The sequence below is a fragment of the Herpailurus yagouaroundi genome, unplaced genomic scaffold (assembly GCF_014898765.1).
Source record: "Herpailurus yagouaroundi ecotype Mexico unplaced genomic scaffold, PumYag 140, whole genome shotgun sequence".
NCBI classification, from domain to species: Eukaryota; Metazoa; Chordata; class Mammalia; order Carnivora; family Felidae; genus Herpailurus; species Herpailurus yagouaroundi.
The window spans coordinates 10,608,446-10,667,779 of NW_024412395.1; the positions used below are offsets into that span (position 1 = coordinate 10,608,446).

The 59,334-nt window shown below is 49.4% G+C and overlaps 1 protein-coding gene across 4 annotated transcripts; it reads right to left on the reverse strand.

The window, feature by feature from the left end:
* Positions 1-30,305: 30,305 nt before the first annotated feature.
* On the reverse strand, positions 30,306-39,240 carry TMEM177 (transmembrane protein 177). 4 transcript variants are annotated; one of them, XM_040474840.1, is made up of 3 exons: positions 39,129-39,240; positions 35,887-37,315; positions 30,306-30,718 (listed from the first exon to the last, which is right to left on the reverse strand). In XM_040474840.1, the coding sequence occupies exon 2, from the start codon at positions 37,291-37,293 to the stop codon at positions 36,358-36,360; it is 936 nt and encodes a 311-aa protein (XP_040330774.1). In that variant the 5' UTR covers positions 37,294-37,315; positions 39,129-39,240; the 3' UTR covers positions 30,306-30,718; positions 35,887-36,357. The 4 variants fall into 4 exon arrangements, with proteins under 4 accessions (XP_040330774.1, XP_040330773.1, XP_040330772.1 ...); XM_040474839.1 differs by having other exon boundaries at positions 30,306-30,796; XM_040474838.1 differs by having other exon boundaries at positions 30,307-30,718; positions 35,665-37,315.
* Between the last annotated feature and the right edge of the window lie 20,094 nt (positions 39,241-59,334).

Here is a 59,334-nt window from a genome sequence, read left to right on the forward strand (position 1 = left end):
TGGATGAGTCCCCGGCACTGAGACTGAGATAGATGCTCAGTCCCTACTGTCTTTGTTCTGGATCATCAGGTACCAGGCTTGTCCTGCCCACAGGGATAGTGCCTCCTAGTCCAGTAGGGTCACCCTACCCCTTTGGCCCTGGGCTGTGGCTTTTGACCTGCCTGCAAGTTTCTCCCTCTTGGGAATCTGACCTAAGACACAGGGAAAGTCTTTGCCAGTTAATTTTTTCTTTTTGACATTTATTTAGTTTTGACAGACAGAGAGAGAGCGCGAGTGGAGGAGGGGCAGAGAGAGAGAGGGAGACACAGAATCCGAAGGGGGTTCCAGGCTCTGAGCTTTCAGCAGAGAGCCCAATGCGGGGTTCAAACCCACCAACCATGAGATGGTCACCTGAGCCGAAGTCGGACGCTTAACTGACTGAGCCACCCAGGTGCCCCAAGGCTTTGCCAGTTAGAGGCCACCCCACAGAAGACCTAGGGCAAGCCTAAGTCACAGGGGAACAGGCGAAGCTGGTGCCGCCAGGGGTGGGAGACAGCAAGGAGGAAGCCAAGAGTCTACCCCTCGAGGGTGTGCAGTCCAGGCTGAGATGACAAGCAATGAGCCCTTTGAACTCAGCTCGATGGGCCGTCTCAAAGGAGTTAGCTCTGGGCTGCTCTTTTGCTCTGGGGTAAGTCCGGGAAGGCTGCCGGAGGAGGGGCCCTTGAACAGAAATTTGAAGAGCGACTGGGAGTTTGCCTGGGGCAAGGGGATTAGTGTAAAGGGCTCTGGGTTCAAATCCTATCACTGCCACCGTGTGAGACCCTCACTCTTGGTTTCCTCCTCCATGGAAGAGTGAAAACTCCACACTCTAGGCTTGTAGAATTTACAACAATGGAGGGAAAGGGGACTGGCTCCTGGCCTCCAGGTGCAGGTTAGCTCTCATTCAAATGTCGGGAGGTACACACTCCTATCTTCTCTCTGCCCGCATTCACTCCTATTACCTTCTCTGGGTTCAAACTTTCCTCCTGCCCGAAGCTGGCACCTTGGCTCTTGCCTGTGCCCACCTCGCAGTTAAATCCCTGGGGTCTCAGCCAGGACCCTCGCCCAGCACGACCCTTGACCAGCAGCCTGGGTTTGCCTTTATCACCTGGACCTGAATCTTAGCAGCTTGCAGTGACCCACCCAGCTGTTGGCACGGTTTGCTCAGCTCTGCCTGTCCCCCGGCTGCCCCAACCTTTGCCGCTGCACGTCCGAGCCCCTAAGCAGGCTGGGTCTGAGGAACAGGGTGGAGAAGCAGATTGAAGAAGTGAGCGTTCAAGTGGCGTCCCGTGACAAAACACTCAGATGCCAGTTTTGCTCCTTTGGGGAAATCACCCACACTTTGTCCCCACCTTCCTTCTTCCCTGTATTTCTGTCAGGGCTCTAGAAGGAGGATGTGTGACCTCATGGCTCAGCAATGCTTTGAAGATGAGAAGCACTGAGCATTTTCCCAACAGCCCTCAATTTACTTTTTCAGCGTTCTCTCCGGGTTGCCGAGTCTTTGTAGTTATTTTTATAAATAGCAGTCGCTGGCTGCTTCCATTTTTACCCAGGGAAACTCCACCTCCAGCTGGAACTGGCTACCGTCCTACAGCAGACCAGCGTCAGGGCTGGATTTGCCCCCGTGTCCCTTGCCAACCCCGCTTTCCACTGCAGACCCCCTCTCGCTGTCTCTTGTGTGCTTCCAAAGTCACCTGTCTCCCGTTGCTGAGCTCCGGTCCATCCCAATTACTCCCCTCCCGCACGAAGCTCAAGTTCTCCAGTATGGCACCCAACACCCTCCATGATCTATCTGGTCGGCATATCCCGCAGCCCGGCCCCCACCATACCTTGGGCTCAAACATCCTCAGCTACCTGGTGTTCACAAAAGCACCAGACTCAGTCATGCCTCCAGGCTAAGAGAGAAGCTGGTTCACAGAAAATAGAAACGGTCTGGGGGCGCCTGGGTGGCTCAGTCGGTTAAGCGTCCGGCTCTTGATCTCGGCTCAGGTCATGATCTCACGGTTTGTGGGATCGAGCCCCACACTGAGCTCTGCGCTCACAGCACGGAGCCCGCTTGGGATTCTCTCCCTCCGTTTCTCTGCCCCTCCCCCACTTGCTCTCTGTATCTCTCAAAAAAAAAAAAAAAAATTAGAAAAAAGAAAGAAAGAAAGAAAGAAACCATCTGGTGGCAGGCCTGCCCCAGCGTGGAAGGAGGGTTGGCTTCTTGATTGATCAGCGTGCATTTTTTGAATAAAATATTTAAACCCTACAAAAATATATGGGGGATAATATAATGAGCCATCTGGCTTATGAAATGAAATGCTACCTTTACGTCTAGGAACTTTTTTTTTTCTTTCCAAATTTCCCCCCCAGAAAAAATCTCTATCTTCAATTTGGTGTCTGGTATTTCTAGGAAAGTCTTCATGCTTTGGTCATATATGTGTGTGCTTTTAGACTTTATATAAATGTTAACTTATTACACATATCCTTACGAGATTTTCCTACCTACATTTTAGGCACAGATCCAATTAACTACCTCTTGATTTCTTGCTGATTCCAGTAGTATCTGTTCATCATGGTCTTTTTTTTTTTTTTAACATTTATTTATTTTTGAGAGATAGAGCATGCCATACACATTTGGGAGTCCAATAAATCTGGTTCCCAAATCCAACGCAACTGCATGTTAGCAAATTAGTTCTCTGATCCTCAGATCCCTCATCTGTAAAACGAGGGCGAATATATCCATCTCGCAGTAGAGTGGTGAGGATTTACAAAATTAAATGAGATATAATATTCTTCAGTGCCAAAATTGGGAGGCAGGTTGAGGGAAGGGGAAAGGCATGATGAGAGCACCAAAAGCCCTATTTGTAAGCAATCCAGGTGAAAGATTTCCTTTGCAGATGGAAATAAAATCGTCAGGGGATGTCAAGTGAGTAGCAGGGGAACCAGCTCGTTCTAGGACCTAGGCCACACCTGGAGCATAAACTGTGACTGCACTTTGATGACCGTTGGCCCATCACATAACTCAAAATAAGACCACTACTTGTTTTAAAAATCATTGATAATTGGGGCGCCTGGGTGGCGCAGTCGGTTAAGCGTCCGACTTCAGCCAGGTCACGATCTCGCGGTCCGGGAGTTCGAGCCCCGCGTCGGGCTCTGGGCTGATGGCTCGGAGCCTGGAGCCTGTTTCCGATTCTGTGTCTCCCTCTCTCTCTGCCCCTCCCCCGTTCATGCTCTGTCTCTCTCTGTCCCAAAAATAAATAAACGTTGAAAAAAAAATTTTTTTTTAATAAAAAATAAAAATAAAAATCATTGATAATCCAGATTCCTCACTGCCGTCCTCCTTCCTCAGTGAACACTCATTCTGTAGCCACCGTACAAAGGATGCCACTGGTGACCTCCCCAGTTTGACTGCGCGAGGCTTGATCTCTTTGCTACAAAATAATATTAATGTCTTACCTTTGCACAGGCTTTTCGTATATTATGCACTTTATTCTCACAGCTGATCCCCGAGGGAGTTTCTTTGTTAGCTTCTTCATTAGACCTGAGTTGTGTAGAGCAGCAAGAGTGTACTTCTTTTTTCTTAAGTTTATTTATTTATTTTGAGAGAGACAGAGCATGTGAGTGGGGGAGGGACAGAGAAAGAGAGGGAGAGAGAGAGAGAAAGAATCCCAAGTAGGCTCCACGCTGTCAGCACAGAGCCTGACGCGGGGCTCAAACTCATGAAACTGCGAGATCATGACCTGAGCCAAAACCAAGAGTCGGACGCTTAACCTACTGAGCCCCCCAGGCGCCCTGCAAGGGTACACTTCTTTCTGATGGACCTGTGGTTGGCTGTAAAGTGTCTGGACCAGGCTGGACCCAGGTGTGGACTCTGGGCTCTGAACTCAGGGCTGATAACTGCTGGTCGGGTTGATGGGTGCTCCACATTTCTCTTCTCCTTGGGCCAGTGGGTATCCAGGGCCAGTTCTTCTTATGGCAAATGTCAGGAGCACAAGAGCATGAGCAAAAGTGTGTGATGCCTCTTAAGGGCTTGGCTGGTGGCTGTCACTCTGTCACTGTTGTCTGCATCCCGTTGGACAAACAAGTCTACGACTCTGTTGGTCAGCTTGGGCGGCCATAACAAAATATCACAGATCGGTGGCTTACACAACAGAAATTGATCTTCTGGTAGTTCTAGGAGCTGGAAGTCCAAGATCAAAGTGTCAACAGCGTTGGTGTCTCCTGAGGCCCCTCCCTGGCTTGCAGATGGCCTCCTTTCCTCTGTGTCCTCACACGGTCTTTTCCTCTGTGCAGCTTTTCAATTAGTGCAGGAGGCTGCCCACAGGAGAAAAAAAAAAAAAGCCTATCCATATTTCAAATCCCAGGGGATGAGAAAATCTAAGGCTTGTTCAGGAGCATCAATATCCCTGGGATATGCGTGTTTCTGCCCAGAAGAGCCGCTTGCTTTGCGAAAGCTGCTGTTTCGTTCCACATTTTATTGACTGTCTGTGTGCCAGGCGCTTTATGAATATTACTCCATTGAACATTTGCAACCTCCCAGCGCGAGGGCGTATTATTATCCTCACCTTACAGATGAGAAAACAGGGACTCGGATGAAGCCACGTACTTCACGGTTTGAACTCCATGGGGGCAGAAGCATGAAATGGTTTTATTTTTTTTCTCCAAATCTTTTACAAGTTTCTATCAAACCTCCTTTCATAATCCTTGGTAAAATCTTGGGCTTGATCTCATATTCGTAGCTTTTTGGTTGCTTTCAGGTATTAAAAATATCCTCTTGTCCAGTGTAGTTCCTTTTTAAAATCTTAAATAGTGTGGGGCGCCTGGGTGGCGCAGTCGGTGAAGCGTCCAACTTCAGCCAGGTCACGATCTCGCGGTCCGTTGAGTTCGAGCCCCGCGTCGGGCTCTGGGCTGACGGCTCGGAGCCTGGAGCCTGCTTCCGATTCTGTGTCTCCGTCTCTCTCTGCCCCTCCCCCGTTCATGCTCTGTCTCTGTCTGTCCCAAAAATAAAATAAACTTTAAAAAAAATAAATAAAAAAAATAAAATCTTAAATAGTGAATCTGATGTAATGCTCACTGCCTGCCCTTCTCCCAGGACCAGCCTGTCTGTCGCCAGGAGCCTGGGATTGCAGGCGTTGGGAGTGGGGGGCTGCCCTTCATACCCTCCTCAGTCCCCTGCCTTGAGGACTTGGAGAAGGGGTGGAGGCAAGGATAAGAGTCTTTTCGCTTCACTGGGCGTCAAGTGCAGCCTCTTCTTTTGTGGGTTTTGTGGGTTCTCTATTGCTGTTTTCAGGATGGCGGGTGTCCAAAAGCCATCTCTCAAGAGGAATAACTGTGGGCCCCTCCCTCTGCCTCTCCTCAGCTCGCTGACAGCCGAGTCCCTTTGCCTGGGGTTGGCTTTCTTAGGGGGAAGTGCTGGTGGCACAGCCCAAGGAACCCACTGCCCCACAAAACTCATGGGCCCCCCTTGGGCACACAAGCCACTATGGCCTCTCCATCTTGTCCCAAAGCCTCTCTCGCACCCAAGAATATGCTTCTCGTGGGCAGCCCCAATCTCAAAGGGTAATTCTCTCGCAGTGCCTCCCGTGATTAATGAGGGGAGAGCCGAAACATTCCTCAGCACGGTGCTGCCTGCGACTTGAACCCTGTCTTCCACTTACACGGTCTGAGGTGGTGGGAAGGCTCAGGGGTGGCTGGGTCTGGCAGGGCCGAGTTGTGACATTTAATCCCGCTAAGTGTAGTATATTTAGTTTTATTGCAGTGATATCCACATAACGTAACATTGACCATTTTACAAGTGACCAGTACACTCACCATGTTGTGCAACCACCGTATCGATCTGGTTTCCAAACATTTTCACCACCCCAAAATAAAGCCCCATGCCCACTAGCTACTCCCCATTCCTTGTTCTCACCACCTGCCTCCCCCCCCAACAATCACCAATCTGCCTCTCTCTCCATGAGTTTACAGGTATAGTGTATTTTGACATTTTCTTTTGGGGACCGCTTTCCCTAAGATTAGCTGGCTGACTCTATTAGCCATTAATAACCAATTACCAGCACCCAGTGGATCAAACACTCCCTGAAAATTCAAAGGGATTGCGGTATGGGGTGGGATTTTTAGCCGACCATTTGCTTTCACAAACCATTTCTAAATGGCCACCACTACACTCACCTCAAGTAGTTAAAAATCAGATCCAGCGCTGTGATAGATGTTAGGCAACAGCCATTTAGCGAGCATTTTCTATGTTGTTGTTTTTCTTTTAATGTTTATTTAATTTGTGAGAGACAGAGAGACAGAGCATGAGCAGGGGAGGGGAAGAGTGAGAGGGAGACACAGAATCCGAAGCAGGCTCCAGGCTCCTAGCCGTCCGCACAGAGGCCGGCATGGGGCTTAAACCCACAAACCACGAGATCATGACCTGAGCCGAAGTCGGGCGCTTAACCGACTGAGCCACCCAGGTGCCCGGCAGTTTCTGTGTTTTATACACAGTGTTAGATGCCATAGGAAAATGGAAGGCAAGGTGTATGGGCCAGTGGAAAATCCACCACCAGTGGATGCCTGTCTGCTAAGTTGCTGTATGTCCCCGCCTAAGTTATTTAGCTTCCCTGGGCCTCAGTTTCCTCATCTGTGAAATGGGTGGTGACATGCTACTTAGGCAATTTGTAAAGCTGTAAAAAAAGAAACACCAAGACTCAGATGAGATGACCTCTAAGATCCCTGTGTAGTTGAAAGTCATTAAGAGCTTAGGTATGGCCTCCATGTGGCTTTACACGCTGTTAGGGAAACTAAACAAACAAACGTAGAAACCATTAAGAAGAGTTAAGTACCAAGCTGAGTCATAGTGACTCCGAGTCTGGGGTGGCCCAGAGGAGGGAAGAGAGGGTCTGTGCCTGGAAGAGAAGAGGCGTGGACCAACGCTGAAGAAGCAGTTTGTGTAGGGGGCTCTGTGAGAAGTGGGCACAAGCCAGCTGGGAGGGACTCAGTGCAGCCGTGGCTAGCCATCATGAGTGTGTGTGTGTGTGTGTGTGTGCGCGTGTGTGCGCTGTGAGCGATCATGCACACTCGTGTGAGACACCTTGTGTGGGGACTGTTCAAGATGACAAGGCACTCAGAGGGGTGCCCGGGTGGCTCAGTCTGTTAAGCGTCCGACTTCGGCTCAGGTCATGGTCTTGCGGTCCGTGAGTTCGAGCCCCGCCTCGGGCTCTGGGCTGACAGCTCGGAGCCCGGAGCCTGCTTTGGATCCTGTGTCTCCCTCTCTCTCTGTCCCTCCCCCACTCACACTCTGTATCTCTCTCTCTCTCTCTCTCTCAAGAATCAATAAACATCAAAACTTAAATAAATGAATAAATAACGAGACACTCAGAAAAAAAGAAGACCCCTGGGAAACATGCCTACCAAATGCAACATGTGGACCTTGTTTAAATCCTAATTCGAACAAACCATCTGTAAAACAGACATCTTTGGAACAACTGGGAAAATTTGAATATGAATTGGGTGTTACATGACCATAAGGAACTTTTGCTCATTTTGTTAGGTATGTTAATGTGTGCACATAGGTGGGAACAATTTCAATATGCTTGTTATGCCCCGAATTTTTTTTTTTGAGACACATACTGAGATCTTTCCGCAACATCAAGAGGTCTGGGGGGTTTTCTTCCCCCCCAGAAAAATAAAAATAGATGAGGTAAGTATGGCAGAATGGTAACCATTGTGAAATGTAAGTGATGGGTGTTGGTAGTTTACTAGATAGCTTCTATAAGCTGTGCTCTAAGCAGGAGGCAAACAGCACCTGAGCGTGTAAAGCACAGAGGCTTGAGGCCGACTATTGGTTCCACAGGAGATGGGAGGTTGGGGAGCCCGGCTGACAACCCAGAGATTAGCGTCAGCCACTGCCAGCCTGCGTTGGAGGGGCAATCACCAGAGCCACTTAGCACACACACACACAAAAGAGTGGGGTCACTTAGCAAAGTAGAAACAACAGCCTGCCTTTAGTGGGGTAGTGGGGAGAGGGCACTGGAGCCCCGGGGGAGCCCTACCCGCTGTGGGGACACTCTCGGAGGTAGAAAGAGAGAGGAAAACCCTGCTTCTCCTTTTCACCACCCTCCAGTCTCCTGCTGGCGCTCCCTCTCAGTCATGCCCACCGTACTATCACAATGAACCCATTGGGGGCTCAGCCCCCTGCAACACAGAGAAGAGAAGCGGAAAGGTCACGGATCTGAGGGGGGCAGACAGGTTCAGGGCCTGTACATTATCCTGTACACGCTTCTATTTATTTATTTTTTTAATTTTAGTTTTGAGAGAGAGAGACAGAGCACAAGCAGGGGAGGGGCAGAGAGAGAGGGAGACACAGAATCCGAAGCAGGCTCCAGGCTCTGAGCCATCAGCCCAGAGCCCGACGCGGGGCTCGAACTCACGGACCGCGAGATCGTGACCTGAGCTGCAGTCAGATGCTCAACTGACTGAGCCACCAGGCGCCCCGGTGCACACTTTTAAAAACAGAAGGAAAAGAGACCTCTACCCTAAAACACTGCACGATGACATCTCATCTCATCTCATCGAGGCTTGCCTTGAAGACCGCTTGCCCTTCTACCTGAGCTCTGGACAGCAGGCCTCTCAGGGAAGAAGAGTCAGTAGTTCCATTTTAAGGCAGCTTCTCGTTGCTTAGACAATGCCTTTCTGGCAAATAAACCACGCCTGTTGGTAAAGACCCAGAAAGAATCAGCTGCTGTCACTGCAAAACCATCAGCTTTGAGAGACCATGGTTTGGCCCAAGACCCCACAGGAGCCCGGCTGGTGACCTACCCCAAATACCTTCCTCATCTTTCCACTAACAGAACCTTGATTTTGTTCTTGCTGGCAATGTGCCTCCAAATTTATTTCTCTAGTCTTCTTGGAGTTACTGCTAGCATGTGATTAAGTTCTGGCCAATATGATGCACGTGGAAGTCCTTGGGGAGGGTGACCTTTCCGGAATAAAAAAAAACCCCACAAAACAAGTCTCTTTGCTCTGCCTGCCTCTTCTTGTGTGAGATGTGGATGCAATGCCTGGAGATGCAGCAACAGTTTTGTGACCATGAGGACAAAAGTTAGATGCTGGAGGAAGAGCTGCACCAGCCCTGGACTGCCTAGCCCTGGGCCTCTTGGTAGCTGAATAAAAGAAATCTCTTACTTCTTTAAGTCACCAGTGGTTTTGTGTGACTTGCCATTGATGACATACCTTGACTCAAAGCAAAGAAATATGCTCTTACTCCAGAAAAGTGAATAAACTGGTTATCAAGGCAGAGACTAGCGGCATGATCTCTGTGGAGAGTGCTAGACAGACAGCAGATGCTCAAAAAATATATGCCATTAAGGGCCACATAATGTCACGTTATCAAGGGCTGACAGTCCATCACCTTTGCCGTACCCTGTGGATGCCGATAAATGGCTGAATCGATGTGGACAAGTGAATGGCCACCTGAGTAGTGAATCTGAAGAGTGTAAAGGCTTGTAGATGTAAGGCAACCTCTTCCATTGCTTCAAAGGAAACCAGCAGCAAACATGCCAGGATACCTGTTGTCATCACAATGATCTGGGGATAAGGAATTATTTCCTGAACGTTCTGGGACAAATGCAAATAGTGTAAATGTGTGGAAAATATACATTTGCTTCTTGCCCAACAGACAACAGGACTCTGAGAGCATAGGTGTGGTACAAATACCCTAAGGTGACCCCCGATGAATCACACCTTGTACAATCCCCACCTTCTCCCAGTGAGTGTGGGGGTGGGGGAACCTGGGACTTGCTTCTAACGGAGGTGGAGTCCCTCCTTTGACAGTTACGTTATATGGCAAAGGTGATCACACATGTACACACGTACGTGGCTCTGAGTAGAGTGGATTGAGAGAGAGTCTTTCATGCAGACTTCCCAGAAGGAAGCTGCCCTACAGGGAGACAGCCGCTTGGCAAGGAACTGTGGGCAGCCTCCAGGAGCTGAGAAGGGCTCTTTCTGACGGCCAACCAGAAAAAGAGGATCTAAGTCCTCCATCTAAGGAGACAAATCCTGCCCACAACCTGAAAGAGTCTGTGAGATCTCCAGGGTGGGCAACAGCATATTCCCAGGCTCTGAGGCCAGCCCCAGTCAAGCCTCCAGATAAGAATGCAGCCTGCCAGCTTCTCGGGCACAACCAGCTAGTCCCCGAGCAGCAGACCCAGCTAGTCTGTGCCCAGAAACTCTGAGATAACCAATGTGTACAGTTTTAGCCCACTAAGTTTGTGGGAATTTCTTACACAGCAATAAATAACTAATACGCTGGGATAGAGAATTAAGATCCTTTGGTGAAAGACAGGAGGCTGTGAAGAGTCTTCCCAGGACCCAGCGTGGGGAGGGTAGATCTGGGCAGAACGTTCATTTGTTCATTCACTGATTTGTCAACTACTTATTAAGAGCCACTGCTATGTGCCAGGCACCGGATAACAATACAAAGCTGTTGTGTCTCACACCCCATTCCTTCTTCACCGTGCAGACATAACTGTAGCGACCCACTCTAGACATGGTTGAAAGGATAAAATGGGGATTCACACGTGTTCAGTTCCTATGACGACCTGGGCACAGAGCCAGACATGTTACATATACTGACTCATCAGTCATCACAACAGCTCCTAAGATAGGTTTTCATATAATCATTTTCCAGACCAAAAAAAAAACCCACAAGAAAACAAAACACAAACCCCTGAGGCCCCACAGTATAGAGCTGGGAGTCTAAGAACGTAAGTCAGCTCCTCCTCTTCTAAGTTGGGTTTGGCTATGGAGGGAAAAATCAGGTCATCGGAGTGCATGTGGCCTACTTTATCAAGCAGCCGCCTTTGCCTCCCCCTCCCGTCCCACCTCCTGTTCCTCCTCCTCCCTCTCTCCTTCTCAGAAGCACGTTCTTAAAGGAGGTCCACTACTCTGCATTTACAATTTTTTTTAATGTTGATTTATTTTTGAGAGAGAGAGAGACAGAGTGCAAGCAGGGGAGGGGCAGAGAGAGAGAGGGAGACACAGAATGTTTAGATTCTGAGCTGTCAGCAAAGAGCCCGATGCAGGGCTCGAACCCACGAACCGTGAGGTCATGACCTGAGCCGAAGTTGGACACTTGATGGACTGAGCCACTCAGACACCCCTATTATGCATTTAAAAAATACAATCTGGGGGCGCCTGGGTGGCTCAGTCGATTAAGCGGCCGACTTCGGCTCAGGTCATGATCTCGCGGTCCGTGAGTTCAAGCCCCACATCGGGCTCTGTGCTGACAGCTCAGAATCTGAAGCCTGTTTCAGATTCTGTGTCTCCCTCTCTCTGGCCCTCCCCTGTTCATGCTCTGTCTCTCCCTGTCTCAAAAATAAATAAAACGTTAAAAAAAAATTAAAAAAAAATACAATCTGGGGGGCGTCTGGGTGGCTCAGTCGGTCAAGCGTCCGACTTTGGCTCAGGTCATGATCTCCTGGTCCGTGAGTTTGAGCCCCACGTCGGGCTCTGTGCTGACCGCTCAGAGCCTGGAGCCTGTTTCCGATTCTGTGTCTCCCTCTCTCTCTGATCCTCCCCCATTCATGCTCTGTCTCTCTCTGTCTCAAAAATAAATCAACGTTAAAAAAATTTTTTTTAAATACAATCTGGTAGTAGCTTATGGAAATGTTTCAAAGAAATAAATATCTAGAGGGCCCTTCACAATTTTCCTTTGTCAGCCTTCGTCCCCTTCCATAAAGACGTTATTAGAACATTCCTTCAAATGCTTTCTAAATTTGAATCTGGTGTCAATGCATCTCTCCACAGCATTCCGCCGCATTGCTGTGAGTGTTCAGTGAAATCAGGAGGATAAAGCACTGGGCCTTTTTTTTTTTTTTTTTTTTTTTTAATATATATACACAAAGCTGTGTATTCTTCTCTTTTCACTTGATGCACGCATTAGTCAGAATCCTGGCAGGAAGCAGCATTCACTCGGATGGTTCAAATGAAGAGCGATTTGATGAAGGATGATTTACAGAGATGCAGAGAAGTTTGAGGGAACCAACAAAAGCTGCCGAGGCACCTGGGAGCCGGCCCTGGCATGAAGCTGTTACCGCCACCAGAGCCAAAAGGGCAAGGGGAGAAAATGATGTTAACAGAACCCAGAGAGGGCTGCACGCTTAGAGGGGGTGGCCCAGCAGGGACTGTAGTCCTGGGAGACTGAGAAGACATATCTCAGCCTATCTCTCTTGCCCTTCCGTCTCCTGCTGGTGTCTCCCGTTGGCTGAACCCAACTCAAAGCCAGAGGTCAAGGGAATGGGGTGAAGGAATGCACTGGGCTCCATTTCTTGGGGAGCAGAGCAGGGCGGGGCAGAAAATGATTCTGGAAGGACAAATGGAGAAGAATTAGCATACTATGAGCAGTATCCCATGCCATTAAATATCCCTTGAAGACAGTGTTTTTTTCTTAAATTTTTAAAAATGTTTATTCGTTTTTGAGAGGGAGAAAGAGAGAGAGAGAGAGAGAGAGCAGGGGCGGGGCAGAGAGAGAGGGAGACACAGTATCCGAAGCAGGCTCCAGGCTCTGAGCTGTCAGCACAGAGCCCAACGCGGGGCTCGAACTTACAGACCATGAGATCATGACCTGAGCCGAAGTCGGACGCTTAACGGACTGAACCACCCAGGTGCCCCTGAAGGCAGTGCTCTTAATGGCTAAATTAGATTGCATCATTTGGGGAGTCTACAATTTACTAGTAGTGGTATTAATATTAGTAGTCATAGGGGGCACCCGCCTGGCTCCGTCCATAGAGCATGCGACTCTGATCGCTGAGTCCAAGCCCCATGTTGGACATAGAGCCTACTTAAAAAATATATTAGTAGTAGAAGCAACAGCAGCAGTAACATCAGAGGGTACTAAGACTGGTCTGTGTCCAATCACCGCAAGGGTGTCTTTGCTCGCAAGTATGTTTCTACACCTGCCATTTTAAGCGCATGAATTCCTGGAGGCGTCTCCACAGTTGAAGGATTGCAGAGTCCAGGTGAGAAACACCAGCCCTGCGCCCTCCCCGGAGACCACCTTGGGCCATCAGGTCCTACCTTTCTTTGCTCAGTGGCTTGTGTGTCAGAAGGCTCGGGCGGCACCTGAAAGAACTGTTCTTCAGAAACTGCAGGGCTGGGCTCAGAGTTGAGGGAGGGTGGATGGATGCCCAGGGGTGGGTCCCCCACTCACTAAGGCGTCCACTACCTAGAAGATTATTAAATCCTGGGAGCCTCCCAGCATTTGGGCTTCGACCCACGCTTCTCCCCAGGGCTCCTGGGCCTTGGGCTGTGGCGAGCTTGCTCCCCCTGCTGCCCATCCAGGGCATCTACAAGAAACCGCCCAGCCAGGCTCCTGCAGGTGCATTAGCCACCCTGGGCGTAGTCACCAGTGTGTACCCAGCCTTTGGGACTAGCCCCCCGAAAAGTTCCCACAGAATTTCGAGCACCTGAGGATGCTTGGACTCACCTTCCTGGGATAGAGAACTGTCTTGGCTACAACAGAATCTCTTGGAGACGTGGAAATTCAAACTGGCACACATATCGGAAAGTTTCAATTTGTTGATTCAACCTCCTCCAGGAAGCCTTCCATGACCACACCCACCAATACCCCACAGGCCCAAAAGTGTGTCACTGGGGGCAGGCCAAGTCACTAAACCAGGCCTAACACCTAAACTGCAGTTTTAACCTCCTCCAGAAATAGAAGTTTGAACCTTTCAACCAAGAATTTTCTAACGACGTAATCTGTCACACGGACCCTCTCCATTTCCCAAAGGAAGATGAGGTAATCTAGAGAAGACCCTCCCCCCCCCCCGCCCCCCCCCTCCTTCCCCCTAGGGAAAAACAACCGTGCCTGAAACAATCCTTTCTTTTGCTAAGAACTTTCTTGCCCCACCCTCCTTCTTAGAAAAACCTTCCCTTTTGGAGCACCTGGGTGGCTCAGTCCGATGAGCACACGACTTTGGCTCAGGTCAGGGTCTCACTGGTCTTGGGTTCGAAACCCACATCGGGCTTTGCACCGATAGCTCAGAGCCTGCTTCAGATGGTCTGTCTCCCTCTCTCTCTGCCCCTTCTCCGCTAGTGCATGCTCTCTCTCTTTCAAAAATAAACATTAAGAACATTAAAAAAAATCTTTGTATAGTTTGTATAGTTTCTGGGAGCTCTCTCCCACGTGGCAGATGGGATGATGCCCGTTTGTTTAATAAAGCCAACTAGAACTTCAAATTTACTTGATTGAACTTTGTTGCTTTTTTTTTTTTTTTTACGTGTCAAAGAAGTTCTTTTTTTTAATGTTTATTTATTTTTGAGACAGAGAGAGACACAGCACGAGCAGGGGAGGGGCAGAGAGAGAGGGAGACACAGAATCGGAAACAGGCTCCAGGCTCCGAGGTGTCAGCACAGAGTGCGACGCGGGGCTCGAACTCACGGACCGTGAGATCATGACCTGAGCCGAAGGATGCTCAACAGATGAGCCCCCCAGGCGCCCTGAACTTTGTTTTCTTAGTAAGCGTTCCTCTCTGCCCTTTCCCTGGGATTATGTCCTAGAGGAAGGTGGAGGGAAGAGGGGAACACTTATGTGGTCAAGGCCTAGGGGACCCGGAGCCGCGGGGCTTCTTAGTCTGTCCTCACAGGCACCTGCTGAGATGCTCCTAGGTCGGCAGCCAGGGATTCCTGGTTTCCGGGCTCCTTCACAGGTTGCATGTGGACTCCTGGAAATCCCTCTGTGGCCCTGTCGCTTTGTAGGGGCACTGGATTTTCTGAAAGAACAGCTAAGGAAAAGAAAAAAGCTAAGCTTTTCCAACTTCTCCCCTCCCCCACCTGGTGCCTTCCAGGGAAATGTGTGCCAGGTGCCCCCAGCTCCCTCACATCCCTTGGCCCCCACCAGGTCCTGCCACACCCCACGGGCTCCGCTCAGGAAGCAGGGCCCAGCCCTACCTCTTACCTCCTCCCCTGCAACTTGTCCCCTTGACCCTCCGCCCAGCCCAGGGAATCGTAGCTGGGGCAGGAAGCCTTGCCCTCATTCCTCATTCCCGGTGGTTTCCTCCCAGGTCTTTTGTTCAAGCTTTAGTGACTCTCTGCCATTAATGGTCTGGGAGGACTTTTGCGAAACAAAAGCCAGGAAGCGACTGCTTTTATTCTGCTCTCTGCTCTCTCATATCTTCCTCTTCCCAGAGGCTTGGAGCTGGGTTTAAATGGGAGGGGAGAAAGGAAGAAGGGAAAAGGGGGTGGGGAATGTTGGAGAAATCATCCAATCTTTCAAAAATGTCATGCCACCCCGCCTTTCAGCACTCACTCTTGCCTCACCTGTCCTCACCCATCCTGTCCCTGGGGCTGGGGGCGGGGGGGGGGGGGGGGGAGGGGGGTGTGCACTCAGGACATGCCCTCTCTGGGGTGGAGGCCAGGGGCCCTTGGTGGTGGGCCCGACACTGGATCTCCCAGCACAGGCCTGGCCCATAGACCCACCAGTCGATGCATATCACCAGTGAACATCTTTAGGCAGCCAGAAAAGCGAGGTAGGGAGGCTTGAAGGACTCCATTTTAGGAAGGCGCCTTCTCTGCTGCGTGTCTGCTGGGCCCCACTTACTCGTGTTCCACTTTTTGCCTCTGAATAAGCCAAAGAAGCTAATGTTCCCACTTCAAGGGGAAAGCGAGAAAGTGAATCATCCTCTGAGTTTTCTCCCAGGCCCCAAACACACGATAACATCTAAGAAGAGCTGGATCCCAAACACGTTCCAGGACATTAGCTTCGAACAGACCTCGGCCGAGGCTGGCATCGGTACCCCACCTTCGGTGAGTTATGGAGTGACACCTATCGTTTACTCGCTTTGATTGGACCCTACCCTGGATTCCTGGAGGAACACTACCCTAGACCCTTTTCTAACATAAATGCTTACCCCCAGGCAATGACCAGACCCATTCTGCTTCCCTCTGAGGGCTCCAGACACTCCCTCTGCCTTTCCCTAGCTGTCACTTACACTATTCAATAATCTGTTTTCTGTTTTGATTTCTTATTTCTTCTTTCTTTCTTTATTTATTTAGAGAGAACGAGTGGGGGAGGGGCGAAGAGAGAGAGGGGAAGAGAGAGAGAGAGAGAGAGAGAGAGGGAGAATCCCAAGGCGACTCCGCACTACCATCGTGGAGCCCAATGCACGGTTCAAAGGCACGAACCGTGAGATCACGACCCGAGCCGAAATCAAGAGTCAGAGGCTTAACCCACTGAGCCACCCAGGTGCCCCTGTTTTGATTTCTATTCTGCACAAAGCCAGGGACTCTCTTGGCTGGTCCTGTGGGACCCTTTCCCCGGTTCTCGGACTTAGCCTGTTGCAGCAGTTTAAATGTCCGGTTAGGGGGCGCCTGGGTGGCTCAGTCGGTTGAGCGTCCGACTTCGGCTCAGGTCACGATCTCGCGGTCCGTGAGTTCGGGCCCCGCGTCGGGCTCTGGGCTGATGGCTCAGAGCCTGGAGCCTGCTTCCGATTCTGTGTCTCCCTCTCTCTCTGCCCCTCCCCCGTTCATGCTCTGTCTCTCTCTGTCTCAAAAATAAATAAATGTTAAAAAAAAAAAAATTTAAATGTCCGGTTAAGCCAGGGACAGTGCCATGGGAAGGCTCAGGCCCCCAACGCGAGTAAACGCAAATAAACCTTGGAAGCCTGCTTTCCCCACCGCGCCCAGCTCCCTCTTTTCCTGCCCTCCTTCCATGGCTGGATAATGATGAGGAAAAAACTCTGTAAAGGCCTGATGGACAAGGGAAGTCATTTTAAACTTCTTTCTAGGTCAACATGACTGTACATAAACTTTGTTCAAACCCAAAGCCTGATTTATAGCCTGCCACGCAGGCATTGTGCATTTGAGTTGTGAATGTACATTCGAGCTTCTTAGCCCAAAAGAAAGCCATCATGACCTTACGATAGCCATCAATTCTCCTACTTCCTGCATTCCTTTATGATAAAACTCGTGATCCCTGCTTACATGGGAGTGTATAATCTTTTGAGATTTTACCAGATGTGAAAAAGTATATAACCCTGTAATAACTGTTCATTTTTTGGAGCATTTTCTTCCCTGGTGAAGAGTCTTTTTCCCCAGGCAGTTCTCTTAACTTGGGCTCGATTAAAACTCTTTTTCTTGGGGCGCCTGGGTGGCGCAGTCGGTTAAGCGTCCGACTTCAGCCAGGTCACGATCTCACGGTCCGTGAGTTTGAGCCCCGCGTCAGGCTCTGGGCTGATGGCTTGGAGCCTGGAGCCTGTTTCCGATTCTGTGTCTCCCTCTCTCTCTGCCCCTCCCCCGTTCATGCTCTGTCTCTCTCTGTCCCAAAAATAAAATTAAAAACGTTGAAAAAAAAATTAAAAAAAAAAAAAAACTCTTTTTCTTAAAAAAGTTTTTTTTTTAATGTTTACTTTTGAGAGAGAGAGCGCTCACGTGCGTGCAAGCTGGGGAGAGGCAGGGAGAGAGAAGGAGAGACAGAGAATCCAAGCAGGGGCCACACTGTCAGTGCGGTGCCTGACGCGGGGCTCAAACCCACCAACTGTGAGATCACGACCCGAGCCGAAGTCGCACGCTTAACCGACTGAGCCACCCAGGCACCCGTCTTTCTTTCTTTTAGAGATTCTGCAAGGTTGGTTCATTTTGCCTCAATAGTGCTCACCGACTTCCTGCTCCCACTTCCTGCTTCCCTTCTGCCCCTGGCTCCTCTCCGCCCCGGAGTCTGGTTTCCCCTTGCTGTTGGCCCAGAACTTCCTGACATCTTCTCATGGCGGCAATAATGCGAGGCTCCGTGTACCGTGGCCCGAGGGAGGCGGGTTGGGAGGAGAAAGAAAGGAAGCAGGATACGGGAATGCAGGCTGGTGTAGCCCCTCTGGAAAACAGTGTGGAGGCTCTTCAAAAAACTAGAAATAGAAATACCCTGCGACCCAGCAATTGCACTACTAGGCATTTACCCAAGGAATACAGGTGTGCTGTTTTGAAGGGGCACATGCACCCCCATGTTTATAGCAGCACTATCGACAATAGCCAAAGTATGGAAAGAGCCCAAATGTCCACTGATGGATGAATGGATAAAGAAGATGCGGTATATATATATGTATATACACACACACACACACACACACACACACACACACACACAATGGAGTATTACTCGGCAATCAAAAAGAATGAAGTCTTGCCATTTGCAATGACGTGGATGGAACTGGAGGGTAATATGCTAAGTGAAATTAGTCAGAGAAAGACAAAAATCTTACGACTTCACTCATATGAGGACTTTAAGAGACAAAACAGATGAACATAAGGGAAGGGAAGCAAAAGTAATATAAAAACAGGGAGACTCAGAAATATGGAGAACAAACTGAGGGTTACTGGAGGGGGTGGGGGGGATGGGCTAAATGGGGAAGGGGCACTAAGGAATCTACTCCTGAAATCATTGTTGCACTCTATGCTAACTAATTTGGATCTAAATTTTTAAAAATCATAAAATTAAAAAAAAAAAGAAAGAAAGGAAGCAGGGAGGCTCGTGGTGGATGATTCAGCAGGATGGCAAAAGGAGCAGGGGGGCCGTAGACCCACAGAGAGCGGAGAGGAGCCGGGGTGAAGAGCCGGGCCGGGCTTGCTGGGGAGGAGAGGCCTATAGGAGCCGCAGAGGGGGCTGTGGGGGCTGCAGGCAGAGGGAATGGCCGGTGCAGATGTCTGCAGGTGAGAGGGAACGGCCTCTGGTTCTAGACAGCTGGGTCCCTAAAGTGAGGTGTGTGGGGAGACACGGAGAATCGAGGCACCCCAACCCTTCAGTTGCATTTTGTGGCCGCACTGTTCACGGGCTGGCTGGGTGTGACCTGCGCGTCTGAGGGTCACGGCTTCGAATCTCCTGGGCCAGCCCGGGCTGCACCTGAACCGTCACGTGCACACAGGCCCTGTGTCTCACCACAGGCAACTAGGAGAAGCCTTCTCCAGACAGGCTGCTTCCCGTGGGCAGATGACAACGTTCACCAGAGGAGTGAAAAGAAACAAAGGTTTTCAGACGAAGGCAGGGAAAAACCCCAGTTCTTCCTTCACGAGACCCTACACAATCTGGCCCCTTCCTCCTCCTCTCTGATTTCTCTCCTTTTCCCTCTTCCCTGTACCGGCTGCAACCACAAAGATGCCAGACACGTTCCTGCCCCAGGGCCCTTGCCCTGGTCCTTCTCTCATGGGAATGATCATTCGCACATTTCCACTCCCTCACACTGCTCAGGATTTGGCTCCAAGGTCGCCTTTGCAGTGTAGGGCTTCCTGGGCCACCCTATTTGGGAAAGCACGTGGTCCCCCAACCCAGCATATCCAATCCCTTGTCCCACAGCAGCCCTTACCATCTTCTTATATGCTCCCTAATTATTTATTCTTTGTTTCTTGTCTGTGCCCCTCAGTAGAATATATAAACAGGGATTGTATCCATTACTGTGTTTCCAGTGCCTAGAACAGAGCCTGACACATAGTAGGTGCTCAATAAATGTGTGCTAATGAATAGTTGATGGTAATGGTGTGCCGTCACCTCTCACCCCCACAACATGGTCACCAGGAAGTCAGTGACAATACTAGCAATCTATGGTTTTCCCAGGTCCAGTCTTGGTGGGATAGACAGTACTCTCAACACTGACCTCCACAGCTGTCCACCCTCCACAGCTCCTCTTCCCAGGGTCCCCTGGGTCACGTTTAATCTCTGAGCACTCACATCAGCCCACATGCTCTTAAACAGTTGGGATTTCCGGACATTGCCCCATCTGGGCTGCCCAGCCCTCACTCAAGCATTTATTCAGTGCACACTTCCTTGGCTGACCCCCGTAGGATGCCCTGCGGCCTTGGAAAGGAGGCGGTCCAGGCCTCCTGCCCCTCTCCCTAATCCTGCCGGCCTCCAGTCCTGCGCCTGCCCCCAGCCTCATGGCACCCGCACGTCTCTTGTTCTCAATGAATGGAACAGCCCTAGGCTTCAGACCGGCCGAGAATGGCAGGAAGGCTGTGGCTGCAGGGCCACTCTTTCCCTTTTATATGTCAGGATGCTGACGCTTCCCAAAGTCACATGCAGGGTGGGGGCAAAGCCAAGACTGGAAGCAACATGCATGGCCAAGGGCGCTCCCCTTTTTGTTACACTACCTGGAAACTCTGCAGACTCACGCTCTTCTAAAGTAAGACGCGCTAACTGTAGGTAAGTATGTCCAATTTACCGCACCACCATGCCGTGAGGTTCAAAAAATAACGTATACGGAAATTTGTAAACCGATTCATGTTATGTTATGAGTCTAGACCTTTCCCTAGGGCCTTGCCATCTGACTTGTGCACAGTGGTCCTCAGTAAATGCTTTTGGACTGGGTTGCTGTCAGGCCCACAGGGTCTCCCCTCCTGGCTCTTCCTCCCGCCCCTCCCTCGCCTAGAGGTGCTCAGCCAGGTGGCCAGGATGATGGAAGGCCCCCCCCCCCCCCCCCCCCCCCCCCCCGCCTGGGGGGCCCCCGCGGGGGGGCCGGTTTGGTGGCCCCCCCCCCCCCCCCGGCCCTGCCCACCAGGCATTCACAGCCCAGTTGGGAGAGGCTGACAAGGAAGCCGACTTGATGCCGTGTGAAGAGTGCAAGGTGGAGAGTGCCAGGCTGCCATGGGAACAGAGGGGGGCTTGTAACCACAAGAATGAAAACAGCTCCTTGCATCTGTGCATTGCGTTCAGCTTTTCAAAGAGCTGGGTGTGGAGGGAAGGGGGTGGGGGGTGGGGGCAGAAAATGAAGAAATGGGAGTTTTCCCCGGTCCTGCTTTGTTCCAGCCCCGCGGCTGTCGCCTTGGTAGAGCTTCAGCTCTTCTAATGGGAGAAAGAAAAAAAAAAAAAAAAAGACACACAGACTCTCTCGGTAAACAAGGCATTTGTAGCAACTATGTGTTTGCAAGATCATTTCTTTCTTTTTTTTTTTTTTTCCGCACGATCATTTCTTGATGTTTGTTTTTCAGAAAGGCATCGAAGCATCAGTGGGCACCAGGCTGTAATGCCTAAGCATTAAGAATCTGCAGGACTGCTTCCAGCGAGCAGAATTCTCACCTCCTACTAATGAGCTACTTCTAGCTGAGTGCCCAAACTTGTCTGAGCGGAGTGCGTTTAACCCTTGTGGCGGTTTGTCTCTTAAGCATAGTACAGCAGCACGAAGGGGTGAGTGATGTGGTAACGACCCCAAATCCGTGCCTTCAAACCACAAAGGTTTGCTTTTTGCTCTCGCTCCATGTTCATCACGGGGTGCTGGGGTCTCTGCTCCATAGCTGTGGGGACCCAACATCTGGAGGCCCACTGGGGGTAGGAAAGATGGAGACACTCTGGCTCTCAAATGCTTTTGCGTGGAAGTGACCCCCATCAGCACTCAAGTCCACTGGCCGGAGCGGGCCACGTGGCCATGCCTACCTTCACGGTGGGAACAGAACCTGGTCACCAGCAACATCCACACAAGTGGCAAAGAGCATCAGCCACTCAGCACAGATTCTACCACTGCTAACCCCTGAGGGCCTCCAGGTTTCTTCAGGCTCCACCGCCGACTGACTGGCTCTTACCTTGCACCCCTGGTCTAACTATCCAAGAGAGAATGTGATGGGGCCAGTGAATTAACGTCACCTTTATTTGCACTGGACTTCTGAAGGTTTCCTGGGGCATGGGGCATATGTGTGTGTGTGTGTGTGTGTGTGTGTGTGTGTATGTGGTCTGTGGGGGGTGAGGGTTTGGTGTGTGGGGGGGTGCGGTGAGTATGGTATGTGTCTGTGTGTGTCCGTGTGTGTCCTCTGTGGCTCCAGCTGGTGGGCAGAGGTCATGTGGGAGGGTCATATGTTTCCTGCAGGAGACCTTTGCTTCAGGTATGGCCAAGGCCTTTTCCCTCAGAAGGGGCTGCACACACTTGAGAGGGTCCATTCTTCAGGTGTTTAAAGAACATTAACCTGGGGACACCTGGATGGCTCAGTGGGTTAAACATCCAACTCTAGATTTCAGCTCAGGTCATGATCTCATGGTTTGTGAGTTCAAGCCCCGCAATGGCAGTGTGGGGTCTGCTTGGGATTCTCTCTCCCACTCTCTGCCCCCCAGCGCCCAAGTAAGTAAATAAATTTAAAAAAAAAATTATAAAGAACATTAACCTAAATATTGGCTTATCCAAGGCAGTCATTCTGGTCTCATACTTTATAGGGTACACACAAATCACCCCAGAGAAAAGCCTGTGAAAAATGCAGCTTCCTGTGTTTGCCCACAGACAGTCTGATTCGGTAGTTCTCAGGCAGGCCTGAGGATCTGCATTTAATGGGTGCCTCAGGGGGTTCAGAAACATCCTTTCTGAAAGCATATCTAAAATTTCATTCTCCATCTTCCTCTGCTTGGAGGAAGTTTTACCAAGAGCCCGCTTTTCAGAAGAGACCTCAGGCCACCATCATATCCCCGCAGGACAAAGCAGTAACTCAGTGACTGAAATGTTCCAGTCGGGGCTCCAGGGTGCCCCACATGCTTCAAATCGGTTCACTGAGAGCACCCCAGCAGGGAGTGGGGCTCCCTGGGAGACGTCTCCAGGAGGCTTTGCCGCTTCACAGAAGGGTGCTGCTGTCCCAGATGTAGAAACCCCAGATGATCCTGACTTCCCCGGTGTGGCTGCAGCTTTGGTAGAGAACACAGCATAGGCTTCGCATTAGGGCTCCAGGGATCCCACCCTGGTCCCTCCGGCAACAGCTGTGTGTCGGTGGGCAAGTTACATAACCTCTCTGAGCTGCTGCTTCCCAGCTAGACCAGGAGACTAATACCTGCCTTTCTTTAAGGAGTTTTGTGGTGATTAAATGAGATAGTATGGGGGGGGTTGTGGTGGTTAAATGAGATAATATGAGGAAACAGCCTGGCATAGAGTAGCCGCTCCCCATGTGAAGGCTGTAACACTATCCCACAGAGGCAGTTCCATGTAGGGCCGGGCTGAACATGCTGAGAGGAAGACTCCTTTTGAAGGCCTGGGGGAATGTGAGGCCCCTGCTCACCTCGATGGGCACTGAAAGCCAACTTTGCCGCATCTACTGAGGTGACCCAGGGTCGGGCCAGTCAGGGGGACGTGGGCCTGGTGCTCTCACGAGGTGCCACGAGCCTGTGGCTACACCACAGTGGCTTCCTCCTTAGGCCACAGGGCCTCCTCAGTCGTCTCTAGGCTTCCCACTCCGGCCCTCCCCCCTGGCTGTCAGTTCTGCCTTCCTCAGGTTAATGTAACCTCTGAATAATTTAGCAAATCTCCCCTGGCTCAACTGAAGATCTTATCACGAGGCAAAACAACGTTGATTCATATGTATGCCAGCATTTTCTCGGCAGCTGCCGCTGGCTGAGGCCACAGATGGCTCCTGACATTCGCTTGGCCGGCCGGCAGAGACTTAGGTATGGGATCCAAAGCGGGTCGAACTGGAGTTGGGAGGTGGAGGAAGCTGTGAGTCTGTACAGAAGAGAAGGAGGCACCAAGGGGCCAGGCCTGTGGCAGCTGCGGCCCGGCTCTCCTGCGGGGTCTCCGAGAGCTTGCGTCCCTCTGCAGCAGGGGACATCCAGAGCCTGGGACACCTTTCCTCTCCAAGGACCGGCACGGGACAGTCCGTGCGCCAGCAGGCCGGATCAGGACCTGGGGATCGATGCCTGAGGGTGGCCCCAACTGTTGCGGGAGCCATGTCAGAAGGTGCTGCAGGCCTTGGGTACCCTTGTGTGCCCTCTTGGGGTACCTTATCCAGGGATCAGGACTGGAGTCTAGAAGCCTTACTTCAGCCTCTCCCCCACCAGCTCCTAAGAAATGCGGGCTGAGTTGAGTCTCTGGGGTGTGCCCGCTTGTCACGCTCCGGCCTCCCTTCACACCTCAGTCGTGTACTCAGCAAACTGCCTGAGCACTGACTCTCAGGTACTGGGAATGAGGGGGTGAGGGGGGCCCTGCTGCTGCCCAGGCTGGTGGGGGAGTCAGACATGAGTAAGACGCTGCTGGGGGTTGGAGGACGCTGTGCGGGGCCGCACTGCCAGCCCTGACTCACGTCACAATCGCCCGGGACGTTTCCAAAGATGTCACACGGGGTCACTTCCCAACAATCGTGCCTTGGTGAAGAAAAGCATATTCAACGTGCCCAAGCTTTATCTCTGTGCCAGGCGCCGCTCAAAGTGCTTTACAAATGTCAATTTATTAAGGTTTTTTTCTTTTTTTAAGTTTATTTATTTATTTTGAGAGACGGTTCGAGCAGGGGAGCGGCAGAGAGGGAAGCCCAAGCAGGCTCCGCACTGTCAGCGCGGAGCCCGACCAGGGGTTCGACACCGCGAACCGTGGGGTCATGACCTGAGCCCAAATCAAGAGTTGGACGCTCAATTGCCCCAGCCACCCGGGTGCCCCTCGATTTGTTAAATTCTTAAAACAACCCCAGGAGACTGGCATTTTTGTATTTCCCATTTACGGATGGGGGAAACTGAGGTATGGAGAGGGTAAGTGACAGGCCCGGGGCAGGCAGTTGTAAAGCCGTGGTCTCAACCCAGGTTCCGAAGCCAAAAGCTGCATGGAGAGGCACCCACAGATTCACCCCTGGCTGACAGCCTCCCACTGGGTCCCGGTCTCCCGGGACTCTGATTCCAGTTCTTTCCTGCCTCCGCACGCCGACAAAGGCATGTTTCCGGCCTGCAAGGTTGCCCACGACTGGTGGGGGCCAGGAGGGGCCCCTGAGTCAGCCGCGGTTAGCTCTGAAGGGGCGCAGCTCCACGGATTTAAGCTCGGGGGCCAGGTAAGGGAGGGAGACCCTCTGTGGTGAACAGAGCTATGACCTTAGTCTCTTCACATGTGCATGGCATTAGGGAAAAGTCAACCTTGACGTTGACTTGAGGTCTTGGAAAATGGAGCCAGTGAGCGGTGCCCACCCGACTGTGCTGTGGGCCAGCAAGGACAACCACCGGCATCCGTGAACTGTCCACAACCGACTAGCCGGTCAGTGTCAGAGTGTGGGACTCCGGCAGGACTTGATGACAACAGTAAAATCTGTAAACAGGGGCGCCTGGGTGGCTCGGTCGGTTGGGCATCCGACTTCGGCTCGGGTCATGATCTCACACTTTGTGAGTTTGAGCCCCGCACTGGGCACTGTGCTGACAGCTCGGAGCCCGCTTTGGATTCTGTGTCTCCCCCTCTCTCTGCCCCTCCTCTGCTCATGCTCTGTCTCTCTCTGTCTCTTGCCAATAAATAAAAATGTTAAAAAAAGTTTTTTAAAAATCTGTAAACAGAGAGGGTCTGATCATAAAGCGGTGAGATGCTGGCATGTGGCGTGTGGATGCTCTTCCCCCTCCGTCCGTCCCTCCACATGGGCTCTGGCTCCACAGTTGAGTCCTTTGGCCCGGGGCCCCAGCTCATTACCCTCCAGCCCTTCACAAAGCCTGCGTGGCCCAGGGATAGCAGCCTGTGAGCAGGCAGGGGGAGCGGGAGGGGAGGGGTGGTTGACAGCATGAGTTTGGACCCGTTGACTTGCAGTAGGGGGCAGGTCCCTCTGGGGAACGACGGCTCCACGGACCTAGATTGGAAGACGTCCAGAGCCACGGTGGCTTTGGGTCCAGGTGACCAGGTAAGTTTGTACCGCCCGAGCCTGCCAGAGGCGAGCACAGCCGGGGGCACAAGGAGAGGGCACAAGCAGAGGGACACCAGACGAAGGAGCTGGCAACGTCCAGCCTGTGGACACCAGCTACTCACCTCCATTGGCCTTTGCCCTGAACAATCTGTGGATGCTTTGGAGAACAGTCTTCAGGCCTTCTTCCTTGTTCTGCCTCAAGCCGGGAGCTCGCGGGCATCGCGTGGGCCGAAAGGCTTCACAGCCACCACCACAGTCTTTCCATGGAGGCATAGTCAGTAAAGGAGGAGGGATATCCCAGGAGACAGAGAACGGTACTCAGTGTCTGCGAGCTCTGCAGCAGAGAAAAGGCAGAGGGGACGCCCCAGACACCCCAGCTGCCAACCTGGAACTGGGGGACGTTCCTGACCCTTGACTTCTGACATTCCTCTCTCACACCCCCAGATCGCATCGATACTCCCTCCTAAATGTAGCCCGAGTCCTGCTTCTTTTCATTTTCACGGCTACTGCCAAGTTCAGGCCACCACCATCACTTTTTGTTACCAAATGTCCCCTCCCCCACCAACTGCTCTCTCTGCCTCCTGTCTGGCCCTCTCAACCCATTGTCCACTAAAGTCACTCTCTAAGATCCAAGCACGATCGTGTCCTCTCCCGCTGTAGCGTTATCAAAGGCTCCCCAGTGCTGTCAGAATAAAATCCAAACACCTCGCCATGGCCCACCGGGCCCTGCATATCCTGGTCCCCACCAGGCCCCTCAGTCTCATCTCCCCCCGCACCCTTGCTTGCACTCTGCCAGCCATGCCAGGTTTTGCTCTTTGACCATTGGACTAATTATCAATTTACTGCTTCTAATGCGTCCTTCACCACCTGCTTCGAGAAAACGGAGAGGGACCCTTTAAGTACTCCTCCCCGGCTGACACTAAGTTGAGTCTTGTCAGTAGAGGGCGCTGGAGGGTCGCTGGAGGAGGACAGGATTCTTCTCTTCCTCAAGGTCCTGTCATGGCGGTCTCTGTAACGCAGGCTCCTCCAGAGCACGGCCTCCCCAGTGTCCAGCCCCTGCGGTGTTTCCTGACCCGGCGACCCTTCACTAGCTCCCCTGGGGCCAGTTCCCGGGCGTTCCCTCAGGTGGCTCTGCCCTGAGAACCATGGTCTGAAACAGGATTCTGAGCTTCATCTGAATTAGCTCTTACCGTGGAACCCCAAAGTGTGGCCCCTGCATTTGAAAGTTATCACCACCTAGGCGCCCTGCAGTTATACAAGTATTCAGGAACATGTTCCTGCCTACCAAGCTGCTTTTGAATTTTGTTATGTTGAAATACAAGAATTAACAATGACAGCAGTAGTTAAGGTCACAGAGATCGTGAGGGAAAGGGAGACCGATGATGACCTCTGCGTAATTTCCTTTCAATAAAGTGAGGTGAGGGGAAGAAGGAATTAGGTTACTTACCAACGTGTGTGTGCGTGCATGTTCGTGCATGCGTGCACACGGGTATGTAATCCACTCCTTTTTCTTTAAAGCTCGTAAGATTAAAATAGGGAAGAAGTCCTACATATGTTACAATGATAGACTTTGGGGAGGGGGGATGTTCAGGAAATCAAAAATTCTCCAGGCTATCTTTTTTTTCTTAAAGTTTGTCTATTTATTTTAAGTAATCCTACACCCAACATGGGGCTCAAAGTCCAGACCATGAGATCAAGAGCCGTATGCTCTCTGACTGAGCCAGGCCGGCACACCCAGCCTCTCTCCATCTTCGTTTATGCTTGAGATATAATGTGCCATATTTGCCTTGAAATCTGTGATTATCAGAAGTTTTACTGAAATTCTGAAGAAATAATCCGTTTTCATCGGCTGTCTAGATGTCTTCGTGTCAGCTCATGAGACAGAGCTTGTTGATGGCATAGTTGGATGCTTCAGACGGGCAGCCATTACCCTTCAAAGAGGTTTGAAGGGATTTTTTTTTTTTCCATGTTCAAATAGTTCCGGTTTCTGTAGAAACTTCATCTTGAGATTAGCCTCTGAGGGATGAGCTATCAGAATTCAAATGAACAGCTCTTTGTTCCACTAACTATTCACTGTCAGGCAATAGCAGTAAAGGCAGTCAAGACGCAGTAAGCTTATAAAGTACTGTTTTCCAAAAGAAATTGGGAGGCACGTTCACCTTTGTTATTGTACTTTTGGTTATGCAAACAGCTTGATGACATAAATGTTTATGTTCCCTATACATCTGGTCAGAAATCATTTTTTGTGGGTGAAGTTAAACAGCCTCTGGTAGGACAGAATACTGGGTACAGAGTAAAAGACTATAATAAAATGCCAGCTCTGACGAGGAGACTGGTTTACCCACCAAACGTTCTGTGCCTTGGTCTAACATTATTAACATGATGGCTGGTAATCTGACAAAAAGAACCAGTGTTGAATCCCATCATATTTTCCATCATTTTTCATGAGCCCAGATTGCCAAGTGTGTTCTTCCTAAGAAGTTTGACTGAATCACTGTATACATTTACTGTCACAGGTGACACTTTGTCATTGTGAGAGATTTCAGTAATTAAAATAGGAAACAGAAGCTTAAGTTGTTTTCTTTATAAAAATTATGTTCCTTGTTGGCGCCTGGGCGTTTGTCGGTTAGGCGTCTGACTCGATCTCAGCTCAGGCCTTGATCTCAGGGTCGTGGGTTCAGGCCCCGCGTTGGGCTCTGCACGGGGCATACAGCCTACTTAAGAAAAATGTTTCTTGGAAGCACGTTACGATGGTTTGCATGCTCTTATACACTGGATGTCTTAACCTGAGTGCAGTCCAGGGGATCCTTTCTAATTACAGGAAGGTACTCCTTTCCTCAACGCTGTGATCTGACCCGTGACAGATCTGTACTATGCGCTACGTACGTGGAGAACAAGTCAACTGCAAACCAGCTGAATGGGTGAATCTTATGCTGGTGCTGAAATGTCTTCAGAACAGTCCTCACGATTTCAAGGTTTGTTTTGAAATTTGCGAGTATCAAGTGTCAGTCAGAACCTAAGATGAAACGTTAATGAATGTTGAACTCTCATGCTTTATGTGTACTTCTTTCTTGGATTTTTCGATTCTCTGCTATTTTTACCGTACCGCTGCATTTACATTTCCTACACACCGACTTGGTGCGATTGAAATAAAATTGCACTACGCGTGCAAAAAAATTAGTGGTCACCAAGCTGGTCCTCACGGGCCTTCGCTGCACCGATCTCACTGTGCTGTCACTGCAGGTTTACTTGTCGGACGGGCCCTTTCGTGGGACTGCAAGCACCCCAGGACCTCACAGTGTACCTGACTGAGCAAGGGAGTAATCTCATTAGCTCAGGTCCTCTGAGAAATAGACGGGAAGACAGGATTACATGTGTGGGGGGATAATGCCTGTGAAGGGCAACGGGGTTGGGAATAGAAAGTGGAGGGGAGCTTTCGTATCACGATGTAGATCTGACTCCTGGAAAGGAGTGGGGAATAAAGGAGGATTGGGTAGGGAAGGGTCTCGGACCTAAGACAGACCTGCCCAGGTTACATACAGTAGAGTCCTGGAGCCACAGTCACCCACTGGAGAAGTCCCTCAATTCACTGGAATGAGCCTGCCTTAGCATGGCCACCAGACCAGCCGTTGGCTGAAAGCAGCCTGTGAGAGGCATGGCCTCAGTGAGAACGCGGCGGTGGAGCAAAGGAAACAACAGCTGCGGCTGTCAGTCACTTCTGCTCCCCGCAGATCTGAGCAGCACATTTTCATGATGGCTACGGAAGCTGACAGACAGAAGGTTGGCCACACCCCAAGGATACACAGCCAAAAGCAGTGATGCCAGAATCTGTCACCTTGATGCAGGGAGAGGGAGCGGGCCCATGGACCCCTCTGAATAAGCCTTCATACGCAAGCATAAACATATATAGCAGTAAATCCTTACATATATTGAATGCATAGTCATTCCAAACTCCACGGGAACAGATTTACTTTCAACTTTGTGAATTTCTTTTTTTCTTTTTTTTTTTTTTAACGTTTATTTATTTTTGAGACAGAGAGAGACAGAGCATGAACAGGGGAGGGGCAGAGAGAGAGGGAGACACAGAATTTGAAACAGGTTCCAGGCTCTGAGCGGTCAGCACGGAGCCCGACGCGGGGCTCGAACTCACGGACCGTGAGATCATGACCTGAGCCGAAGTCGGACGCTTAACCGACCGAGCCACCCAGGCGCCCCAACTTTGTGAATTTCTTTCCAGGTCCTACCCATGGGACATTATTGCAATCATCATTGCAAGCAGCACTTCCTATTTTCTAAAGATTTGCTATTTGTAACTAATATTTCTACATTTCTATCATAACCTTCACAATTATGCTTTTTGGTGACCAAACAACATTCAACAGATGGATGTGCCATAATTTCCTAAGTCATTGCTATTCAACATTTCTATTATTTTGATTATTATTATTTTTTTTAATGATCACTGCTAATGTCCTTATGTACATCTTTGGGCACATACTATTTAGTTTCTGTTAGGTCGTAGCTTTCGGATAAGTTTCTAGGTTTCAAGTTACTGGCTCTAAAGATACAGTTTTGTGGTCATATCAAATTTTGCCAAATTGCTTTCTAAAATCATTATGTCAATTATGTTTACTATTTTGAGAGAGAAAGAGAGAGAGAGCATGCAAACAGAGGAAGGGAAGAGAGTGAGGGAGAGACAATCCCAAGCAGGCTCTGCGCTGTCAGCGCAAAGCTCAGTGCAGGGCTCAATCCCAAGAGCCGTCGAGATCATGACCTGAGCGGAAATCAAGAGTTGGATGTTCAACTGACCCACCCAGGCACCCCAAACCATTGTTAATTAATCATGTGCATTAGTTAGCTGTTGTTGCACAAAAAATTACCATAAAACTAAGTGGTTCATACAACCCACACTTATTGTCTCACTGCTTCTGTGGGTCAAGGATCCAAGCATAACTTAGCTGTGTCCTCTGCTTCAGAGTCTGTCACAGGTTACAGCGAAGGTGCTGGCTGAGGCTGTTGTCTCTTCTGAAAGCTCGACTGGGAACAGATTATCTTCCAAGCCTACTCAGTTGTTGTCAGAATTCAGTTCCAGCTGTTGTCAGAATTCAGTCCCTCATGGGCTGTTGGATTGAGGGCCTCAGTTCTTAGCCAGCTGTTGATCAGAGATGGCCCTTAGTTCCGTGCTATGGCAAGGCTCCAATATGGCAACTTGCTTTATCAAAGCATGCATCTGAGAAGACAATAGAGTCTGCTAGGAAGACAGAAGTCACAATCTTTTGTGACTTGATTACAGAAGTGATACCCCCTTAATGTTGCTGTATTCTACCATTTTGAACCAGGGGAGTAAAGACAGAGGATGACACAAGGCCAAGAGCACCAGGAGTGGGGATCACTGGGGCCATTTTGGAGGCTGTTTACTACAAATGTCACCAAGAACATACGTTTGTACCAATTTCACAGCAACCACCCTAAAAGTGAATGGTCTAGCATTTTAAAATTACCAGTATAGTAGGTATAAGACTATTTCCCATTTTAAGGGCCTCTTCTCCGGCCTGGTATCTACACCAAAGGGACATGGGTCCTTTGCTCTCAGCTGCTGCCACGTAATTTCCAAAAAGTTGTCAACTGATAGCAACTCAGCAAAGGAACTGACCTAACTGGGACTTTGAAAAGTTCTAAGCACAGACTTGTAGCAGGCAGCAGTGAGTTCCCTGGGAGGGTTCCAGCCTCAAGGAATTGCTGGTATTTGGGCAGCAACTCCAAGCTCTGAACACCCTAGTACCTATATCACTTAAAAAGCAGGGAAATTTAGGAAATCAATCTTCTTTTAAAATTTTTTTAACGTCTTTTATTTTATTTTTGAGAGAGAGAGAGAGAGAGAGAGAGAGAGACAGAGCATGGGCGGGGGAGAGGTAGAGAGGGGGAGACTCAGAGTCCAAAGCAGTCTCCAGGCTCTGAGTGTCAGCACAGAGCCTGACGTGGGGCTCGAACTCATGAACCGTGGGATCATGACCTAAGCCAAAGTCGGCGCTCAACTGATTGAGCCACTCAGGTGCCCCAAAACCAATCTTCTTTGACTTCTCGACTGGGGACAGATTATCTTCCCATAATAAATAAATGTTTATTTATTTTTGAGAGAGAGAGAGAGAGAGAGAGAGAGAGAGAGCATGAGTGGAGGAGGGGTGGAAAGAGAGGGACACACAGAATCTGAATCAGGCCCCAGGCTCTGAGCTGTCAGCACAGAGCCCGACGCAGAGGTTGAACTCATGGACTGTGATGTTCGTGACCTGGCTGGAGTCGGCCGCTTAACCGACTGCGCCACCCAGGCGCCCCAAAACCAATCTTCTTTTAAAGCTTACTATATACTCTCACTGGGCTTCACATTTTGCAAACTTTATTTCACTTTCATTATCAAAATAATACTGTAAGCTACATATCAATATCCCCATTTAATAGAATACTTGGGGACCAAGATGGGACATCACCTGTTCAAGGTCACTCTGCTAAAGTGGCAGGACCAGCATTTGAACCCACAGCAGGCTATCCTGTCTGTGTCCTCTCTCTGCTTCCTAAGGTAACCTTGTCCTCAGCTAGAGCCTCTGAGGGCTCCTAATGCTTGGTCCCTCCACTCCATTCTCACCTCAGCACCAAATATGACAAATCGGGTGTCCTTTCCTCTTCAGTTAGCTGAAAGGGTCTCCCCTGGAAGTTCCAGAAAGCTCTGCTCAGTGACCATTTTCTCCTGATGAGAGGTGAGGCTAGAGAGTCACCTCTAACCAGCAGGGGAGAAAGGCTGTAGAGGTTACAGTACAAGTTTATACCACAAAACCCTCGGGATAAATAGGACAGTGTAAACAAAGGGTTTGCAAAGGGGATCTGGACCCAGGCTCCTGACTTCAAATCCTTGTTCTGTTATTTTCAAAGCTTTGTGGCTTGGGGCCCATTTCTTCACCTTTCTGTGCTATTTCCTTGCCTGTAAAATTGAAATAACATTGGGGCGCCTGGGTGGCTCAGTCGGTTAGGCGTCCGACTTCGGCTCAGGTCATGATCTCACGGTCCGTGAGTTCGAGCCCCGCGTCGGGCTCTGTGCTGACAGCTCAGAGCCTGGAGCCTGCTTCAGATTCTGTGTCTCCCTCTCTCTGACCCTCCCCTGTTCAGGCTCTGTCTCTCTCTGTCTCAAAAATAAATAAACATTAAAAAAAAAAATTAAAAAAAAATTAAATTGAAATAACATTATCAACTACCTGTTCCAATTTGGGGGATCAATGAAAACAGACTCTAAGAGCCTGGCAGAGTGTCTGCTACATAGTAAAGTCTCTATAAACAATACTGTAGGGATGTAGTGGGCAGAAGGACTCACTGTGTGAGGGTCCACAGGTCTCTTTCAGCCCCAGACTGTGATATCCGCACACCTGGGGATGGGGGTGCCAGGCATGGCCACATGGGGCATGGCACTGTGGATACTGGCTGCTGGGGATGAGTCAGGCTGCTAGGGTCAGGGATGGGCAGAGCCAATGATGGCATGATGGCTCTGGGGCTCCCTTTCCTATATTCCGGCTGTGTGTGTGTGTGCGCGCGCGCGCACATGGGGTGTGGGGGTTCTGTGTGCCTTGACAGAGCCTTCTATCCGCCAGCCTACTTCGGAGTCTGCGCAGCACTGTTTTGGGTGGGGGGATTGGGTATCTCTGTACATTCACGCTCAGAACCAGGATCATGTGGGAGGGGGGCACGACTCAACAGGACAATGTTCTCTTGGGATCAGGGGCAGAGTGCTGACAGCTGAGGCGTGCTGCAGGCATCTGAGAAGGAAAGACTCAGGGCCGCATTTACAGGGTACCTTCCTGCCACCTGGTCTGTTACAGAGCTCTGGAGCATGCTTTTTCGTCTTTCTAGGATCAACACCCAAATCTGTGTGTGAGGGCACAATATATCACAAAATTTGGGGGGGGGGGTGTGACCTATTTCCTAAAGCCTCTTGGACGCCCTGGTGGCCTGAGTGGTAATCTGTGCTCTATAGGAAGTGACCAGAAGTGTCCTGGTTTCCCCACAGAACAACAATCACAGAAGATCCGGGCCAGCCCCTGCCCTTGGAAAGTCCCAAGTTGGGAAGACAGGACAGGGTCACCTATGATTCATATGGCCTCACCCATGTGTGCAGCCAGCCCTACAGTAAATGCTCTGACTCTAGGGAGCCAGGCCTGCCTGTTGTAGCTTAAAAGTTCCATTCATTTATTCAAACATGTTAGGGAAAGCCTCAGTGCACAGCAGTATACAAGACATAAACACTGTTCTTATAGATAGTACATTTCAGTAGAGGAGATGGTAAGCCATTAGCTTCACGGTAACTTCTGTAGTTACAGTTTGCACTAAGGGCTCGGGAGGGGTACAGGGTGCATGATAGGCGTGAATGGGGAAGGTTCCCAGGGTCAGGTCACTGGGTACTCCTGCAGAAAGAGCACTAAATAACAGAGACAAGGGCAAAATGGGAGAAAGCACCCCAGATCAAGGCACTGTGTGGGGACGGAAGAGGAAAGCAGTGAGGGAACCAAAGTGCTCCTGAGTTTAGGATCCACAGAACCGGGAGAAGGGGACACAAGATGGTTAGAGAGGCCATTAGGTCCAGGCTCAGAGATGCAGCTCTTGCAGAAAGCAAGGGGATGTCCACAAACTTTTTTTTTTTTTTCAATGTTTATTTATTTTTGAGAGAGACAGAAACAGAGCACGAGTGGGGAAGGGGCAGAGAGAGAGGGAGACACAGAATTCGAAGCAGATGCCAGGCTCCGAACTGTCAGCACAGAGCCGGATGTGGGGCTCGAACTCACGAGCTGTGAGATCATGACCTGAGCTGAAGTCGGACACTCAACTGGCTGAGCCACCCAGGCGCCCCTAGCAGAAAGCAAGGGGATGTCTGCAAACAGTTTTAAGCAGAATGGAACCCAGACAGACCTGATTTTCCAAGAGCTGGGAGGGGTGGGAGCAGTGGCCAGGAGGCCGGAGGGAGGAACTATCTGGGGAGGGCAAGGACAGAGCTGAGGGTTGCCTGGGCCTGGGCGATGTGCAGAATGCAGCAGGGAGGAAGGGGAGGGGCAGTTCACAGGGTGGAGGCTCTGGGCCAAGGTCTGGAAATTGGGCCACACGAGGCATGCGTGGGGACCGGGAGCAGCTGAGGAGTGCAAAGTTTGTGACATGGACTAGAGGGAGCCAAAGCAGCAGCCATCTCAGGGGATCACTTCCCTTACCACGGGGGCTCCCTGTCCTTCCCTTTTGGGCAAGTCAGCAGGAATGCCTGGCGTGGCCATCCTGCTGCTCCTCTAGTATTGAACGCAGTGGGGCGGGGAGTGGTAAGTGGATGGAGCTCACCGAATCCAGACCCCAAACCATGTTTCTCCAGCCGAGATCACACAGTCATACATGGGGGCAGCAGCCGGGGGACAGCCTGAGGGGCCCCCTGAAGTGGTACTTCCCAGAGCAGACACGCGTTCTACCACTCACTAACTCATCCACCTGCCTATGCATCCACCAAGTGTGTGCCCAGCGCCATCCCGGAGACCTGAGAGATGGGGTGTGTGGCCAGGCCGGACGTTGGGACCCACAGGCTGGCCCCATGGAGCCAGAGCACAGATCTGCAGCCACCGTGAAGGACCCAGAAGGAAGACATGCCACCCCTCCCTGCTCACTCTCCATTCAGCCTCCTGCAGGAACTGTCTGCCACTGAGTGGGCTTCCTGGCTCCCTGGGTGTGGCCTGATCTCTTTGCCCTGAGTTACCTTGGCAACGGGCCTGAATTCTTCCACTGTGCCGGGGAAAACAAAATCGACAATGAAAAATAAAAATAAAAAAGGGAACCTGGCTTGCTGGCCACAACTGTCCCCACCTTTCCTGGGAAGGGGTCTCCTGTCCAAGGACCAAAAGTGGGGTCTGCTCCATCTGCCACTAGAAGGCCCAAGGGAAACGGAACAAGGGTGCAGCATATCCTCCTGGGCCCTGAGTGTGACACCAGGCCCAGTCCATCGCTCTCCTCCATCCTGCTTCCTCCTGGCCCCTGAAAACCAAGCTCCCTCTGCCCCCACCCCCGGCCCTCTCCTCCCCTGGCACTGACCATGCATCAGCAGGCTCCCTCCCTGCAGAGCCTCAGTTCTGCAATGGCTTGTTCCTTCCTCTTCCTTCGGCCATAGGTCTTGCCGGGTTCCAGCAACACCTCCACTCCCCTTCAGGCCCAGGGGCTCTCTCTGAGCATGCCATCTTCGCTGGACACATCACCCTTGAAGCTCTCCCTCAAGCTCCCACTTCCCAGCCTCTCAGGGCGACACTAGCTTCTCACCTGGGCCTCGAAGGTTTTCAATGTCTGCCACAATAGAAGGAAATTGGGATTAGACCACCAGGTAAACTACAGGGTGGTTGTACACGTCGTGCAAGCACCTCCAGGGGGGAGAAGCGGCCTGACTCCCACAGCCGGCTGGTATTCAAACACCAAGGAGGGATATCCCATTTCTTCGAGGGATGTCCTCTTGGCCAAGCCCTTTCGTTCACAACTCACGCTGCCCCACAATCCTGCCAGGTAATTTACATCGTCCCCATCTGACAGCTGAGGAAACCGAGGCTTAGATTCAAAAGGGACTTGCCCAAGCTCCCGGGATCATGAGTGGTGGACCGGGATAGAACCTAGGCTGTTTAATTCCAAAGTCTGATTTATCTGACAATGGGCTGTGGGTCCAGAGGCACCAAGAGAGCCCCCAGAGTCAACAGCAGGGTGGTGCCTGCAGGAGCCGCATCTGTCCTTGTGATGAGTCCCTCAGGAGCGGCCCGAGTTGAGCGTGGCCCTCCACATCTGCAGCACAGAATCCCGGCGGGTCGTGAAGGGTAAATGTTTGATGCGGAACCAGTGTCTGGGAACGATGTTCCCACTAGGCGTATACAGCTTCGCTCCGTGTGTGCCCAAGAGGCTGCGCAGGGCTACGTTGCCGGATAAAACCTTCTCATAGAACTCCACTCCACCCCGGGCATAGGCTGCAGACAGGGAGGCTGTGCGGCGGTCCAGCCAGGCTTCCAGGGCATGAGTGAGAGAGTCTGTGGAGAAGGCATAGGCCACAAAGCCCACCACCGCTGCCACCAGGTTGAAGGCAGCCCGTATGTTCATGGGGCCCCCATAGAGCCCCAGTGCATGCTTGGCACCCACGCCCAGTGCCCACGTTCCTGCCAGGCAAGCTGGGGCCGGCAGAGCCTGTAGGGCGGCTGCACTGCTCTCCAGGTACACCACTTCCTTGGCCAAGGCAAACTTCTGGGCGTCGCGGGACAGGGTCAGGGCATCTTTCAGCCGGGCACCTGCTGGGCTCTGCCAGTTCACTCTTTGCCCATGTACAACCACTGGATGATCAGTGTTGGTCAATGAGCCACCCAGGAAGCTGGCTGGGATGCCCACTACCGCCCCGGCGGGGAGTCTCGGGAAGCCAGCACTCACAGGCTGGAAGGTGAAGGTGGTGAAAGGCTCATAGCTATGGCCTGCGGGGACACCAATGTCCTGTAGCACCTCTTGGAAGAGCCTCTGCAGCTCTGGGGAGAGTGGGGCTGGCTGGCCCTGAGGCCAGTACTGGTATAGCCATTGGATCACAGGATCTGGGAAGACGTGGTATGAGATCTGGGCCCCAAATAGGCCTGCACAGGAACCCACCACCAGGCCTGTCCTGTGTCTCTGCACAAACGCTGCGGCCCGCCACAGGGGACCTGCCATGAGCGCTGCCACCGTTGTAAACCTGAGCCAAGAGAAAGACAAGTCAGCCAACAGTTCCGTGGGTCTGCCTGCAGGCTGACCTACCCCAGGGCCACATCCTCTGTAACTGAGGCAATACAGCAAGGTGGGTAAGAGCATGAGCTCTACAGCCAGAGCTCCAATCCAAACTCCCTCTCTGTGCATCACCTTACCCATCTGCCAAACAGGCAAGGGACAAGGGCATCACTAGGGTGGCGGTGACGGGCATATGAATAAACATATGAATACGTAAAATAATCGGTCTGGCACAGCAGCTGACACCTCTTGTGATAATGCATGATTATTACGTTTAATAAGCACCAAGTCCCCAACTGCCTCATGACACTATTCATCCCATAGTGAGGCCCTATGTTCAACGTATGAAGTGCTTCTTAGATGCTAGACACGACTCTTAGAGCTTTATATATATTATCCAACAATTGAATCCTCACAACTCCATGCCCAATTACTCTTGCCCCTATTTATTTGTTTATTTAAAAAAAATGTTTAATGTTTATTTATTTTTGAGAGGGAGGGAGACACAGAGTGTGAGCAGGGGAGGAACAGACAGAGAGGGAGACACAGAATCCAAAGCAGGCTCCAGGCTCTGAGCTGTCAGCACAGAGCCCGATGCGGGGCTGGAACCCTCGAGCTTTCAGATCACGACCTGAGCCGAAGTCAGACGCCCAACCGACTGAGCCACCCAGGAGCTCCTACTGCCCCCTTTTTAAAGCATTGGAAACTGAGGCACGATAGGCTAAGTAAACTGATCAAAACCCCAGACTACCAAAGTGGCAGTATTAAAGGTTGAGTTGTGCTCCCTCCAAATTCACATGCTGAAGTCTTAACCCCTGCCCCCCCTCTAAGAATGTAACTGTATTTAGGGATATAACTGTATTTAGAGATAATTAAGTGAGGTCATGAGGGTAGGTCCTCATCTAATATGACTGCTGTCCTTAAGAGAACACCTTAGGACACCGACACAGAGGAAAGACCATGAGAGGACACAAGCCACAGGTGACTATTTACAAGCCAATGGGAGCAGTCTCAGAAGACGCGTCATGCTGACGCCTTAATCTTGGACTTTCAGCTTCCAGATCCTGAGAAAACCAATTTCTGCCACCCAGTACTTGTCCTGGCAGCCCTCGCTGTGACTAACACAGGCACAGTATTTGAACACAGGCTATCAGGGGTCCACAGAAAAATTTTCATCTCAGAACAAAATTTAATGCTAAATTACAAATATACACAAAAGTAGAGAAAAGAGCACTTAGCCACTTAGCACTTCAACCAACTCATGGCCTATCTTGTTTCCTCTCTCTCCCACCCACATTCCTCCCCCAACTGGTTTATTTTGAAACAGGTCCTGGGCGTCCTCTTTTTTCATTCGTAAATATTTCAACAAGAATTCACAATTATTTTACTTTGGTTGAGGCTTACTGTCTTCCTGCCTCTGAAACGTGTTTAATTAGCAAGTAAGTTGCTACAAACAAGAACGTGGGGGTACCGGCTGGCCTATTTTAATAAAAAACTCCTAACGGGGCACATCACTTGGGCCTATTTTCCCAATGGAGAAACTAAGGCTAGGAAAGCAAGGGTCCTGGCCAGGGTCCCAACGCCCCCAGGCCCACCAGCGCCAAGGCCACGATTCAGGCTGGCCGAGGAGGGGCCGCGGGACCCTCGCGGAGGGCTCGCCGCCGGGCGTCCATCCCGGACCCCAGGCTGCGCACCGCAGCTCGAAAGCGCTGCTGGCGTGGACCCTAGGGAGGGGGCCCGTCCCCGGCTCCGCGAACCTGCAGTCCCCTCCGCGCGCTCACCTTTTCCGCAGCCGCCACCTAGCACACGGCAACACGTGCGCGGGGCGGGCCCAGCGCAGAGCGCGGCCGGCCTGGGCTCTGGGGGCGGGGACTACAGGGGGCCTGGCGCTGAGCAGGCTCTGGAGGCGGGACAGGGGGGCGGGACGTCCGGGGCGGGGCCTGGGGCGGGGACTAGCTCGCTGGCGGTCGGGGTTGGAGCTGGAGGCACCTCCCCGACTGAGCGCCTTGGGGCGGGGCTGAGGCCTGCGGGGTCCTAGCCTTTGGCTGTGCTGCGTGGGCGGGGGCTTCCTTCTCTGTCCCTGAAAGGCGGCCTTGGTCGCCTGTTTAGCCCTCTAAGAAACGGCGGCCCAACGTGGGTTAGGAGGTGACCGGTGGTTGCGTTGCCTTCGGAGCCCAAGCCCACCTGACTGCCAGGTCCGTGGCCTTTCCTGTCTGGAAGCGTTCACCGCCAGTGGTCTGCTCTGGGCTCTAGTTTACCGTAGCAGCTGCCCCCTGGCCCATGCCCCTCAAGTGATCCATGCTGTACAGCCCACAGAGCAGCGTCACACCTGTCACTTCATCTTCCCAGCAGCGCTGCTCGCCACCTGTTTTTTGTAAATAAAGTTTTATTGGAGGACAGCCATACCTATTTCTTTACAAGTTGCGTATGGCTGCTTTCTCCCAGGGCACAGTTAACTAACCAGGACAGAGACCGTCTGACCCAGAAAGCCTAAAATTTTAGCTATCTGGCCCTTATGGAAAAAGTCTGTGGACACATGAAGTACATTATTCCCATCTTACAGATGGAGAAACAGAGGCATTTAGCTTCCACAGGATGCCCAGCTCATATGCACCTAGCATGCACCAGAATGGCACAGGACTCCTGTCCCTGTACATTTCCCATTACATCTCCTGCCTTCATACAATTCAACCTAGTCGCTCTTGTCCATTCTCCCAAGTGGGTCTGGGCTCTGTGTCTGACTTTCTCTTCCATCCAAGCCCTTTTCTGCCCAAGGAGAAAGAAGGGCTTAGATCCTGGGTGGAAAGGTGAGGCTGCCAGGGAAGATAAAGATGTAAGGAGACCCAGAAGCCTGTGGGCATTGGGGTGGGGTTTTGGATGGTTAGCAGGCTGTGGGCCACTGTCCCTCCACACAAACCATCAGCTCTCTGCAGGGGTCTTGACCACGAAAGGGCTAGCTGCAATCTCAGTCAGGACCATACCTGACTCCTAGCTAACCCTCTGTGTGTAGTAATCCCATGGAGACACCTTGGGGTTGGTGTTTCCTGTCTCAGGCTTGGCCCAGCAGCCCCTTCTGGAGCCATAGGCTGGTCTGGCAGAGATAACCCTACTGACACTAGGGAAGAACCTAGATCTGGTGTGGCTGCCCCCGGGCAGACGTGGGTTGGTCCCTCAGCCCAGAAGCAGTATTTATGGAGACTGAAAAAGAACTTTCTTAGGAGGCAGGGGGCTCTTGCCTAAAGGATGTCACCTGCCCTGGACCTCAGTTTCCTCATCTCTAGAGTGACGATAATATCTATCTCAAAGGACCATGTTACCTCCTAATCCTAGAAGTTTCCTAGATACTCTCATCCCCATAACCAAAGAGGGGTCACTTCAAGTCACATGCTCCTGAACAGGACTTGGGGGTCTCCCTTCAATCGTGGCCTTGAAAGTCTGTCGTAAAAGGTTCTGTGACCAGATGTACATCTAGAAATAGTGCAGTGCACAGAGGCTGACGCTAGACTGCTGGGGGTACATCCTGGCTCTACCCCTTACTAGCCGTGTGACTTTGGGCAAGTTAACCTTTCTGGGCCTAGTGTTCTCATCAATAACACGGGATGAGAGTACCACCTAGCTCCTAGGATTACTGTGAGGATTCAATGGGTTCATGTACGTATGATGTCCTGCATAGTTTGTACCAAATAGCTATTAGCTATTATTACTGGGATCTGTTCTGTTTCTGACGCCAACTCTGGCTGCTCATTTGTTTGTGTGTAAATGATGCTATAACACACTTCAATATGTGACCTCAGCTAGATTCCGAAGGTGGGATAGTCTACAGGGCAGATGATGTGGTCTTCCTAACAAATCAATGGCATAAAAAACAAGGGAAAGGAGACATTCACAAAATAAGAGATGTGAAAGACAGAGCAGTTAAACGCAAGATGTGGCTTTTGTTGGGATCCTGAATCAATAGTTTAAGTGAAAAAAAAAAAGACACCTTTGAGACAGCTGGGGAGATCTGAATATGGAGTGAACATTAGGTAACATTAATGAATTGTTTATTTTGTTAGATGGGATGAAGGAAGATATTTATGTAAACCAAAAAGTCCTTGTCAGTTAGAGATGCACATTGAAGTATCTAGAGGTGCAACGACATGATGTCTGCTATTTAGTTCAAAATATTACAACCAAAACAAACCACCGCCATGAAAACAAAAACCAGGGGCATAGATGAAACAGCAACGAAATGTCGGTAGTCGTTGAAGCTTCATGACCAGTTTAGGAGGGAGTTCGTTATCCTGTGCTCTACGTATGTTTGGAAATTTCCAAATAAAATGTGTTTTGTTAAATGTGTATTTGAAAGTACGCTGATCACGGGGCGCCTGGGTGGCGCAGTCGGTTAAGCGTCCGACTTCAGCCAGGTCACGATCTCGCGGCCCGTGAGTTCGAGCCCCGCGTCAGGCTCTGGGCTGATGACAGCTCAGAGCCTGGAGCCTGTTTCCGACTCTGTGTCTCCCTCTCTCTCTGCCCCTCCCCCGTTCATGCTCTGTCTCTCTCTGTCCCAAAAATAAATAAACGTTGAAAAAAATAAATAAATAAATAAATAAATAAAAAAAAAAAGAAAGTACGCTGATCAATTGAACTTCATCAAATTAAAAAATTTGGGCATCAAAGAACATTATCGAGAAAGTGAAAAAACAGTCCACAGAATGAGAGAAAATATTGGCAAATCATAGATATAATAAGGGCCTAGTTTCCAGAATATATAAGAACTTGTAACAACTCAACAACAAAAAGACAACCTAATTTAAAAGTGGGCAAATTGGGACACCTGGACGGCTCGGTTGGTTAACTGTCTGACTTCCATCAGGTCGTGATCTCATGGTTTGTGGGTTCGAGCCCTGCGTTGGGCTCTGTGCTGACAGCTCAGAGCCTGGAGCCTGCTTCAGATTCTGTGTCTCCCTCTGTCTCTCTCTCTGTCCCTCCCTGCTTGTACTCTGTTTCTCTCTCAAAAGTAAACATTGAAAAATTTACAAGAAAAAAAAAGTGGGCAAATGACTTGAATAGACACTTCTCCAAAGAAGATTCACAAATGGCCAACGAGCACATAAAAAGATGCTCAGCATCCTTCATCATTAGGAAAATACAAGTCAAATCCACAATGAGATACTATTTCACCCACTGGGACGGCCATAAAAACAAAACAAACCAACAGAAAATAACAAGTGCGAGGATGCGGAGAGACTGAAGCTCTCATACGTTACTGGTGGGAATGTAAAATGGGTCAGCCACTAGAGAACACGGTCTGGCGGTTCCTCATAAAGTTAGGCGTAGAATTACTATATGATCTGGCAATTCTACTCCTAGGAACACAGACAACCCTCTTAGCTGTGAAGGATGGGGTCTAAGAGGCTTTGTTTTGTTCGCCATGTTTATTTTTTTTTTAAATTTTTTTTTTTTAAATTTTTTTTTTCAACGTTTATCTATTTTTGGGACAGAGAGAGACAGAGCATGAACGGGGGAGGGGCAGAGAGAGAGGGAGACACAGAATCGGAAACAGGCTCCAGGCTCTGAGCCATCAGCCCAGAGCCCGACGCGGGGCTCGAACTCACGGACCGCGAGATCGCGACCTGGCTGAAGTCGGACCCTTAACCGATTGCGCCACCCAGGCGCCCCAATGTTCGCCATGTTTATATGATAATGATCTCACTGAGATATAGTGTATTGAGAGTATCTCATTGAGAGAGACAAATTGATGATGCCAGAGAGAGGGGATCCCTGTGGGAAAGAATTCCTTGGGTAGGTGAGAGGGGTTGGGGTCCAGGGCATGAGTGGGAATTCTTCACCGTAACAAGATAAAGCTGCTAACAAATCAACACATTGTAACTTTAAACTTACAAAATTCTTTAAAAAGATTTATTTACTTATTTTTGAGAGAGAGAGAGAGAGAGAGAGAGAAAGCGCGAGTGGAGGAGGGGCAGAGAGAAAGCAAGAGAGAGAGAGAATCCCTCTTCACTGATAGTGTGGAGCCTGACACAGGGCTCGAACCCAGGGTGAGAGCGTGACCTCAGCTGAAGTCAGATGCTTAACCAACTGAGCCACCCAGGCGCCCCAAACTTAACATGTTATATGTCAGTTATATTTCAATAAAGCAGGGGGGGGGGGGGGGGCGGTGGAAGAGGGAAGCCGTGGTCAATGGGCCCAGGCTAGTGATTTCACAGGGGGAAGGTGAGGGTGTTCTTACCTGATTGCTTCTTTGTTTTCTCAGTGACACATGGAGCCAGCTCATCAGCTGAGAGTGTAGTGGGGACAGGGTAGGGAATGTATGAAGAAAGCAGAAAAGATGTGAAATTTCCACCTGAAGAGGAGGAAAGAACCCACCTGGACACTGTAACGATTGTTGAGTGCCCATTTGGGATCTGGGTCAAAAACACAGCGTGAGGGCAGTTAATATGGTTGTGTGATTTTCTACAATAATGTTCAGATGCTCAGGTGCAGGGATGGGTGGATGGATAGTTGAGGGGTTTAGCCAGAGGTAGAGTTTGCCAGTCAGGTGTAGGGTGGGGAGAAATGAGTGAGGGAGGTGAGGGCGTTTGCAAAGAGGTGGTTATATAGTGATGGACCATGAACTCTAGGCTAGAGAAGAGGACAGTGAGGGCCCATGGGGATGATTTATGTGCTAACCATGGACATGGTGGATACCATGTGCACTTAGCACTGTTTCTAGGCCCTTTGCAGAAGGAAGGAGTGGCAAGATCATCGTCCCAGTGGAATGTAAGCATTGTTGGAATGGGGTCACCATAGTAAGGCGTGTAGAAGTATAAGGAGGTGGTGAGTAGAGGGGGGGAGGTTGGAAATGGACACTTCAGGAGTGGTGTCAATATTGGTGATGGCAAGGTCAAGAGTATGACTGTGAAGGGCGCCTGGGTGGCTCAGTCGGGTAAGCGTCTGACTTTGGCTCAGGTCATGATCTCATGACTCGTGGGTTCGAGCCCTGCATCGGGCTCTGTGCTGACAGCTCAGAGCCTGGGGCCTGCAGCCTGCTTCTGATTCTGTGTCTCCTTCTCTCTCTGGCCCTCCCCTGCTCACACTCTGTCTCTCTCTCCCTCTCAAAAATAAATAAACATTAAAAAAAATTTCTGAATAAAAAAAAGAGTATGACTGTGGGAGTCAATGGCTATGGTGAGGCAAAAGATTACGGAGAATTGAGGAGGTGTATGACTTGTGTTTTTAAAAAAATTTTCCGTATTTAATGATATTTTGACAATTTAGGGGTCTTGCTAATGCTGGAAAGACTGCCCCTCCCAGGACTAGCTAATTCCTAGAGAGAACAAGTGACTCCCTCTACTTTGCCCATAAACATACCTTCCACATGGGAAACCAACCGTACCCCTGACCATTTCCTTCAGCTCTCACACACCATGCCAGTATTTCCCCTGCCCTAAATGAATGACCCTTGGGTCAGGTACTCGACAACTAGAGACCATCCCTGTAATCCCAGAGGCGGCCAAAATTATTCAAACTACCCAATCCTTAACTTCTTTAAACTTCCCTACCCTGCCTCACCATTCCTTCCCATGGAAACCACAGTAGAGGGGCGCCTGGGTGGCGCAGTCGGTTAAGCATCCGACTTCAGCCAGGTCACGATCTCGCGGTCCGGGAGTTCGAGCCCCGCGTCAGGCTCTGGGCTGATGGCTCAGAGCCTGGAGCCTGTTTCCGATTCTGTGTCTCTCTCTCTGCCCCTCCCCCGTTCATGCTCTGTCTCTCTCTGTCCCAAAAATAAAAAATAAAAACGTTGAAAAAAAAATTAAAAAAAAAAAAGAAACCACAGTAGAGGTTCTGGGCCATGCCTTCTACTTGCTGCTCCTTTTGCTTCTTGACTGACCCCGCTACTTCCCATGTTGCCCCACGTGGCATGATGTGCTCCCTCCTCTCAGGAAATGTAAATAATAAATACTTCTTTCAATGGCGTTGACCTTTCCATGTTGTCTCTCGGTCACCTCTATAAATTACATCTGAGGTACAATCAAAACAGGAGGCTCAGTTACAAGAGGCCGAGGTCTTGGGTGGATTGTCTCTGCCAATGTTGAAGTTGGCAAGAATGGTGAAAAGGAGAGTGTTAAAGAATGCAAGGGTCCAGGTGCTAAAATAATTCAAGAAGGAGACAGAGAGTGACTAGGAGGTGGGTGGATCATGGTAGCAAGGCTGGCGGTGTATCGGAATGGTCTGACAGCACGGATGTCACGGGAGCTGAGGTTTGTGAAGGAAATGGCCATGGGGGCAAAGAGGACGCCGTTCTATCCTGATTTCCGCAGGGTGTGGGGGGAAGTTATGGTATCCTCACAAAAGAGAGCCAAGCTTTGGTGAAAGCAAGCAAGAGAAACAAATGTTCAGAGAAGGAGGTGAAGGTATGTGGAATTTGCTGATGGCAGACCAAGCATCCTAAAGGTTGCAGTGATGTTTGGGAGGCTTGCAGGGGGTGCATGATTGGGACTAGATTAGGGTATAAAGAGGAAACAAATATATAGGGATAAGCACCCAGGGAATGACAGATTACAGGGCATCTGGTGGTTGGTATTTTTCGATGGTGGTAAAACACACATATTTTTAAGTTGTACAGTTCAGTGGTCTTTATACATACATTCATCATGTTGTACAAGCATCACCACTATACGTCTCCATAATTCATCTTGTAAAACCGAAGCTCTATACCTAAAAACTCCCCATCTCCCTTACCCCCTAGTCCCTGACAACCACCCTCGTAATTTCTGTCTCTATAATTTTTACTAAGTATCTCATATAAGTGGAAACATACAGTATTCGTCTCCTTGTGACTGAGTAATGTAATGTAGCACAATGTCCTCAAGTTTTGTCCTTGTTAAAGCGTGTGACAGGATTTCCTTTCTTTTTAAGGCTGAAAAAGATTCGATTGTATGTATGCACCACAACGTGTCTATCCATTCATCAGCTGATAGGCATTGAGTTGCTTCCACCTTTTGGCTATTGTGAATAGTGTGGTTATGAACGTGAGGGTACAAATATCTCTCTAAGACCCTGCTTTCAAATCTTTTATAAAGACCTAGAAGTGAATTGCTAGATGAAATGGCAATTCTATTTTTTCTCTTTGAGGGACCACCGTACTGTTTCTCACAAAGGCTATACCGTTTACATTCATCAACAGTGCACAAGGGCTCCAATTTCTCTACATCCTCTCCAACAATTGCTGTTTTCTGGGATTTTTTGATAGAGGCCATCATAATTAGTGTGAGATAGTTATCTCATAGTTTCGATTTGCACTTTCCTAATAATTAGTGATATTGAGCATCTTTTCCTGTGCTTATTGGTCATTCATATATCTTCTTTGGAGAAATGTCTATTCAAGTGCTTTGCCCATTTTTTAATTGGGTTGTTTGTTGTTGTTGTTGTTGTTGTTGTTGTTGAGTTTTAGGAGTTCTCAATAGACTCTGGATGTTGATCCCTTATGAGATATATGATTTGCAAATATTTTCTCTCATTCTGTTGGTTCCCTTGTTAGTCTGTGGACATTGTCATTTGATGTTTTTGGTTTTGTTTTCGTTTTTGTTTTTTTATAGAGTTTGAAAATTGTCACGAAGTCCAATTTGTCTATTTTCTCCTGTTGGCTATGCCTCTGGTGTCATATCCAAAAAAATCATTGTCAAATCCAGCACCAGGAAGCCCTATCGCCATAGGACAACTGTGTTTTCTTCTAAAAGTTTTATCGTTTTAGGTCTTACATTTGGGTCTTTGATCTGGTTTGAATTAATTTTTTGCATACAGTGTTAGGTAAAGGTCCAATTTCATTCTTTTGCATGTGGATATTCAGTTTCCCCAGCACCATTTGTTGAAAAGACTGTTTTGTCCTCATTGAATGGTCTTGGCATCCCTGTCAAAAATCATTTGGCTATATATATGAGGGTTTACTTCCAGATTCTCTCTTTTATTGTATTGGTCTGTCTTTATGCTAGTACCATACTGTTTTGATTGCTGCAGCTTTGTGGTAAGTTTTGAAATCAGGATGTGTGAGTCCTTCAACTTTGTTCTTCTTTGGCAACATTGTTTTGGCTATTTGGGATCCCTTGAGATTCCATATAAATTTTAGGATGGGTTTTCCTATTTCTGTTAAAAATGTCATTGGGATTTTGATACATTGCATTTGTAGTTTTCTTTGAATAGTACTGACATCTTAACAATGTGAAATCTCCCAATTCATGAACATGGGATGTGTTTCCATTTATTTATGTCTTTAATTTCTTTCAGCAATATTTTGTAGTTTTTATCATTATATAAGCCTTTCACCTTTTTAGTTAATTCCTAAGTATTTTGTTCTTTTTCTTGCTATTATAAATGGACTTGTTTTCATAATTTCCTTTTCAGATTGTTTATTGTTAGTGGATAGCAATTGAATTTTGTGTTGACTTTGTATCCTGCGACTTTGCTGAATTTCGTTTATTAACTGACAGTTTGTGTGTGTGTGTGTGTGTGTGTGTGTGTAATCTTTAGGGTTTTCTACATATAAGACCATATATCATCTGTAAACAGAGATAACTTTACTTCTTCCTTTCCAGTTGGATGCCTTTTCTTTCTGTTCCTTGCCTAACTGAATTGCTCTGGCTAGGACTTCTAGTACTATGTTAAATGCAACTGGTGAAAGCAGGCATCCTTGTCTTGTTCCAGATCTTAGAGGAAAAGCCTTTGGTCCTTCACCGTTGTGGATGATGTTTGCTGTGGGTTTTTCATATGGCTTTTTATTAGGTGGAGGCAGTTTACTTCTACTCCTAGTTTGTTGAGTGCAGGCGTGCTAACAACACTGCCTCCATCTTTGGCCTTCCATCTTGCCAGAGATGACTCCACTTTAGATGACTAGTAGCACTCCCCTCAGGTGCACAGGTGGCACTATTTTAGATAACTACCTTGGGAACCTCACCACCAGGCGTCTCCATTTATACAAGCTGTGGTTGCAGTCAGGGCTTGGTGGAAAATGGGCAGAGAATAACTGCTTAGCACCAGTTGGATTGGTAGCCCTCCGGATTGCCCCCATCAGTAAACCGTGCAACCAGTATGAAGTGGCTTGCTTTGTGTTTCAGTATTAAAGTGAAACACTTTCTCCTTCTGGAGGACACAGTACTTACTGACCCTCCTCTACCATCTAACAGTTGTGTGTCAAATTTTATATAAGTTGAGATGATCAATTGGCTTTTTTTCTTCATTTTGTGAATGTGGTGTATTATGTCGACCTGTTATGTTGATATGTTGAGCCATCCTTGCATTGCGGGAATAAATCCCACGTGGTTGTGGTGTATAGTCCTTTTAATGTGCTGAATCCGTTTACTAGAATTTTCTTGAGGGCTCTTGCATCAGTATTCACAAGGGATATTTGTTGAATTTTTCTTGTAGTATCTTTGTCTGGCTTTGGAATTGGGGTAATCCTGACCCACAGAATGAGTTACGAAGTGTTCCCCCTTTGGAAAACATTCGAGAAAAGAAAGATTGGTATTATCTCTTTAAAAACTTTTTTTTAATGTTTATTTATTTTTGAGAGAGAGAGAGAGAGAGAGAGACAGAGCGTGAGCAGGGGAGGGGCAGAGAGAGAGAGGGAGACACAGAATCCAAAGCAGGCTCCAGGCTCCGAGCTGTCAGCACAGAGCCTGACTCGGGGCTCAAACCCATGAACTGGAAGATCATGACCTGAGCCAAAGTCAGGAGCTTAATCGATTGAGCCACCCAGGCACCCCCTTGGAGGAATATTTAAAACCAAATAGACCAGTGAGACCGTCAGCTCCAGAGCTTTTCTTTATGGGGAGATTTTATATTTTTATTTTTTTAAGTTTATTTATTTTGAGAGAGGGAGACAGAGAATCCCAAGTGTGGAGCTGGATGTGCGGCTTGAATTCACAAACTGTGAGATCATCACTTGAGCTGAAACCGAGAGTCAGATGCTTACCCTACTGAGCCAACCAGGTGCCCCTTTTGTGGGGAGATGTTAAATCACTGATTCAATCTCCTTTCTTGTTATTGGTCTACTCAGGTCTTCTATTTCTTCATTAAAAAAAAATTCTGAAAAAAAAAATTCTGAGGGGGCTCTTGGGCACGATAGAAATATTTAAAAGTTCAGTGTATTTTGATTATTATTTAGTTGATTAAAATAGCAAGCTCCAGGGGTGCCTGGGTGTCTCAGTCTGTTGAGCGTCCGACTTTGGCTCAGGTCATGATCTCGTGGTCCGTGAGTTCGAGCCCCGTGTCGGGCTCTGTGCCGACAGCTCAGAGCCTGGGGCCTGTTTCACATTCTGTGTCTCCCTCTCTCTCTGCCCCTCCCCTGTTCACGCTCTGTCTCTCTCTGTCTCAAAAATAAATAAAGGTTAAAAAAATTTAAAAAAATAAATAAATAAAAATAAGTGATTTCTGATGAAAAATATTTATTGTATATCATCTTAAAAATGGATGTTTAGATTTATTTAAAATAAAGTACGCTAGGGGCGCCTGGGTGGCACAGTCGGTTAAGCATCCGACTTCAGCCAGGTCACGATCTCGCGGTCCGTGGGTTCGAGCCCCGCGTCAGGCTCTGGGCTGATGGCTCGGAGCCTGGAGCCTGCTTCGGATTCTGTGTCTCCCTCTCTCTCTGACCCTCCCCCGTTCATGCTCTGTCTCTCTCTGTCTCAAAAATAAATAAATGTAAAACAAAATTTTAAATAGCAAGCTCCAATATCCCATGTCTTCTAAGCCGAGAACCTCAATTTACAAACATAATCTTAGTAAGAAATCTAGTATTTTTTTTAAATAAAATAAGAATTTTTTTCTACTTGTTCTGTGATTACCTTTTAATTAAGTATGGGCTTTACAGATTAAACCTTCCTTAATTATATCACATCCTTCCTGTACTTAATTGATCAAATTCCCTTAGACATTTCCAACCATACTTTCAAATTTAATTGAGCTGATTCTTTTAAATACACTCTCTTCAGACTGCAGCCTTTCAAATCCAGTAAGCAAAATCTTTCAAACAGTGGAATGAAACTCCTTATTACAGATAACCTAACCGGCACCGAGGTACCAATTCAGGTAAATTTCTTTATTCATCCTGACATTACAAATGTCGTCTCCCAACCCAGGTGTCCAGAACCATCCTCTCAAGGCACTTCACGCTGCAGTGCTCTGGGTCAAACTTTCAGTGGTATGTTCTTGCCCAGGACGTGTCCAGAATGATTTCCGGGGTGATTCATCATGAGTTCGTTTATTGGGTTGAGTATCGGTGGGGATAATTGGACTTCCCAAACCTCTGTGGATTTTTTTTTTAACAGTAAATCTTCCACAATTTTTCATTTCCTGAGGAGAATTGATGCGATGCTGAATCCCCTGCCAAGATTGCAATCCATCTTTTACCTGTTTGATTTGCAATGATCAAGTTTTGATGTCATATTCAAAACCTGAATATAGTATATACATCGTTTTGGCTTTGTCAACATACTGTAAACATCATTAAAGAGTTGTACCTGCCTTTTTTTCTTTTCCTTTTTTCAGTATGCCTCCTAGGGCTGTGCAGAGAACTATTGCTGTCTTTCTAATTGTCACAATTTGCTCAGTGGGAGCCCTTTCAACTGGCTCCTTTATCCTTTAAATTGCGTTGGATCACTTTGGAGGCATACTTTCTTTCTGGCAACAAAGTGATACCCCACACCCATCTGAATGATCCTTGCTCCAGGATATAGAATCAGAAAACTTTCCAAGGCTCCTGGTTCTTGCTGGGGAACTGTAAAGACTAAAATCTAGGTGCTTCGGGCACAGGTTAGACCGCTCTACTCGATATTGGGGTTGGGCTACAGCATAGCAGACTAGTTTAGAGGCAGACCCAGAAAAAATATCATGGAAGGGGCGCCTGGGTGGCTCAGTCGTTTAAGCGTCCGACTCTTGATTTCCGCCCAGGTCATAATGTCGCGGTCGTGAGTTTGAGCCCCGAGTTCAGCTCTCTGGTGGGCATGAGGCCTGCTTAAGATTCTCTGCCTCTTGGGGCACCTGGGTGGCTCAGTCGGTGGAGCGTCCGACTTCAGCTCAGGTCATGATCTCGCGGTCTGTGAGTTCGAGCCCCGCGTCGGGCTCTGTGCTGATGGCTCAGAGCCTGGGGCCTGCTTCCGATTCTGTGTCTCCCTCTCTCTCTGACCCTCCCCCGCTCATGCTCTGTCTTTCTCTCTCTGTCAAAAATAAAAGATTATCTGCCTCTCCCCCAGTTGCATGGGTGTGCATGCTCTCTCTCTCTCTCTCAAAAATAAAAAACAAAACAAAAAAAATCCCCCCCCCAAATAACAACAAAAAAGAAAAACATCATGGAATCCCATTATTTTTCAACTCCAACTTAACTGAGAACTTAAACAAATCATGCTTTAGTATAAAAGATTTTTTCCAGAGATACCAGCTTCCCTTATTGCCACAATAATACAACACTGTTTTTCTAACTTTAACGTGCCAAGCTGTATATTGTTAATTCTGACCCGCAGAGACCAAATTAGATCCTGTATCCCTCTCCTTAGGCTGCACTGAGCACCCTCCCTTCCACTTTCATGATCCCATGTGTCCACTGACTATCATTCCTCTCTATGAGTCACAAGCTGGGACTTGGGGTGGTGACTATAGTGTGGATAGTTTGATTGAGTAATATCAGCTCATTGAGGCATAGACGAAATGACTTTATTGTTCCGGTAATTACTACCAACTGTATTTAAACATGTGCTTTCCTGCCTACTGGTGGGCTCCCTTAATGATACACAGTCCAAACTTATAGTTTGTCGGTCGATATCCGTTACTAAGACAGTATCCTTTTGGTGAAGACTCGGTTTCATTGTGTGTTTTAAAACTTTAGTCCCATATTTGACACAAGGCTGCCCCTACCATGTCAACACGCCACCCCCAGTGTAGACCAGACTTCTATCTCCAACAGCTTGGAGCACGAAAGTACGGTCTGCTCTCATTCCCACAGCTCCTGGGGCTTCCTTTTTTGGTAGGAAGGATGGAAAGAGAAACAAAGATGTTTGCCTACACGACTGCTCACTGGTGGTCTTCCTGGTGGGTCGTAATGTGAACAGCTGATGTTATAGTGACCAAGTTCCTGTTGCCTTCTATTAGCCCCTCTGCTAATCTAGCTTGGTTGGTGGTGATGGTGGAGGTAAACACTGGGTCAAGATGAGATTGGCCTTGGTAAGTACTCTAGACTTTGAATCTAGGGCAAGGTGGGTAAACCATTTAAAGGTCCAGAGTAATTCGCTGGAAGTTGCAGGAGAGGCTCGGGGCTTCGTTGTTCAGGCTTGCCATTGGAGGTAGATGCATCAGCCTGAAGCAGAGGCAAGAGCTTCTGGAATGTCAGAGTGGGAGGAGGAGCAGCAGAAGCCATTGGTGCCCCCAGGATGGCCAGCTTGGAGCTCCGGGCATTGGGGACCTTGAAGAGTAGCCTGTCCTTGGCTTCAGCCTCCACCCCGGTCAACTTCCACCTTCAGGGACAGTAAGCACATAAAAAAGGGCTCTACCTTTTGCAGGTATCTAGTTGTTGAGATATTGACAGCTGGACCCCAGGCAGGGTGTGTGTGTGTATGGGCTTGAACTGTTGGTTACTGGGGGAGTAAGCATCATCTGACAACCTTCTCTATACATCTCAAGGTCTTTCTTTTGCATTGCTTTCTCTAAAGTCTTCTCACAATGGCTTTAACACACTTCCTGCAAACCGTATCTGAAATGAAACGTTTTTTTTTAAGCCACTGCTATTGGAGAACGTGACACCAGACCTCTGTGCCCATGCCTTGGCCGAGTCTCGAGATCTGATTAGACTCTTTGGTGTTAGGGAGTAGATTCTCTTAAGCTTCTGAAGAAAGAGAGGGCTTGTTACAGGGTGGGGTCCCAGTCCTGGGGCTGGCTGAGATTGGGGCAGCTCAGGGAGAGGCATGCTTGGGTCCCATCCTGACTTGCCTCTTGTCTCTTGGTGCATCTTAGTGCATCTGCTTTATTTCTTGTGTTTACCAAACCAAGAAACCTGCTTCTTCACTGCTTCCTAACTTCAGCTGCTCAGGGCCTATCATAGCTGCCCCACATAACTTCTCTGTTTCATAACCATCCAGCTTCTGTCCCTGTTACCAGGTTGCTCAATCTCTCTCTCTCTCTCTCTTTTTTTTAATGTTTATTTATTTTAGAGAGAGAGAGAAAGTATGAGAGTGTGAGTGGGGGGGGGCAGAGAGAAAGGGGGGCACGGAGGATCTAAAGCGGGCTCTGTGCTGACAGCAGAAAGCACAATGCAGGGCTCAAACTCACAAACCATGAGATCATAACCCGAGCTGAAGCTGGACGTTTAACCGACTGAGCCACACTGGTACCCCAGTTGCCCAATCTCTTTTGAACTTCCTGGTTCAAATTCCTGAGAGAAGGGATCAGATTAGCTCAGTCTACCTTTTTTTTTAAAAAAAAAAAAACATTTTTTGGGGGCGCCTGGGTGGCACAGTCGGTTAAGCGTTCGACTTCAGCCAGGTCACGATCTCGCGGTCCGTGAGTTCCAGCCCCGCGTCGGGCTCTGGGCTGACGGCTCGGAGCCTGGAGCCTGTTTCCGATTCTGTGTCTCCCTCTCTCTCTGCCCCTCCCCCGTTCATGCTCTGTCTCTCTCTGTCCCAAAAATAAATAAACGTTGAAAAAAAATAATAAAAAAAAACACATTTTTTTTAACATTTTATTTATTTTTGAGAGACAGAGCACAAACGGGAGGGGCAGAGAGAGAGGGAGACACAGAATCCGAAGCAGGCTCCAGGCTCTGAGCTGTCAGCACAGAGCCCGACGCAAGACTTGAACCCACGGATGCGAGATCATGACCTGAGCTGAAGTCAGATGCTTAACCAACCGAGCTACGCGGGTGCCCCTCTATCTTTTAATGACAGGCTATTGGTCCCCATCTCCCGTAGACCAAAAACCTTTGGGTAAGGTGCTTGCTTGCTCTGATTGAATCCACTGTGAGAAGGAAGGGGAAGGGCACCTGGGTGGCTCAGTTGGTTGAGGAGGATCTGACTCATGATTTCAGCTCAGGTCATGGTCTCATGGTCGCTGAGCATGGGGCCTGCTTGGAATTCTCTCCCTCCCTCTCCCCCTCCCCCTCCCCCACTGTGCTTTCTCTCTCAAAAATATCAACGCTATTAAAAAGATTAAAAAAAAATTTAAAAAGGAGCGGGAGGGGTGCTATGGGCTCTCTACCCTGGAAGTAAGTGGCTGCCCCCTGGATAAAAGGCCCTTCTGGATGTCCTCTAGGAGAGGTAGTTCTCCTTGCCTTCATAATGAACCTCTCTCCATGATGCCATCTGCTGGGCAAAGGGGGAATGGCCTGTGATGTGACTGGGAAGGGGAAGGCGGCGAGGTCTGGACAGAGACCCAAGATGAAGTCCTCCATCTTTGGAAGGGACATGAGAGACCACTGAGTCGATCAGTCCATTCCCACCTTCAAAGAGGCCCACATCCCGACCGTTCCATTCCCAATCTTTAGCATTTACATGAACTCCTGTTCCCAAACCCTGCTTGAAGAGAGGGACTTCGTGTTCTTTAGTGCAATGTTTCATCCCCACACCTTCTGGAAGGTTCTCTTTCGTGTGCAGTTCTCAGCTTAGCCATTGGAGCATGGGAGACAGATGGTAGAGGGTGGCAAGGGGAATTGCGGAAGGTGGGGCGGCAGGTAAGGAGTCAGCTTCACTCCCTCAACAAATAAACAGTGAGACGCTCATAACAGCTAATATCTATTGTGTAATGTGCTGCCATATCATCTCACTTAACTCCACGGCCATCCCGTAAAGTTATTATTGTTATTTCCCTGTTTAATAAAAGGCAAGGAGATTGCATAAACTTGCTGTGTTTGCTGAGAGTACACCCTTATTTACCAGGGATTCAGAATTCATTTATTACCTTCAGCTCCTATTTCTCCTATAACAAATATTCTCCATAAACATACACGTTCATGAAAATGTAAATGGATATTAGACACATAGTTTTCATATTTCTTTCATATTCTTTGATTCAACAAACATTTACTGAGAGCCTATATTGTGCCAAACCTCTTGCTGTGTGCTAGGGACACATAAATGTGGCCAGTGCCCTGGTGGGGTAACATACTATCTGATTTCTTTAGATCCAAACTGATCGATTTTAGAGCTAGGAGATTTGCTAATTCGTGCTTTTTCTACATTACATATTTTAAAGAACAAATAATTAAGTAAAATGTAAGTATTATTCTGTGACACGTAGAAACCCAGAAGCTGAGATTTTAAATTAAAAGTAAAGAGGGGCGCCTGGGTGGCTCGGTCGGTTAAGCGTCCGACTTCGGCTCAGGTCATGATCTCACGGTCCGTGAGTTCGAGCCCCGCGTCAGGCTCTGTGCTGACCGCTCAGAGCCTGGAGACTGTTTCGGATTCTGTGTCTCCCTCTCTCTCTGCCCCTCCCCTGTTCATGCTCTGTCTCTCTCTGTCTCAAAAATAAATAAACGTTAAAAAAAAATTTTTTTTAAATAAAAGTAAAGAAATATAAAGCAGTAAAATTTCCATTGACTTTCATGTGGTAGAGGGAAGAGTGGATACAGAATCAGGCAGCCTGGGTTCTGCCCAAACCTAGCTGTTCTGTTAACTGGGCAAGTCCATGAACCTCTCTGGGCCTCAGTTTCCCCACTTACATCACGATAATAACAGCCAGTCTGTGTGTCTCAGAACACTGTAAGGATCATTGAGAAAATACTTCACAAACTGAAAGTCTTCAACGAAGAAGCAGTTATAATTACTTGTAAAATGAAGCAACGGTAGTGAATTATCCTGAGGTTCTTTGGTTTCACAGCTCTTGGACTTTAGAGAGAAGGAGAGGGGATAATCTGAGTAAATGCAAGTGGGAAGGAGCTAGTGGGTCTTCAGAGACCGCTGCTTAACCCTGAGCTCCTCATCTACCCTTTGACTATATCCACGATCCCTAGAGAACCTGGCTGGCTGATTCCGTAGGAAGCCCCCAAACTTCACGTGGTCAATGATTCCACTGAAGAAACTTTCTCTACGGGATTGACTGTGGAAGACAACACGTATAAGGGTTCCTTGCCTTTTCTCATCTAAGGGTGGTCTGAAAAGAAGGAAGAAAAGCACAGACCATAGTCCCTCTTTGGAAGCTGGTTTGTTTCATGGGGGAAATCCGAGGCTACGGTGTACTTGGGAGGCAGATGAGGCCTTTCTTGTGGCATCCAGCAGGTGGCACCAGATCCCCAACACAGTCCCATTCTTTCAGAGGGCCCATAGCCATAGGACGCGTTGGGAAGGCAAGGAGAGAAACAAAAGAAGTTGGCCCTTGTTTATGTGGGGCAACAGAGCTGGATGTAAACACATGCACTGACATGAGCCCAGGTTCCAAGCCCTTGGAACAAGCCCTGAGCAGGAAAGTTCGCACAAATAATATAATGCTGGGCACCCAGGAAGAAAGGGGGAAGGGGCGGGTGGAGTCAGCCAGGGGCTCACTAATGGTGGGCTGGGTGTGCTGAAGGAAGCAAAGTAGACAAAGTGGTGTTGAATGTGGACGTCGAGGGAAGCAATTCCCTGAACGGGCAACGATGCCCCGCCGCCTTCCTCAGTAGTGGAGGTACGAGTACCAGGTACCCAGAGATGACAGACCTAGTTCCTGCCTTCGAGGTAGTGCGGTCCTGCAGAACCAGGGGCCGAGGGAAGCCTGACCTGGGAACAGGAGGCAGGGAGGTGGGGGAACCTTAGGAACAGTAAGGGCACAGGTGCGGGGTGTGCACGCGTTGGGCTGTGTCTAGGGAACTTCTGAGCGAAGGTGGAGGCGGGATATGGATCTCAAGACCAGCCCGTGAGAGATTTACGAAAACTACCGCTTCAGAGGATAAACCACAAACCAAAGGGACTGGTTACCTACAGGGTGCGTATGAGGAGGAGGGAGACACCTTCCCCTGAGTCTTTTTGTGGAGCTCCGGCTCTCAGAACCGTGGTAATGCTCCACAAACCAACCCCTCCCCCCCCACCCCAAATATGAGCAAATAATTAAACCCAGAGATGGAAGATGAACAGTAACACATGGGCCTAACTGTATCCCAAATGCACGGCACAACCACAGTGGTAGAAGCAGAGAAGAAAAAGAAAAAAAACTAACTTTGGAAAACTGTATTGTAATTGGACTCTATAACACTAACGACAAAAAGAACCCAAGCAATATAATCTAGTTAAAAGATATGTTTCTTGGGGCGCCTGGGTGGCTCAGCTGGCTAAGCGACCGAGTTCGGCTCAGGTCGTGATCTCACTCACGGTCTGTGAGTTCGAGTCCCGCATCGGGCTCACTTCTGTCAGCGCAGAGCCCGCTTCAGATCCTCTCAGTTCTCCTCTCTCTCTGTCCCTCCCTCACTCCTGCTCGTGCTCTCTCTCAAAAATAAATAACACGTTTTAAAACAAAACAAAAGAAAAGCAAGCCAGAAAACACCTGTTGTGGCTGGAGTCCTACCCCAGCTGGTCCGAGCTGGGTCTGAGCTACGGCTCAGGCGTCCTTTCTTATGAAGTGCTTATCAAGTGCTTCTGATGCACAGCCGGGTGGAGGTCTCTTAATCCAAGAAGAGCAAGTGTATCATTTCCCAGAATAAAACCTGGCCAACTGTCCACGCCGTGTCTGAGCCCTAGAGCATGGCCCTTACCCTGCAGACGCTTGGCTTAGGGCAGCAGGCAGGGGTGATGTGTCCCAGGGCTTCCCCTTCCCACCTATTTTCCACGGCTCCCGCAGAAGCCCCCACATTGGTTGTCCTCTGTTGGTGTCACAAGATGCCTGACCCTGAGATGAGCCCCACCCCGACCAGCTCACCTTCAAAAAAAAGGCCCTGGTGCCAGACAGCAGGAGTTCTGACTGGGACAGACTGGTGCCGGCTTCCTCTCACGGTCGTCTTTGTGCCCCCACCCCCTATGGCTAGTTCTCCACGCAGGCCCGTAAAGTGTGTTTATTTTTGTGTTTTTTATTTATTTATTTTTTTTATTAACGTTTATTTATTTTTGAGACAGAGAGAGACAGAGCATGAACGGGGGAGGGGCAGAGAGAGAGGAAGACACAGAATCGGAAACAGGCTCCAGGCTCTGAGCCATCAGCCCAGAGCCTGACGCGAGGCTCGAACTCACGGACCTCGAGATCGTGACCTGAGCTGAAGTCGGACGCTTAACCGACTGAGCAACCCAGTCGCCCCTATTTTTGTGTTTTTTTAAGTTTATTCATTTATTCTAAGAGGGAGAAAGAGCACAGCGAAGGGCAGAGAGAGGGGGAAAGGGGCAATCCCAGGCAGGCTCTGCGCTGTCAGCACCGAACCGGACGTGGGGGGCTCAAACCCACGAACCGTAGGATCACGACCCGAGCCAAAACCACAAATTGGACGCTTAAGCGACTGAGCCACCCGGTAAAGTGTGTTTAAAACAGAACATGGCTCCTGTTACTCCCCTGGTCAAAACTCTCCAAGGACTCCCTGACCTAGGATGAAACTCCAAATCCAAAGTCCATGCCCTAGCTGCAAGATCCCATGTGACCAGCCTCCTGGCCACATCTGTGTTCTTTCCCTGTCCCTTTCCCTGCAGCCCCCACTGTTCTAGCTATCTGAGCCTTGCCCCTGGTACTCCAGCAGGCCAAGCACACTTCCTCTGAGGGCCTCTGAATGCGGCGTCCCAAGTGCCTGGAAGTGTCTGTCCCCAAATGACAGCCGGCTTGCGCCTTCTTACAGTCAGGTCTCTGTTCCATGACAAGTCCTCCAGGCGGCTCTTGGGCCACTCCCTCTCCCCTTGGCCAAACGTCAGTCTTTCTTTGTAGCACTTCTCCTGCCCTGGCTTTATAGTGCATATGTAAAATCTGGCTTTTGTTGATGACGTGTGCCCTTTGCCACGGGGCAAGCTCAGGGTTACATCCCTTGCTGGGCCCAGCAAGGCCCAGCTCCTAGACGGCACTCAGCAACTCTTCTGAATTGTGTGTCTACAC

Coding starts and splice junctions, on each gene's coding strand:
- TMEM177 (XM_040474840.1), bottom strand. CDS start 37,293: ATGGCAGGTCCCCTGTGGCGGGCCGCAGCGTTTGTGCAGAGACACAGG.